This window comes from Helobdella robusta (assembly GCF_000326865.2).
Source record: "Helobdella robusta unplaced genomic scaffold HELROscaffold_2, whole genome shotgun sequence".
Taxonomy (NCBI): Eukaryota; Metazoa; Annelida; class Clitellata; order Rhynchobdellida; family Glossiphoniidae; genus Helobdella; species Helobdella robusta.
Window position 1 is genome coordinate 2294316 of NW_008704083.1, and position 61367 is coordinate 2355682.

General features: G+C 33.0%; 12 protein-coding genes across 12 annotated transcripts; 5 read left to right on the forward strand and 7 right to left on the reverse strand.

The window, feature by feature from the left end:
- Window positions 1-3780: 3780 nt before the first annotated feature.
- Window positions 3781-4674, reverse strand: HELRODRAFT_160148 (hypothetical protein; the record flags this gene model as incomplete). Its single annotated transcript, XM_009017153.1, has 3 exons — window positions 3781-3914; window positions 3994-4232; window positions 4313-4674. The coding sequence occupies 3 exons, from the start codon at window positions 4672-4674 to the stop codon at window positions 3781-3783; spliced, it is 735 nt and encodes a 244-aa protein (XP_009015401.1).
- A 6032-nt stretch (window positions 4675-10706) lies between these two features.
- On the forward strand, window positions 10707-11348 carry HELRODRAFT_64161 (hypothetical protein; the record flags this gene model as incomplete). Its single annotated transcript, XM_009017154.1, has 2 exons — window positions 10707-10930; window positions 11189-11348. Coding segments are annotated over 2 exons (384 nt in total), but the record flags the coding sequence as incomplete, so codon positions are not given.
- Window positions 11349-12421: 1073 nt separating this feature from the next.
- On the forward strand, window positions 12422-17675 carry HELRODRAFT_160150 (hypothetical protein; the record flags this gene model as incomplete). The annotated part of the gene is made up of 5 exons (XM_009017155.1): window positions 12422-12714; window positions 15873-16091; window positions 16324-16439; window positions 16556-16650; window positions 17592-17675. 5 exons carry the CDS (start codon window positions 12422-12424, stop codon window positions 17673-17675), a joined length of 807 nt encoding a protein of 268 aa, XP_009015403.1.
- A 967-nt stretch (window positions 17676-18642) lies between these two features.
- On the forward strand, window positions 18643-21030 carry HELRODRAFT_160151 (hypothetical protein; the record flags this gene model as incomplete). The annotated part of the gene is made up of 6 exons (XM_009017156.1): window positions 18643-18654; window positions 19410-19595; window positions 19666-19851; window positions 20317-20377; window positions 20648-20754; window positions 20887-21030. 6 exons carry the CDS (start codon window positions 18643-18645, stop codon window positions 21028-21030), a joined length of 696 nt encoding a protein of 231 aa, XP_009015404.1.
- A 1040-nt stretch (window positions 21031-22070) lies between these two features.
- HELRODRAFT_160152 (hypothetical protein) lies at window positions 22071-23608 on the reverse strand (the record flags this gene model as incomplete). The annotated part of the gene is made up of 3 exons (XM_009017157.1): window positions 22071-22786; window positions 22849-22986; window positions 23050-23608. 3 exons carry the CDS (start codon window positions 23606-23608, stop codon window positions 22071-22073), a joined length of 1413 nt encoding a protein of 470 aa, XP_009015405.1.
- A 3432-nt stretch (window positions 23609-27040) lies between these two features.
- HELRODRAFT_160153 (hypothetical protein) lies at window positions 27041-29709 on the forward strand (the record flags this gene model as incomplete). The annotated part of the gene is made up of 3 exons (XM_009017158.1): window positions 27041-27195; window positions 28411-28526; window positions 29675-29709. The coding sequence occupies 3 exons, from the start codon at window positions 27041-27043 to the stop codon at window positions 29707-29709; spliced, it is 306 nt and encodes a 101-aa protein (XP_009015406.1).
- An 11259-nt stretch (window positions 29710-40968) lies between these two features.
- Window positions 40969-41364, reverse strand: HELRODRAFT_152616 (hypothetical protein; the record flags this gene model as incomplete). Its single annotated transcript, XM_009017159.1, has 1 exon — window positions 40969-41364. A coding segment is annotated over one exon (396 nt), but the record flags the coding sequence as incomplete, so codon positions are not given.
- A 1480-nt stretch (window positions 41365-42844) lies between these two features.
- Window positions 42845-45943, reverse strand: HELRODRAFT_160155 (hypothetical protein; the record flags this gene model as incomplete). Its single annotated transcript, XM_009017160.1, has 4 exons — window positions 42845-42968; window positions 43404-43466; window positions 44269-44472; window positions 45696-45943. 4 exons carry the CDS (start codon window positions 45941-45943, stop codon window positions 42845-42847), a joined length of 639 nt encoding a protein of 212 aa, XP_009015408.1.
- Window positions 45944-46927: 984 nt separating this feature from the next.
- On the reverse strand, window positions 46928-47527 carry HELRODRAFT_160156 (hypothetical protein; the record flags this gene model as incomplete). The annotated part of the gene is made up of 1 exon (XM_009017161.1): window positions 46928-47527. The coding sequence occupies one exon, from the start codon at window positions 47525-47527 to the stop codon at window positions 46928-46930; it is 600 nt and encodes a 199-aa protein (XP_009015409.1).
- Window positions 47528-50459: 2932 nt separating this feature from the next.
- On the forward strand, window positions 50460-50615 carry HELRODRAFT_153781 (hypothetical protein; the record flags this gene model as incomplete). The annotated part of the gene is made up of 1 exon (XM_009017162.1): window positions 50460-50615. A coding segment is annotated over one exon (156 nt), but the record flags the coding sequence as incomplete, so codon positions are not given.
- Window positions 50616-52600: 1985 nt separating this feature from the next.
- HELRODRAFT_160158 (hypothetical protein) lies at window positions 52601-55561 on the reverse strand (the record flags this gene model as incomplete). The annotated part of the gene is made up of 3 exons (XM_009017163.1): window positions 52601-52644; window positions 54718-55064; window positions 55245-55561. The coding sequence occupies 3 exons, from the start codon at window positions 55559-55561 to the stop codon at window positions 52601-52603; spliced, it is 708 nt and encodes a 235-aa protein (XP_009015411.1).
- A 2378-nt stretch (window positions 55562-57939) lies between these two features.
- Window positions 57940-58245, reverse strand: HELRODRAFT_160159 (hypothetical protein; the record flags this gene model as incomplete). Its single annotated transcript, XM_009017164.1, has 1 exon — window positions 57940-58245. The coding sequence occupies one exon, from the start codon at window positions 58243-58245 to the stop codon at window positions 57940-57942; it is 306 nt and encodes a 101-aa protein (XP_009015412.1).
- Window positions 58246-61367: the final 3122 nt, after the last annotated feature.

The following is a 61367-nucleotide window of genomic DNA, read 5'->3' on the forward strand; positions in this document are numbered from 1 at the left end:
ATGTATTTAATAATTTTTTAAGCACACAATATCGTGTCGATTGTTGTAAAATAACAAAATATTTACTGTCAGAATATTTTTTAAATAAATTAAAACCAAGACACGGTTTTAACAACTGTTGTAAAATTGTCATTTAGTAAATATATTTTGATACAGTGTGTTAACTATAATTTTGCGATGAATAATTATATTCGATAATCTTTTAAGCATACAGTATTGTGTCGATTGATGTAAAATAACAAAAAAATTTACTGTCAGAATATTTTTTAAATAAATTAAAACCAAGACATGGTTTTAACACCTGTTGTAAAAATGTCATTAAGTAAATATATTTTGATACAGTGTGTTAACTATAATTTTGCGATGAATAATTATATTCGATAATCTTTTAAGCATACAGTATTGTGTCGATTGATGTAAAATAACAAAAAAATTTACTGTCAGAATATTTTTTAAATAAATTAAAACCAAGACACGGTTTTAACACCTGTTGTAAAAATGTCATTAAGTAAATATATTTTGATACAGTGTGTTAACTATAATTTTGCAATAAATAATTATTTTTGATAATTTTTTAAGCATACAATATTGTGTCAATTGGTGTAAAATAATAAAATATTTACTGTCAGAATATTTTTTAAATAAATTAAAACCGAGACATGGTTGTAACAACTGTTGTAAAATTGTCATTTAGTAAATATATTTTGATACAGCGTGTTAACTATAATTTTGCGATGAATAAATATATGTAATTTTTTAAGCATACAATATTGTGTCGATTGGTGTAAAATAACAAAATATTTACTGTCAGAATATTTTTTAAATGATTTAAAAACAGAATTTCTTTAACGAAATTCGTTCGTTAACATTTATTGGATCGAATAAAATCAAATTTTTTTTTTAAGTTGAAACACGTGTTTTTAAATTTGCATTTGCATCATTCATTAATGATTTCTTTAACTTCTTAAATTTCTCCATTTCAACTCAAAAGTCTTTCGGCACTCCATATTTATATGTCGTTGATCGTGAAATTTGAAAATCACTTTCATGAAACTGGTGTTACGGACGTCTTACCTACGTTTGTAACGTCAAGTTATATTGTGGTAAAATTTTAGAATAAATTTTTATTAATAAGTAAAGTACACAATTTTTAAATTTTTTTTAATTTAAACTTTTGAATTTTAAACTTTTATTATTAAAAGTAATCTAATTAAGTCCAATTAGTTTACTGTTGGTGGTTGAGACAAGAAAGAAAAATGAAAATGATTAAAAAATGAGATCCTGCTTCCTTTGTTTTTTAATAATTTATTCTATTTTTGATTTTTTGTTATGTCGGTAGAAAATTTAAAAGCAAAAATTTTGAATATAGTTGAAAATGTTGAATCCAACAAGTCATGGCTTTGTCAATTAAATGAATTAACATCTTTGCATTGTGGTATCTACAAATCAGTGGTTGGTGATCTTTGTAACACAGGCAGTTTGTTCTTCAAGGCTTGTTTACTTGGTGATGATGATTTGGTTTCTTACTTGATACCTTATGTTACAGATATCAACAGAGAAACTGATCAGGTAATTTTTAATTGGTTGTTATTTTGACAATCCTTTAGTTTAGGTGCCAAAATTTCATTATTCAAATTTGTTTGATGAATGGTTGTAGTTCTGTGTTGTACATTGTGAGAGCTGTTTTTGCATAATGGGTTTTTGACAGACTAGAATTAGAAGGACATAGTATAGATAGTGGAAACTAATTTTGTTGTTGCCCTTCTTAGATGGCCGGTGGGTGCTCCAGGCGATGCCTGAGCCAATTCGCCACCTCAACCGGGTTCTTCCACAGATCTATTGACATGAGATGAGTGTGGTTCTTCGAGCAGCTGAACAGATGGGGGACATCGTCAGGTTGTTGAAGGCAGAAAAGACAGATGTTGTGCCCGCTGTCAATTCTTGCCTTGTAGCTACCAAGAAAGATGCAATGGCCAAAGCGGAGCTGGGCTAGGGTCTGTATGATTGCCCTGGGCAAACTTTCTTCTGTTTTGTCTATTTTTGGGGTTGGAGGAGGCCATCCGTTGAGTAGCTTTGACGGTGTGATGGTAGGATGATCATCAAGATTTAACTCCTTGATGGTTCTAGTAGTGATTCTATTTAATTTGTTTGAAGTGTGTCGATATGTTGTAGTAAACTGTTTGTTGAATAAGTTTGCCATTTGCAGGTTGTTTGATGTTGACCTGTTGTTGAAAATGATGGCTTTGTTGGGATATTGAGATGGTTTGCCACTTAGAGTTTTTATGGTACTCCAAAGGCGATGGGTGTTAATATTTCTATTGAATGTACCCAGGAAATTCTTCCAGCGAGATTGTTTTAGTTTGTTGATTTTGTTTTGTATATCTGTTGATAGAATGGCAATGTCCCTTGCTGATGGGTTTGAGGATTTGAGAGCATCCCGTTGCTTCATGAGCCCCAAGATTTCACTCAGAAGACCCTAGTGATGATGTTATTCGTCTTCCTAAGGAAATGTTGTGTTTGCTTGTGGTCCATAGAATATGACGGAACAACTTCTCAGCTGCTGATGGGTCAGACGGGAAGGCTGTTTTGGAAAACACGGCTTCGGTTTCATTGGTGAAACCAATCCATTAAAGCCTTTTCAAAGTTTATTATTTTATTTATTTTGGGGTGGGGTTTTAGTTGGTGAAAATATTGTTTGCAGTGTGATGTGCATCGGGAGGTGATCTGATGAGAGTGCTGTCACTGTAGACCAATCCATTCTGATCAGGGTGTTTGATGTGACGGAGATATTTGGTGATGAAGTAGAGGTCTACGCAGGAACACATTTTTATTCCCTCATCTGCCCCTCCTGAAAATGAATTTACCTCACCCGCACCCATTCTCTCACAAGTCTTCCCTCACCCACACTCATTCCCTCACAAGTCTTCCCTCGCCCACACCCATTCTCTCACGAGTCTTCCCTCACCCGCACTCATTCCCTCACAAATCCTCATTTTCCCGCACTCATTCTCTCAATAATTATATCATTATTAACAAAGACAATAAAGTATCCATAGCCAGAGTATTATGTAGTACATTCTATGTACAATTTTTATTATAAAAACAAACAAAAATACTGGTTAATGTTAGTGTTTCAGTAAATTGTTTGTAAATTTTATACCACTCCTTGACTATTGAGATAATAAATACGTTATTCGCTGACTTTTGGAAGATATTAACTTGTTGACTGCCGATTTGTCCATATTTACCAAACTGCTAACACGAGGTTGTCGTCGAAATAAAAAAACAAAATGAAAATAGAACTCGCTGATCACGTATTTATCTGTGTAAAAAGACAGATTCTGTATTCAAGTTGCATACTTAATGTTGTGTTTTGCTGTTTTGAAGTGTTGAAACACAAACTAAATAGAAAACAATAAGCGTAATGTACGTATACTAATTTATTACGTAAAATAAATATAACGTTCTATAACCAAACGAATTGAAACGAATTGAACGAATTAAAAAGCATGTCACAGTAAAAGTCACATTGTACATTAATTATCGCCCAAAAAGAAATAGAATAAATAGTGATGTGCCCTGCACATAACACTTAATATAATTGGTCACGTGTCCTTTCGTGTTATCACAATGAATATTATTTAGCGTAATGCATATGCATCTGTGAGCTTGCTTAACTTTAAACATAGTAATAATAATCTAACTTTTTCAATTGTGGTACTGTTCAAGCTATGAAGTTTCTCATTAATTTTCAACATTTTTGGAACTTCGCTATCAAAGTCAAGTCAACTGCGGTTTTCCCTCTAAAATTTTTCCCGTCCCGCGGTACTTCCCGCACGAAAAATATCCCCCCGCGGTTTTCCCTCGCTTTTCATTCCCGCCCCGCGAGTTTCCCTCTAGCTTCTGTTCCCAACCTGCAGTTTTCCCGCGGGTATTTGCGGGAAATTTTCCATGTAGACCTCTATGATGAAGGTTGACCGGTTGTAGGCAAACGGGTTGGGGTATCCGTGTTGAGTGTGCCACATTCTGAGTTTTCGATTTCCCAGGCCAGGGCTTCTCCTCGTGAATCTTCCAGGCCTGAGTACCAGAGCGGAACATGTGCATTCATATCACCTAACACAGCCACGTTTGGTATATCTAGAAATGTTGATATTGAAGCTGCGAAACCGGAGGGAGAGACGGATTGTGGAGGGATGTAGATGTTAACGATGTTGATATCTTCCCCGTTGACCCTGATCATGATGGCTTGACTCTCTGTTGTTGTTAAATCAGGAGTAGATCTGATAGTGTAAGAAATGCCGTTGACAAAAACCCGCTTTGACATCCAGGTTGGGAGGGGAAGTTGCAACGGTTTGTTGGAGGCTGTTGGTCTTGACGCCAGCAATTGGTCCAATCGGCTCCACCGTGGGAAGGTCGTTGCTCCAGACCTTTAATTTTTTTGTGGAGGATCATGATCACACTTGAACCACTAATTGTGCAGCATATCTTGCCTGGTTCACACTTCAATATTTCAGATGGATAGGCATCGTATGCTAACTTAAGCAGTAGAGTCCCTAGCGGATAATCACAATGTGCTACACACATATGTACACTGCAGATGTCATCAGAGAGGTTTTCATTGTTACCTTTATGCTGATGATATCCAATCGTACGGATCTGGTCGGCCCGAGTCATCGTGTCGGGTGAATGATATGGTGTCCGGCGCAATAAACGCAGTGGAAAATTGGATGCTATCAAATAAGTTGAAGCTAAACGTTGACAAAACATAGTATATGTGGATGGGAACATCGCATGGTTTCAGTTTTGTAGATGAATTTAAATCTCCGGTAACTAATCTCGGAATTATACTGGATTCTGACCTATCAATGGATGGTCACGTAAATAAACTTTGTCGTCGATGTTTTTACCAGTTTCATAAAATCAGGTCAATCAGACGATATCTGACTGTTGAGTCAACAAAGGCACTTATTTGTAGTTAAATTTGCAGCAGAATTGATTACTGTAATGCAATAATGTACAGTATAAAAGTTTCCCTTCAGAATGACAGCTCCAACCAGTATCCGAGGTTACAAACAGAAACAGATTAAGATCTTCTGATAATGGAGATCTCGTGATCCCAAAGCACAAATCTTCACGCTTTGGAAAAAAAAGATTTTCTGTGTCGTCAGCTCAAATTTGGAATGCACTGCCAACAGATCTGAAATGATTCAGCGGCATGGATCGACGGATGTTTAAGAAACGTTTAAAAAAATCATCTATTCAACAATCCACAGCGATGCTAGCGCTTCTGATGTCATTCTCCCCAAAATTTTTCCATGCCATCACAAATAAAAACAACGGCCCCTAGTCCCAAGCAGGCCTTAAGTGGTCAAGGGGTGCTAAGAATCACTGGGAAGTATGCAATAGCGGAGGGATGTTGCAGAAAAATTCAGAATAGCCCCTCTATGGTACTTCGACTTGGAACGCTCAATGTTGGATCACTGACTGGCCGCAGCATGGAAATCGTAGAAATGCTTGAGCGTAGAAGGATTGACATCTGCTGCCTTCAGGAGACCCGATGGAAATCGAGCGGTGTCTGTCAAATCAACTCAGACAATGAAAAATATAAGCTATTCTTCAATGGCCAAAAGACGGCCAAAAATGGTGTTGGAATTTTTGTCAAAAAACCACTAGCCCAAGAAGTAGCCTAGAAAATCAATCAATGACTGATTTTTCTGCATACGCACCACAGACAGGCGAATCAGAAGAGATGAAAAATGACTGCTGGACTGCATTCTCTGACACCATCTCAACAATACCAAAATCTGAAACAATCCTGATTGGAGGCGATCTCAATGGCCACGTTGGAGAGGAAACAGATGGTTTTGACAACGTACATGGCGGTTTTGGCTATGGGGAACGGAATGAAGATGGCAACCGCATCCTTGAGTTTGCTGAAAGTCACGGGTTTTGTTTACTGAACATATATTTTAGAAAGAAGTTGGAACATCTCATAACATACAAAAGTAGATCATCAGCCACGCAAATTGATTTCTTCGCTGTCAAACAACAACACCGAAGGCTATTCAAAAATGTCAAAGTTATACCTGGCGAATCATGTGTCGCCCAACATAGACTCCTTGTGGCAGACCTGGTTATCGTACTGACACAACATAAGTCTAAACAAATGCCTCAGAGAATCAAAAGGTGGAAGCTGAAAAGCAATATTCATCGAGAAAAATTTCAACAGATTGTCTCCACACAGTTAGACAACCAATCGCAAGCCAGTACAGAAGTACTGGTCGCTAACAATCGAGCAAGACATGAAAGCTCTAAATTTAAATGAAATGGATAAAACTGATCGTCTAATTTGGCGCAAAAAATTGATGGCAAAGAAAACAACGTCCTAGGTCGGGGAACTGGGTCTCCAGACGCTAAACGAAGATTGATTGATATAATCTAAACCAGCACGATGCAGGATTTCGGTAGATTTGATGTGGTCCTTCAGACTAATTCATTGCATCCATTGGAGCGTTTTCATATCGGTTCGGTGAAGTTGTTGTTCCTGTTTGGTTGTCATTGGCCATGTCTCTGCACCATATAATAACACCGGACGTATCACAGATTTATAAAGTCTTGATCGTAGTGGTAGTGGGATGTCAAGTCGCATCAATATAGAGAAAAGGAGATGTCATTTATTACAGGCTGCACGTATGCGTGCTCGAACCGCAGCTTAAGCTGTTCCAGCACAATCTAGAACATCCTCTAGATATTGAAACAATGTGACTTTCTCTACTTTGCTGCTTCGAATTTGTTGTTGTGGAATAATGCAAGCAGGACAATCAAAATTGGACACTTTAAATAAAGTACCAATTATTTTTGAACAACGTTTTTGACACCGCTGGTTACGCTGCTGAAACTTGATTGAATTGTTACTTACACCAGCTTTACAAACTGAACAGGGCCATCGTTTATAGCTGTGGATTGGATGGGTTTCACTTGTGTTCATTGCTTTGGTTTTTCTGATGTTGACTTTGAATCCATGATCGGCGAGTCTGGTGTTCCAATCTTCAAACATCTGTGCTGCATTCTGTTCAGACGTGGCTGTTAAAACAATATCATCAGCATATATTAGATTCCAAATGTCACAAGTGTGTATCGGCTTTATGATTTCTTCCAAATCTGCGAATTGCATCATTTGTTGATTTCCCCGCTATGAAACCAAATTGATAATATCCGATTGTGATGCTTGACGTTAATCTTTTCTCAATGATTTTCTCGACAATTTTCAGGGAGTTTTAACAGACCTATACCCAGAAATCAGAAGTCTTTTTTGACTTCATCAAAAAAGAGCTTAACTCTAAAAGTAATCCTCGTGATCTCTGGAGATCGCTCAACAACATCCTTCAACGTGCACAGTCTCGATCGGTTCAGGATTTTGGTTGTATGGATATGGTCTCTTAGGTTAACATGCAGCATCCAACGAATCATCTTCATGTCAGTTCTGTGAAGCTGCTGTTCGAGTTTTGTTGTCATCGGCCGCGTCTCTGAATACTTATTGAAAGCCATGAACTCTCCCTGTTGAATACTTATTTTAAGAAGAGGGCAGAACATTTGATCACATATAAAAGTGGGATGTCATGCACACAAATTGACTTTGTTGCCGTCAGACAACAACTCAAACGACTATTCAGGAATACAAAAGTCATTCCAGGTGAAGCATGCATTCCTCAACATCGATTGCTGGTGGCCGATATGATCATGGAAGGATCACGCCCTGTGACTAATCGAATGCCTACTAGAATAAAGACATTGAAACTGAAGAACACCATGTTCAGGGAGAAATTCGAAGAGTTGGTATCGGCACAGCTGGATCGTCTGGAAAAGGTAGACATAACCTGGAAATTATTTCAGGACACCCTAGTGAACGCTGCAACAGTTGAATGTGGAAAATCTGGACCAAAACGCCAGTAGAACAGCGAAACTTGGTGGCTGAACGAGATGGTGCAAAATGCTATTACAGTAAGAAAGACAATGGCAGAAGACGAAGACTGATGAAGATCGAAAGACATACTGATCAAAAAACACAGAAGCGAAATGTCAGGTTGCGATAGCTCGTGCAAATATAGATAATATATATCTGTAACATTGTAAGTGGTTTTGCGTATGTCAGAGCTGCAATAATAAAGACTAATAAAAAAAAAATCAATGCAAGGTATGGCTGTCTGAAAGTAAAGGCGAACAAATTCGGTTACGATACCGAATAGCAAATCAGGCCAAAAGACTGAAAATATAGTTGGATATAGTTGGTGCCATATGCATAAAGAAAAATAAAGTCATCATAATAATCTTGCAGAAAGATTACTTTGATCAGTTATTGAATGAAACAAATCCTATTGGGATGGACTTTGATGCACTTCCGGGGGAAGGACCGATTCTTTGATTGATCGATTGGTGAAAAAACAATATCATCTGCATATATCACATTCCATATGTTATCTGAGCGTATCGGTTTGGTTATTTCTTCCATCACCGTGATGAAGAGCAGGGGGCCGAGTATTGATCCCTGATGTCCAATGTTGTCGTCATCATATACCATAATATTTTGTTATTAAAAAACATTGATACCACATCTTACCGACTTATGTAATTATCACAACATTTTAACAAATGGTAAAATTCATGTTTGCTCTAGAATATGAAATTCTTTTAAAAAAATTTGCGCAACAGAAATTAATAAAATTTGCACCATTTACACATGGATTCATTGTTAATCAACCCTGAACTTTATATAGGCCCTAGACGATTTAGTTAAACTTTTATTCACAAAAATTGTTTTTATGGTTGTTGGTGTTAAGATTAAAAAATTTTTCCAACTTAACTGAGCTTCAGATTTTATTAAAATTTTCACCAAATTTTCTTATATATATTTTTATTAAATTCTGAAAATTTCACAAGCCCTAGATTATTATTTTGCGGTTTTTTGGGTATTATTATTTAATGCCCGTGTTAGGATCCATAACTGTGAAATCCTTGGCTAACCTCATGCAACTGATACACTAGCTCACTTATTCTGAATTAAATGATATCATAATATTTATTCCAAATTTTTAAATATACCACAAAAATTATGATTTCTTTCTTTTAAACGCTTTTTTAAAGAGCCAAACAGGCTGACTGCCAGATTTTTTGAGGTAAGTTTGTAACTGTAAGGATTTGATTAGGATAAATTGGTGTCGAATGTAGCTTTCTAAAACCTTGTTTAGGGTTAAAAATTTGCAAATAAATTATGAGCAAGTATTGCAAAATGTTTAAAATTTAGAAATGAAGACAAGCTTATAGTTGTAGATATTTGATTATTATAAACATTAGAACTTTTATAACAATTTATTTTTTACTAAATATTGTTTGTATAGTTTGGAAGTTATATAAATTCCTTTAAAAGCATAATGCTTTTTTTTGCATAATTGCAAATCAAATTTTTTTCAACTGAAATTTATTATTAATTTTATAACACTTGCATTTGTTAGGGTTCAGCGTTGTACCTTTCATGCAAGCATGGGTTTGTGTCAGTTGTTGATATCCTCTTGAACAATGGTGCACGTGTGTGTAATCCATGTGAAGCATCATGGGATTTCAACTGTGAGATGGCTAGTGATGGATTTGTTTTAATATCCAATAAAGATGAAGTAGAGGCTCACGATAATTTTTATGAGAAAAAGCATTTTTTTAGACATAAATGCTGTTTTCTCTGCACATGCACTGAAGGATGGGTTGACATTTTGAAAATGCTCATAGATCAAAGAAAAGGTTAACATTAACAATTAGTATAATTCTCATACCATTAACATTATTCTCATTATTTTTCATGGTATGGTTTCTTTTCATTTAATTTGCACATTTTTTATAAGAATTTTGAAAGTTAATTTTTACAACAAAAATTTTATTTGATAATAATTTTATTAATTCTTACTGTTGCAGAAATATTTAAACAAATTGATTGCTGCAAACATGTTTTGAAAATGGCTTGCTTTGGAGGTCGTGCTTCCATATTGCATTGTTGTATTGAAATGTTTTCCCAACTTTTAACTCACAAAATCGAATTATGTGATTATTTGAAATCTGAAGAACTGATATCTGTTTGTCTGAAAAGTATTTATATTTTTTACTTTTCTTATTCTTTTTTTAATGAATTATAGAACTGTGCCTGATGAATCATCATTTAATACTTGAGTTTTTAAAGAGTTCAATTTGTTTTGATAAACTGAAGTTGTATACATTTTTTAGTAGTTTGTCAATCAGACAGATTTTTCTTGATTGTAATTAAAAATATTCCAAAAATCTTAAAACTTAGTTCTCCTTACTCTCATAAATCATTCTTTTATTTTACATACAGACAACAATGACAATTTAATTCAAATATTTATTGATTATGGATGTATTTTGACGAAGCAGTTAATAAAACTCTACCCGGAGTGCATATTATTTTATTTGACCACAAAATTTACATTTGTCAACAATCATAAGTCTAAGAATCAGCAAATAGCCAACAAATTGATTGAAAATAGAGCTGATGCCTCTGGAGACATGACTTTTTACAATTTGGTATAACGGATTTTATTTTTAATACAACGAGCAACGTATTTTAGATTTTCATAAAGTTCTCCCATTGCTGTTTTCATAAATCAGTGATAAAATAAAAAATTTTTTTAAAAATTTGTTTTCAGATTTCTATCGATTGGCAAAACTGTTCTCTGTGTGCTATTTCAAAGGAATGGTTAGTTCCTTATCAAAACCAGCTGCTCGAATTGGACTTGAGTTACAATAACTTGAACATTCTTCCAAGCAACATACCATGGCAAATGATTAACTTGAAGTCATTTGTTGTCATGCATTCGTTTCTTTATGGTTTGTCATCTCCCTCTGAAACGACTCCGATACTTTGCCAGAGGTCCTTGTTTTTATTCGTTAGATAACGCATCTGCTTGTTAATAATAATTATTCAATGATTATACCAGAATTACTTGCTTTTGAATATCTTTGCAATAGGTTTGAAATACATTTCACAACTATTGTCCTGTTTTTATTATTAACATAATAAAATGCATATTTTCTTATTGGTCAACACGAGAATAGGCTAATTTATCACTTGCATTGTATTGTGTCGTGTACTGCACATTTGTCCTAACCAATAATTAAAAAATTGCAGTTTGGAGTTTATAAATTTGAGTCACAATGAAATGATTTATTTGCCAGCTGAGTTGTTCTACTTAAGAGAACTCAAGTATTTGAACGTTTCACACAATTGTCTGCAATCTCTCTCTACCAGTAAAGGTTACATTATGTATAATGAAATCATATTTATGTAACCATATTAGTTTTTGTGTAGTTTATTTATTTAATAATGAATATTTTGCAGACATTTTTTGGGTGCAATAATTTTTATATTTATGATCTAGTATGAAAACCTTTACTCATAGCTTATATCGTTTATTTCAAATCATGCTTTCAACTTATGTTACATTATTTTATGCAAAAATGTAATGAATCTTTTCTATTAAAAATTACGTTTAAAGAGTGGGATCAATCATTGCACAAAAATTATCAGTCATTATCAATGTAATAGGTCCAGGAAAATTTTATCTAAAGACCTTTTGATAAGAGAAGACCTGGCGAAAGATGTGGAAAGTTAGTTGGACGATGCATCATAGTAATGAGGAAGTATTATAAATATTGGTGAGACAAGGTCGGTCCTGGTGTGAAAATAGGAACCAGAGAGAAGATAAGAATAGGTCATATAATTCGTGACAAAAACATAATTGAAAGGAAAACCAAATAGAAGAAACCAAAGGGCAAAAGAAAATGTTTCTTCGTGGATGGTCTCGAAGACAATAGGTGATATCAATTCTTGAAGCGGAAAGAAAAAAACTGAGTTGAATAGAAATATTGGGTACCAGAAAGGTGAAGACCACAAACCTGCCTATAGGCAGATCAATAAAGTTTAAAGAAGAAGGCCAGTTTCCTTGAACTTATTTCTTTAAAATCATTAAGGAAAGACAATAATAAATTGGAATTATAATTATTTAATTTTTCACAAGTTTATAACAATTTTTATGATTTGAGCACCTGATTGCCTGACTAATCTATTTTGGTGTTTGTTTATATAACTTTCATTATACCGTTTAAGCTTTATTTTATTTATTTATTAATAAGATTTATAATGTTTTGGACGGACCTGTTTTTTTTTATTTATGTTTTTGTTTTATTTTCCTGTTTTATTTGTTTTATAGTCCTAGTTATGACATTAAACTGACCCTCACTGCCTTGTGAGTGATGTTGGATCATCAAAGGCCAGGCCCACCGCTTATAGCTGTTGTTGCGTAAGGAAGGGCGTCCTGCGTAAAAATTAGCCAATAAAATATTTATGATGACAAAAGTAACAATGGCCCTCAGTATTCGGCAGAAGAGGGTGCGAAGTATCCCCGGAGACCTAGTCCATGGGGTTGCGGTGCAAGGCCCTGTGGATGGTCTAGCTACTGGCACCCCACTCTATAGTGTGGCGGTGCAAGGCGCTATGGATGGAAGGATTACTTGTAGACCAAGGGATTGGAGGTTTGGTACCTGGAATGTAGGCACGTTGACAGGAAGAAGTTTGGAAAAGGTGGAGGAGTTGCAGAGGAGAATGGTTGACGTGGCTGCATTACAGGAGATCAGATGGAAGGGAGAAGGTACAAGGTTTGTGGGGGCTAAAGGTGGAAGGTATAAGTTGTGATGGAAGGGGGATGATGGTAAGAGAAGAGTTGGTGGAGAAGGTTTTGGAAGTGAGGCGGAAAAGCAATGGTGTAATTGTGGTGGTGATGGTGTTTGGAAAGGTAATAGTGAGGGTAATATCAGGATATGCTCCGTAACAAATTAGGAAGAGGAGAAGGATAGGTTTTATGATGATGTTTCTGACGAGATTGGGCAAGCGGGGTTGGATGAATTTGTGGTGTTGTTGGGTGATTTGAATGGCCATGTGGGAGGTCGTCCAAAAAAGTCCTGAACGCAGACCATACAGGAGGACTTGAAAGCACTTGGTCTCAAGGAGACAGACGCAGTAGATAGTTCGGCTTGGAGACAGAAGCTGATGAATGGAATAAAAAAGTCCGACCCATAACGGATGGAAATTATAAACGAGGATTAATTGATTGATTGATTGAATTGATTGTTTGTTTATTTATTTATAATAATTTAAAATTTTTTGCTTCCTATGTTATCTGTATTTTCCGATTTAAACAAAATATTAAGTATGTAATATAAATTATTAAAGATGTATGGAGTTGTCCCAAGATAGAAAGCTTATTAATGAGCTCAAATGATTTGAGTGAGATTCCGGCACAACTTCAGCAATGTACATTTCTAACAAAGTTATGTCTTAATGACAACAACATTTTACAGTTTACTCTTTCTTGGAACTGTCCTCTGGTTGGTTCGATTTATTACAAAAACTTCATTATATGCATGCGTATTCTTTTAAACTGAACTATTCACAAAGTATTCCTTGCATTTTAAATTTTATAAAATGTGTCAGCTACACCTTTGAAAGATTCAATGAACACTGATTTAATCAATATATATTTAACGATAAATAAATAGCCGAAAACTAAATTTTCTGATAATTTTTATGAAAATTGATGCATTTGATTATTATTATTGAGTATTATTGATATTATTGAGTATTATCATGCCATTAGATAATGCCAAGTTTTCGCGTGTTCAAAAATTTATTATATAAATATCTTTCCTAATTTTGTGGTTATTTCTTGCGCAAAATTTAATTTTTTTTTATTTCTTTGAAACATAAAACGTTGAAAAGGTGTTAATTTTAAATGCCACCTAGAAAACGTAGCCCGCTGGATGCTTAGCACTCCACTTTTGTTATTTCTTTGAATGTGGTTCTGTCTGAATTAGACTCATTCTGAAATGAATGCTCAATGCTTTAGCTGATTTAAAAAAAAGTTTGATTTAAAATTAAAATTTTTTTGAATCACTGTCAGTATTTGTAATGTTGCTAGAAATTGTCATTAGTTTATATATCAAGTGTGTTGCAAAGAGCATGTTTAAAAAAATTTATATAATTTATTGTTTTTTGACGTGGTGATTAATTTTTAAGATACAATTTTTACAACGGTGCTAAGAGAGACTGCCATAGTACAAATTTTTCAGAATTTTAGCAAAAATTATTTTGGTTGCATCAACTTTTGAAAAATCTTTTCTACAATACAGAATGTTGTGACAAAGTTATACGCTTTTAAGTTCAGTCCTTATTTTTGTTACTCTTTTTTTATTTTCAAGAACTTTTTCATCTTGATTTGAATTTTCATCACAATATATGGCATAACTACCCCTGCTTTAAATTTTAAATTAAACTTTAAATTAGAAATATTTGGATCTTTCCAAAAACAAGTTGATGGATGTGAATTTAGGATCTCAAAACAGATGGAATAAAACTTTAACAGAATTTAATGTTTCTAACAATCTTCTCGACCATATACATTTTTCTATTTGCTCAATGGGTTAGTTTGTATCTATTTTGGTATTTGTTTACTTGTTATTTCTGTTGAATTAATTTACATAGTTTAATTTCTTATTTAATCCTAATCATCAAATTAAATTATTTGGTTTCTTTTGTCATACAAGCTATGAAGCTTCAGGCTTTTTCCAAATAAAATTTGTTTTACTTTTATATGTTTTCAATACTTTTTACGATTTTTACTTTTAAAATATTTGTTGAATTGTTTGATATAATTGGAGTGCTCGCAATTGATGAGCATTACAATTGTATTAAAATAAACTTTACAGAGGTATTGGAGATATTGAATATGTCGCACAACCACATAATTGCTTTGCCTCCTCATAATGAATGGTCAACAGGTTCATTGAAAGTTTTGAATTTATCGTGCAACAAATTAGGAATTGACCCAGCATCAGTGTATGCATTTTTTATGTTTTGTTTGGTTTCAATTTTTTAAGGGTTAGATAGACCAACTTGCTATTCGTTAAACAAAATGATTAAATTTTTTTCATATTTCATCATTATTTTACCTTTGTCTTTTTATGCAACATAAAATTGAATAATGGTTCTGTACAAATGAAATGGTGTTGGTAAATTGGTTCCATGTCAGCGTAAATTGGATTTAAGTGTCCCGTTAAAACTTTGTTGCTTGAAATTTGAAAAAAAATTTTGGGTAAAAAATGGGAAGATGGTCTTTTTTTTTCTCGTGCCTTATCCTTTCAGGACATTTTCGACCGTCGACCTACACAAATCCTATCTTTTACACTTTGTAGTAGTTGAAATGTGGAGATATTCAACAAGTGACACAAGGACTTCAATGTAATTCGTTGTCGACCGCGGTCTCTTCTTCCCGCAATTTTTCCAAATTGTTAGAGTTTCCATTCCTTCCTTTCGCATGATGTGACCGAAAAACTTTAACTACCCCGTCGAATTATTGAATACCGTCGGGAAGATGGTAAAATTTATAAACTCAAATAAAATTGTGAGATTATGGAAAAAATAGATTAATTCTGCTGTTTTGTCTGCGCAATGAAGAAGTATTGAAAGCTGAGAAGTTGAAAACTGAATTAAAATCCAATAATAAAAGTTTATTAAGGTGATCTGCTTTCCGAGTTGGATATATTTATTTATTTATGGCGTAGTTTAAAACTTTGGATGAAACATAAAAATTATTTGTTTAGCTAGTTATAAAAAAATTAGAAAAGTTTGAAATGAGCCGGTCTAAAAAGGCGGAAAATTAAATAATGAAATACATATTGTTATAAGCAACATGTTCAATATAATCTTGATTGCTATCAATTATTTGTATTGAACAGCTATTGACTTGTAACTATTTTAGGCCACTGTCTGCCAACCAGAAAGAACTGTTGATGAAGCTGAATCATAGTTCCTCAAATCACTTTTTCAGCTCCGACAACAGTTATAAAAATTTATACCTGCAACTACCATTGTTGTTTGCTGATTGTTTACAGGAGTTGGATCTTAGTGGTAATGCATTGTCATGTGTTCCTGAAGCTCTCTCGACAATGAAAGAACTGAAGAGGATTGATCTGTCCAAGTTAGTTGCAACTTTGTCATCGTGCTGGAGTTTTATCATCTTTTATCCATTTTAATTTTTTCATCATTATTGTTTTATTAATTATAATTATGTCATCGCAGTAATTCTCCTAGTCCTTTCTATTGGGTTTCTCTCATTTATATAATTTTATGCAAAATAATATTTAACCTTTTACTAAAATAGTTTATGTTTTAATCAAATAATTTATTAAAGTAAATCACTACAAACATAGCAATCCAGCATTGAAGGATCTTCCTGAAGGTCTCTGTGATCTCTTCAACTTGGAAATGTTGTTGTTAGAAGGCATTGAGTTTAGTGATGTCAAACTGACTGAAATGGCAAAAAATGGTATCAAACAAAATTCGTTAATCACTTTATTATTTTTCAACATAATTTACTTGAAATTTATAAACATTTTTTTATATACATTTGTGTATTTGATCTAAATTTTTTTTAAATATTAGGATTTTCAACAAAAATGGTTCAAGCTTATTTAAGAAAACGGAACAAAGTTTGTGTGCAGTACCACAGATTACAGGTAGCGATCCTCGGAAAGAAGGTAAATATATGTGGCTATTGTTTCACCAGTCTGTATTATATTTAATATGCTGATCATAGTTGAAAACTGTTTTTTCACATGAGCTGTTCAATTTTTATTTTATTTGTTGCTCACGTTAGGTTGACATGTAGCATTAATTTTATTAGTTGTTTCAAAAAGTTTTCTTTTTTTTATCTGTTTTATGTTTTGTTCTTGTAAAATGCATGAAATATTAGTTTTGACTTGTCTTTGCTATAAATATAGAAAACTATTAAATAAGTCACCATTTTAATATCGATGTTAGGCTACCAATGCATAATTACCAAAGCAATGTTTACGTTTATCAACTAACAAAGGCTAAACAACGCAGTCGAAAGTCACGCTAATATTCAAAAAGGCTGACAATGATAAAATGTGAGCGTTCACAGATGCAAACAATTAAGGCATCGATCAAGGCAGTTTCCGTAGAATAATTTTGTTTATAAACCATGCTGGTGCACTATTATTAAATTAAACTTTTATGTGACTTGACAGTTGCTTAGAAACAACACGTTAATCATCTTAGATAAAACCAAAAGATTAGAAATAGTTCGACAATTAGTTGTCGTTAGATGTCAAGTGTATTACCGTCCCTATGCGTTTGACCATCAACAACTTTACTTACATAAAAGTCATTAATATGATTTACATGAAATGCTGGTCACCCATGATCAAAATTTGGTGCTGCTTTGAAAAAACATTCGATTTGAGTTATCTGAGTTATTCAAATTCTCCTCTGAACCTCTTACCGCGAGGCCTCTGTGTACGCGGAGCATCGATGCTGAGAAATGATGAGGAAATACACAACGAAAGCGCAATATCATCATTTGAATGATGCCATGTTTCCATCAATACTCCAGTCTGCAATCAATAGTTGTCGCCGCGATTTCTACACTCTTACCCACAACTGACCTAACATTCAGAAGGCCCACCCTAAGGCCAACCAAATTACCAAAACCTATAACGTTCTGCAGATACCTAGGTTGTCAGATGGAATTTCTAAATAAACAACTGACGCACGATGTTTTCTGGAATTAACCTCCAGCAATACTTTGGCAGAATATTTTATGACCATTTGATACTTTGTTTTTAGTGTCGACGAATTGAAGGCGGGGTGATACCCGTGGTACAATTATTGAATAAAATTAGACTAACAATTTTAAGTAATAAAAGATTTATACTGTGCGAAAAACACCTTTAGATAATGAAAGATTTATACAGTGTGAAAGAGGAATAATAATTGATAACATGGTTTGTCTAGTTAAAAAATTGGAATATATATATATATATATATATATATATATATATATATATATATATATATATATATATATATTGGATTAAGACTGTCAGAAAATTATTTTCAAGTTTCTTTAGTTCAAAACCAAAATTTTTGTTTGTTTTATGCATGATAAAACAGAAAAGCTTTTTTCGGTATTCCTATACCATCTTCGGTGTTCAAATTGATATGTTGTGGTTGTGCCCCTGATGATCAAATATTTTTAAATTATAGTTAAGAAGAAATTTGGTATGTTTAATTCATATTTAATTAAATCGTCTGAATATTGCAAAAGATCAACTCGGCACACTCCATTATACAATTGTATTGTCCCTCGTACTGTTTTATTTTCATCTTCAGTTTTTGTTTTTGGTTTAAAACTGTGGTCAAAATTACCGTATTTAATTTTACAAGTGTCTAACTATGGGCTATTTAAAAAATCGATTTTTGACTTAATTAAGAACAACAGCTTTCTGCTTTGTTATGTCACTACGTATTCTCTCGATAAACTGCCAGAGGTTGGGATGATGACAGTTGAATAGAGACTGCAGACTGTAACGCCATCCTTCACATATATTATTTGTTTGAGCTATTCCGTCTTGCCTCGCTGCGTATTTATTCCAAGTAGGTATCGGAAAAAGGGCTGGTCCATAATTTTCGGCTCTGCCTCTGATTCGTTGACCTCGATTGTACGAATGTCGAAAAACGTAAGCAATTTATCTAAATGTTCGCTTCGGCCGAGATATCGAATGCTTCTCCAACATCCTCTTCTGGTACAAAAGCTAACGCTGATAAGGAACGAATATAAATTCTGATATCGTCGTCGTTTTCATAAACTGATTTCATTCCAAGTTCGTTAACTTTTTTTAAAACGTTCTGGCACAAATGAAAGTAATAGCCAGTAACGGTAGCATTTAGATATGTAACTCTAAATGCATTCATCGCCGCTCGCTCGAAATCAACTAATATCATCATCATTGTTAGCGGTGAAATTTTAACGTGAGACGGACTGACGTGGGACGAAATGACGTTGGATGAATTGACGTGGGACTAATTGACACGGGACGAACTGACGTGGGACGAATTGACATGTAACAAAAAATTGACAGTATTTTTGACTAAATAAAGAACGAACTTTTGGTAGAGAACAGAATAAGATTTAAAACGGCGCTTACGGCGAGAAAATGTTGAAAAAGTTGATAAATTTAGTTTCTGATGTCCCCAATTTGTGTTTCATCCGTCCAAGACATCTCATTTTTGGACTAAAATATTTTCAAATTTTTCAGATAAGATTTATGGCTAACAACCAGTTGTTTTAAAAGTTATCACATTTACAACAACTATTTAAAATATCGGTTTTTCAACCAGACAAAGCACAATTAGCTCATCAGATTACTTATTAGAGGTGTTCTACGTTACATTACAATAATTAATATATTATTCATTTTTTAAAACCTTTTAGTTACATGGCAAAACAGCTCTGTGCAGGTCGTTGGAACAAATTTCAACAACGCCTGCAGCAACAACCTCATCACCAACACTCTCTCAAATTTATGAAGAAGAAACGGATGAAAACAGATCATTTTTGCATTTCCGAGAAATTAATTTTGGACCTTCCAAAAATTTCATCTACAATGTTTTAAGCAAGGTCTGTTTTAATTTGAACGACAGAATTGACGATGAAGATTGTTGAAATTTGATTTTACATGCTTTTTTAGTCATCAGTACCTCAAAAACTGGATTTTCATCTCTCTATTCAATTATTGGATGTACCCTACCACAATTCCAACCACTTCAATTTGGCTCCGTTCTTCACTCCTTCTTGTCTTTTCATCGTGGTTTTTGATTTGAGATTGTACAGAGATTCTCACAGTTTGCTGAGAACGTGGTTGTCAATTGTACAGGTATATATTATTTGCTTGCATACTTCTGTCTATTTGTTATAATTAGGCATGCTAACAAGTCGCTAACACTTAATAATGGATACGTTTTTAACAGTTCTATTACGTATATAAATTATAATGACAAATGTTGTAACCTGCACGATCTAAATTCAATCATCCAACCACCAATTCTCCCATCCACAACTCGTGGTGTGCAAATTTGCAATCGCGGGCTACAAAGATATCTGATTCTAACAAATAATTAGTAATGAAAACAGAATTATAAAATCAAGATTAATTGAAATTAATTGTATAGCTCAATTTGATTATTATATAAATTGTAAGTTGACTATAATAATTATGTTAAATTTCTTAATCTTTATAGATAATTGTAACAGGTAAAAAAGATGAAAAATTTTAATATTGAAAATTGTTTTTGATAAAATTTTCATGACATTTTACAAATTTTGCGAATAAACTTTAAAGGACTACAACATGAAAGGTCACGTAATTCTAGTTGGAACATTCCTGGATTGTTTGACTGAAGGTTTGTCTTATTCCATTTATTATAAACGCTATTTTATCAATTATTGTCCAAGTGAAATTTAAGCTGAATGTCTTAAATTTTTAAACTGCTCAAAATCATTTTTTTACTTTTTAAAATTTTTTGTGTGTTATTTTGGACGAATTATGAAATATCACTAAAAGAACTAAGATTGTAGTGGAAACTGGCATTTAATTAGTCCGGCATTAAAAAGCTATTGTTACGAACCAATGAATTCACTTTTAAACGATTACAATTTTATACTAATGTCAGCAATCAACATTAATGTCAAAAAATTGAACTATTTTAACAAAGAAGAAAAAAAACCCAAATATATCTCGCATTGTGCAGCTGCAAATTATTTCTCATCTACGTCTAAGGTCTATCTTTTTTATTCATCTGTTGACGAAAATAACGAAACCTTTCTGATGGAATTGTTTTGTGAATTTAATGAAACATCAGTGTTTATACAAACAAAAAAATTTAAAATACTCATTACTGATATACATTAGGGTGGTTACAACGCTATATGTAAAAAAAAAAATTTTGAAATCTTATTGGGGGAACCCCCTAAATTGTGCCACTTGACTAAAAATGACATTTGTAAAGTTTTAGCTCAATTGGATAATGCTAACCCGTGCCTCATCGAAGTTTAAATTTCGAAAAATTGGAAAATTTAGAAAAAAAACGTAGTTTTTTGTTTGTAAAATAAAAACGGTTCACTCTAGAAACATGATTTAAATTTTATTTTGTTCATTGATTTGTTTTCTTCAAATGTTACTATGATCACTATTTAGCTACAAATTATAGTTTCTGACATTTGCAATGTTGCAGATACACATTGAAAAAACGTTGAATTTCACTATAACACAAAAACACACAAAAACTTAATTTGTTTATGAAGAAATGTTTTTAAAATAACACCGTTGTATCTAAATCATTATTATTAACAAATAAACTTATTTTTTAATCATATTATATTGTTTAAAGTTGTAATACATCAAACAAATTCCTACTTTAACTCATTGTTTGTTCAAAAGGTAGAGGCTCGGATAAGGAGGCTTTTGAGCAACCAGGAAATTTTGTCCGACATTCAGCAATTACCTGCAAAAGATATTGTTTTTGTTCTTCATCTTTTGTAATACATGAGTTGTAATCTGTTATTAATTTAACACCCCTCTCTGCTGTATCAATTGTAACTTTTAACCCGTCCACAATCTTTTTACTCTTCAAATATTTTTCGTTATTACTCCATAATTCTGGATTGGTATGCAAAAATTGATCATTAATATTAAATCTTTTTAAAAAATTGATTGATTGTGATGAAATAAAATGGTCAACATTTTTGTCTAATATCTCTGATACTTCATTTAATTTTATTAGTGGTTTCATATCACAGTAGTCATCAAGTTCTTCATCCTCATTTGCTTGAGATATTAATTTTGTTGCCATTCTCTTTTTTACACAATTACTTAATGAATCATCGAATAATGAAAAAACAGCCTGCTCTGGACTGAGGTACCATAAGTGGTTGATAAATTTTGAAACTGATTTATCTGAGATTGACTTTATTGTAATTTACCAAAGATTTTAACAATTGTAAATCTTGGTTTGGAGCAAGTGCAGGTTTCGGGGCATCCAACCACACTTTCACATAAATATTTATAATAAATAGACAAATATCATGGAATCCTTGCTATTCAAAATTTGTCAGTTGAAACTGTTCTCTAAATAGGTATATTTTCAATGAATATATCGCCTTCGCCATCCACCTTGCGTGATGAAAAGCACCAGGAGCCGCAAACACGATGTTTTCTGACGGAAAGCGTTCTAAAAATATAAGACAAAGACTAATCAATTCTTTGTAATCGCTCCTTGAATGATGAACTGTTAATTGTTTTAGAAGATAACTTGAAAGTTGATCCGGATTAATCAATTTGCTGGCTTCACTTTTATCTTTAACTCCTGATTTAAATTTTTTTTTATCAATGCTGTTCCATTCAGTTTTAAATTTTTTGAAAATATCCGATTGAGGGCCTGTAGTCTTTCCCAATGCAGCATCAAAACCTGATCTCAACACTACCTCCAAAATGTGGTGGCGACATGAAAGATACAATAATTTTTTCTCCATCAATTGCTCTAATAAAACGCAAGCGCCTTTAATGCGGCCAGTATTCACGGCAGTTGTGTCAAAGGACATTGCTTGAATCTTGTCTAGTGCACCCCACTTTCCAAGTTCTGAATAAACAGATTTTGCAATCGTACTGCCAGCACCATTTTCTAATAGGGGAACTCCAATTAACTGTTCTTCTTCTCCACAGCTAATTAAGACTGCAACTCTTTCAACATTTTCTTTATTTAACATATCTGGAAGTAATTTCCCACCCCAATGTACAACTGCTCCTTCTAATTCTGAATTTGTAAATCTTTGTTGAATGAGTTTTGCTCTTTATTTTCTAAAGTGTATTTTTTACCTCTAGTGTATTTTTTCATCTTTTTTTCAGGCCCATAATTTAGTGTCACCATATCTACCTTCTCTGTGCGTTGATCATTATCTTCAATTTCATCTTCATCTGACGTGCTGCTGCCTAACGATTTAAGCTCTTCTAATTCTAAAATATAAAACACATCATTATAATTAAACAAGAATAACAATCTACTTTAAATTAACTCACCTGAACTTGTCCTAAATTTTGTTAACCTCGCCATTTCCGAAGCATTTCTTTTTTGACAACGCTCTTCAGCTTTTACACACTGTAAATCAACTCCTCCCATGACACCTGGGCGCCCCTTTTCTCTCTGCTTAAGCAAAAACAATTTGTCTTCCTCTGTTGCAGTCTGGAGTGCATCTTGATGAGCTATGTCAAATAGGTCATCAAGTATGGCCTTAAAAAGTTTTTCTTTCTCTGTCTGAGCTGGTCCAGTTCTGTTAGAATTTTTTTGTAGTTTTCTCCATTCTTCATGAAGTTTTTCTAGCTTAGCAACAGAGTCTTTCAAATGTTTTGTTTGTATCCTTGCTTTCTCCCAGAAAATAAAAACTTTTTTTATCGTTAACCTAGCCGCACCTTTTATATTCAGCTTTACTTCACGGATGTTATAAAACAAACTACGTAACACTTGACGATTTGATGGTAATTTGCCACCAGTAATTTGGTGGGTCACAAAACCAATTAAATAAATTTTATCCTTTTGTCTTGAACTTCTCGTAGCAGATGTAGATAAAAAGGAAGCCATCACAACTGAGAATACCAAAACAATAAACGTGGTGATTAAACTATTTAATATCGTGTGTTTTAAAAACCGGAAAAACAAAGAATATAAACCAAAGATGAAAAAACGTGGATAAACCAAAAGATCTTAATATTAATACATAAAAACAACATATTGCATCCGGGTTAGTAATAGTAAATAAGTTATTGTGTGTTTTTGTGTTATGGAGAATTTCAACGTTTTTTCAATGTGTATCTGTAGCAATGCAAATATGTCAGAAACTATAACTTGTAGCTAAATAGTGATTATTATAACATTTGAAGAAAACAAATCAATGAACAAAATAAAATTTAAATCATGTTTCTAGAATGAACCGTTTTTATTTTACAAACAAAAAACTGCGTTTTTTTTTCAAAATTTTCCAATTTTTCAAAATTTCTACCTCGATGAGGCACGGGTTAGCATTATCCAATTGAGCTAAAACTTTACAAATGTCATTTTTTAGTCAAGTGGCACAATTTAGGGGGTTCCCCCAATAAGATTTCAAAAAAAAATTTCTTGTGACCACCCTAATGTGCACGCGCAATGGGACAACTAAATATTTGGGATCAGACAACGATTAGTCGTTTGATATTAAGAAGGATACAACTGTAAATAATTATGCTGATATTTCATCTTTTATCCAAGTTAATTAAACTGTTATTAATGCAACATTCATTTCCAAGGCGGTACGAAGTACAACGGGCCCTCTTGTTAAAAATACAAATAGTTTTGAGAAATTAAAATTTGCACATATTAAAAATAATAAACTGCAACTTTGAAATACTAATAAAAGTTGGGCTTTTTGACCCTAGAATAAAAGTTGGACTTTTTGACCCTAGAACCCTGAAGTTACTTTATATAAATTTATAAAACTGATAAATTGAAATCATAATCATACGCTTTTTTTCTTTTTTAGGAAGAGAATATTTACAGAAAATCAGGCAGCACTTATTGAAGTCCTTCTTCTTTAAATCCATGTACCCATTTGTTGAAGATGTAATATTTGTGTCAAATATTAACAACAAGGAGGGCATTCTTCACCTTAGGAATGCTATTGTTCAATATTACAAGAAAGAAAATCAACTTTCAAACACTTTAACTCGTAGCATGAAACATAAAAATTATAATTCTTTGATACCAAGGGATTATATAGAATGTATAAAGTTATTAGTCACTGAAAGAGAAAGAAGGCTAAAGGAAGGTGTTTGTCCGATACTGAATGAAGTAAAAGGCCTTGTACAATTTTCTGACAAAAAATTATTTTTAACAAAGGAAGACATGCAACTTGGTTAGCAGTTATGTTGTGATAATTGTAGATATTTGTTATGACTACTTCATCTTATACTTATTACTATTTGATATTTTCACTTGTACAAACCCACAAATATAAACTTGTATGATGTATACACATGGTTTCAAATTAAATGCAAGGATCAGTTTTTTGTTTGTTGAAGTTTGACATTTTGTGAAAAGAATTATTTAAAATTGTTAGAGTTGTATAACAATCCAAGTTTCGTGAGAATATTATTTAAATGTTTTAGATAGACAATTTAGGTAAAATAATTTTTTTAAATTAGTGGAAAACTCGGAAAATTTAGGAGCACAAGGATGTTTAGCAAGATGTGTTTGTTGGTTTAATGCTTGGCCAAAATTCAACTCTAATGTTGTGCGGTTGGAAAAACACGGTTACGCACAAATAATAATAATTAGAATAATAGTAATAATGATACTATATAATTACCCAAGATCAAGCGTTAAAAACAAGAAAATTTAAAAACGGTTTCTAAAAATGCCTGATGCTTCATGGTTTTATTACAATAAATTCTACAATCAATCAATCAATCAATCAATCAATCAATGATTCTTCTTTGTCCATCCATTGAGAGACCGTCGAGGCGGATGATGTACATCTAAGCATGCTTTTTACTTTTATTTTTTCCTTTTTTTTTTCCAAAAAACTTTTTTATCTTTGGCCAGTTTTATTGAATTCAGAATACCAACACCAGTCCATTCACTAATGTCATCCATCCATTTCTTTGCAGGTCTACCAATTTTTTTCTTCCAATCTCTTTTCCTCATTAGTGCCATCTTAATCAATCCGTCTTCTCTCATTCTACAAATGTGTCCAAAAAATCCCAATTTCCTTTCTCTGACTTTGTCATTTACATTTTTTTGTCTTCCAAGTTGATTTCTGATGGTTTCATTCTTTACTTTCTGCCTCCAACTGATTCCCAACAAATTTCGGTAACATTTCATCTCAAATGTTTCCAATCTGTCTTTGTCTCTTTTCTTTATTGTCCATGTCTCACATGTATAGAGCAAGCTCGGAAAAACACAAGATTCTATCATTCTCAACTTTGTTTTTATAGATATATTTCCACTTTTCCATATTTCTTTCAATGATGCGAACATTCCATGGGCTATTGCTATCCTTCTGTCAATTTTTTGGTGCAGTTGTCACAGGTTATAAGATTGCCAAAATACACAAACCGGTCTATTTGTTCTAGTTTTTCTGATTCTATCTGAAATTCCGCATTGTTTCTGCCTTTTCCGTAATCATCACCATCTTCTTTGTTGATATGCAACCCGTGATCTTTTCCACCAACATATGTTAGTTCAATTAGTTTCTGTAGACCTTCTCTAGAAGGTCTATATCGTCTGCAACCCTGAGATCTTTGACAGTTCTCCTTCCTATGTCAATTCCACCCAATTCCGAATTTTCCATTTTTTCTAGCAATGCTATGAATAGTATTGGTGATATTGGATCGCCCTGTCTGCTTTCAATGTCTGTCTTTATCCAATCTCCAAGTTCTGTACCTATTATTACCGACATTTTTGATTCTTCATAAAGTCCTTTCAGTACTTTGACCAGCTTTTCTGATGTCCCCATACTTTCTCATGTGTCCCACAAGCATGTATAAGTTCTACATGACGAGGTAATATCAGTGTGTATATTAATTTTAATTTTACATCAAAGTAAATTGACCACAAAATTGTAAATACTTAAAAAGTTAATATAAAAACCAGTTGACGATATTCGAATGTATTAATTATTGTAGAGCAGTTGATGTATAACAAGTCAGCAGCTTCAATTATCTTGAAAGTCTGATTACCTCAGGTTGTAAATGTGATGTGGATATCAAACGAAGGATAACTATGACGAAAGATGCTTATTCTAAAATGAAAAACATTCTCACCAACAGTAAAATCAAAGTATACACAAAATTAAAACTGTTAGGGTGTCACATTTTTTTTGTGCTAACTTAGGTTTTGAGCCCTGGACAATTTCTAACAAAACAGAAAAAAGATTAATGCTGCTTTTTGAGAAAAATTATGAAAATTTCATACTTCGAACGAGGATGCGCTAAAACACTCCGGTTAAAAAAAAGAGGAAATTACTACAGATAATCCGAAATGGAAAAAATGGAAAATTTAACAACTACTGGAAAGATTGCAGGAAAAAGAGATCGCGGTCAACAACGAATCACATTCGTAAAGTCCTTGTGTCACTTGTTGAATATCACAGCATTTCTACTACTACAAAGTGTTAAAAATCGGGTTTTGTGGAGGTCGGTGGTCGCCAAGGTCCTGAAAGGATAAGGCACGAGAAGAAGTTGATGTAGTCGATAAATGAATGTGAGTTCAGATTTATGTATTTTTGACGTTTACATTGTTTGCATGAAAGTGTAGGTTGGTTTCATAACATGTCGTCAGTTCAAGCACCTCTATTTTGCAACCGCGTAGAATAACATTGCCGAGAATTACGTGTTAAATAACTGCAGATAGGCAGCAGTTAGTTGGAGCTTTTGACTTTAACTCTTTTATGATCAATGTCCGCACTATTGTGTCTGTTTATCTTGTCAGAGCTTATGTTGAACCACAGTTTGACGCGTCATGTTTATTTGTTTGACGAACGCTGCAAAGGGGACGTATGGGAGTTGTAGTTTTACCCTATTTGAACAATTTTAAACGAGATATATTGTCCGACTATTCGACTTGGTGAAATTTGAAGTGGTTTCGCGTCATTGATTTCTTTATTGATGTGTTTTAAATTTCCTCAAATTTTCCGTATTGTTTTTCTGCGGTTTTTTAGTGACACAATGTTGATGTGTTTTAAATTTCCTCAAATTTTCAGTATTGTTTTTCTGCGGTTTTTTAGTGACACAATGTTGATGTGTTTTAAATTTCCTCAAATTTTCAGTATTGTTTTTCTGCGGTTTTTTAGTGACACAATGTTGTTACCGCCAAGCTTTATTTGTAACAAAAGTACCTGCGGTTACTCAGCCACTGCTTGGCATATCAAGCCATTCTCCGACTTTACCTATAATCAGGTTATCCAAGTTGGACGATATCCATGTTGTTGACAAATTTTAGTTGTAGAATTCAAACTGTATGTGTGTAGGAATGAAATATCACATTATTTGATGTTTTTGTTGCAGCTTAATGTGTTTGATCAATTTTAAAACGATTTCCATTTTGGCTCCCGTATTTCATTAGCGGGTTGAAACATAAGTTGAAGAGTATTGGCGAACACAGGTCACCCTGGAGTACACCTTTGTCGACCGAAAGTGTTAACGTTAGTTTGTATTGGATAACCTGAATAGATTGTGCATCATCTAAAAAGCTGATATAGAAAATACACCTGCCAAGGAAACAAGGTTGTAGAGGATTCAATGGAATAATGACTGCTTTTAAATTAGCAATCAAGCAACTAGGTTTATATCTAAATTCAAACAAAGCTAAATAAATGAAACTAGTTGGGCAACACAAAAACAACAAAACAGTGTACTCAAAACAGTTACCAAGATGTACAAAAAATACAAATTTGACAATAAAAAGGATATTAAAAGTAAAATGATTATAGAAAAACTTCAGCTTTATAAGCAAAAACCACTTCATGGTCAGTTATGAACGATGTTGATAATGAACAACTCTCTCGATTGGCCCAGGACCTCAGATTTGAAAGGTGGAACAGAAAGTTTGCTAATAGCCGCTCAGGACCAAGCTTTAAATACAAGGTTTCGCCAAAAAAATATTTCAAAACATCAAGTAGATAGCAAATGTCGATTGGGTCACCTATGTGAAGAGCATTATCATCATATTTATCGTTTTAGTATATTGGTTGGAAAATGAATATTTAAATCGCTACAACGGGTAGCGAGCTATATACACTGGAAATTGTTGAAGCACCACAATTTAGAGGTATCTGATAAATAGTACGAGCATCAGTCAAAATCAGTAATCAAACAATATAACACCATTGTTATGTGGGATATCCCATTAAATACTGATTGAATCATTAATGTTAATAGACCAGATATTGTCCACTACGATAAAAACAAGAAACAAACAATATCTATTAATTGATATTTTGATACCATCTGATCATAATGTAGCAATAAAAGAGGCAGAAAAAATAGGAAACTATAAAGATCTGGAAGAGATCAGATAAAGATCAGAATGTGGAAATGCAAAACCTCAGTAATACCGGTATCGAGGGGTTACTAATCGCTACGTTGAACCTCTAGCCATAATTCCTGCTGACATCAGCTTCCACGTACTTCATAAACAGCTATTTTAACAACTCACTTATTGACAGAAAGTTTCTAGATACCAAATAGAATACTTTTAGTAATCCGTATGTTTCTAAAAAAAATTAGCACCAGTCAAGCTAAGGCTCTAGTAAATTAATGAGAGAATAGTAGGCTATTCTATGACTTGTTTGTAGATTATGGTGCATAAGGTTCAGAAAATCTTCACCTTGGGTTGGAATATGGAAATGTATTTTCCAACAATCAAAGCTAAAACATTTTTAAAAAATCCACAAATTGTTCAAGTTAAAATTTGTTCAAATTGGTGACACACCTTTGAAGTAAATACAAGAGGTATATTATTTTTAATTTTATATTAACAATATTTTTTTTTAAATTAATTTTTTAATTGATGTTAACTTTGCATTGAAAAAAAACATTTATTGACACCATCGGATGGAAAAAGTACGTTTTTTATTTTTTAATTAAAGTAAATGGAAACAACTTCTTTTGGTAGAGACAATTTCTAGTATACTACATCTGGACACATAATGGACATTTTCATATTGTTCTGAGACTACCCATCCACTCATGTAGTATACTACATCTGGACACATAATAGACATTTTCATATTGTTCTGAGACTACCCATCCACTTATGTATTATCAATCACGGTATTGGTGCTAGCAGAAAATGCTATAATTAAAAATAAATAAATAATATTAATAAAACGTAAAATAAATGAAGTAGGGTGTAGGTGATGTAGTAATGAAAGTGTACATCATCCAGTGAATGTGTACATTGAGAAATATGATCAGCATAAACTGACTTTAAATCGTACTTCGTTCGCAATGGAATGCATTAGATGACTATATGACAATAGTTTAAACTTTTATCAAATTAATTTTAACAAATAAAATTAATCAGTAAAAATTTAGATTTGAGCCTCGTCGAAACATGCATTTTTTGTAATGGCGGAGCAGGTTGTCGATCGAACGAATGCAGCCAATGCTATGGCGTTGTCATACAGATAACGTTATATCGAATCATTACAAACGCGAATATGGTTTTGTTCAAATCAATCAAACTTCGTTTAGCGTCCAGAGACCCAGTTCCCCGAGGTAGGACGTTGTTTTCTTTGCCGCCATTTTTTGCGCCAAATTAGACGATCAGTTGTATCCATTTCATTTAAATTTAGAGCTTTCATGTCTTGCTCGATTGTTTGCGACCAGGACTTTTTTGGACGGCCTTTGGGACGTGTGCCAGGTACTTCAACATCTTCAAGAGAAAATATGGCGCTGTTTTCACTTCGTTTGACATGACCAAACCACCGCATACGGTGTTGCTGATATTCGTCTTTTATATCATCTAAACCAGCACGACGCAGAATTTCGGTAGATTTGATATGGTCCTTCAGACTAATTCGTTGCATCCATCGGAGCATTTTCATATCGGTTCGTTGAAGTTGTTGTTCAAGTTTGGTTGTCATTGGCCATGTTTCTGCACCATATAACAACACCGGACGTATCACAGTGGTAGTGAGATGTCACGCCACAACAATAAAGAGGCAAGGAGATGCCATTTATTTCAGGCTGCACGTATGCGTGCTCGAACGGCAGCTTCAGCTGTTCTGGTACAATCCAGAACATCCCCTAGATATTGAAACTATGTGACTTCTCTATTTTAATGGCTTTAAAAACAGTGTTATTTCGAATTTGTTGTTGTGGATTGATGCAAGCAGGACAAACAAAATTGGACACTTTAAATAAAGTACCAATTATTTTTGAACAACATTTGTGACACCACTGGTTACACTGCTGACACTTGATTGAATTGTTACCTACACCAGCTTTTACAAACTGAACATGGCCATCGTCCAGTAGCTGTGGATTGGATGGGTTCACCAGTGTTCATTTCTTTGGTTTTGCTGATGTTGACTTTGAACCCATGATCGGCGAGTCTGGTGTTCCAATCTTCAAACATCTGTGCTGCATTCTGCTCAGACGTGGCTGTTAAAACGATATCATCAGCATATATTAGATTCCAAATGTCACCAGTGCGTATCGGCTTAGTGGGTGGAGCGTCAAAGTTAACATTGATGGGATTTATTTAGTTTAACAGACGGTTGAAGTATTTTCTCCACTGTAACTTGATCCCATCTTGTTCAAGAACCATCTCATTTTTGTTGTTTTTCATACATGAGGCACCAACAAAGCAAAACCTTGCGATTGGTGATCTAACTGTGTGGCGACAATCTGTTGAAATTTTTCTCGGTGAATATTGCTTTTCAGCTTCCACGTTTTGATTCTCTGAGGCATTTGTTTAGACTTATGTTGTAACAGTTCGACAACCAACCAGGTCTGCCACAACGAGTCTATGTTTGGCGACACATGATTTCGACATTTTTGAATAGCCTTCGGTGTTGTTGCTTGACAGCGAAAATATCAATTTGCTGATGGTCCACTTTTGTATTTTATGAGATTATCTAACCTTTTTCTAAAATATGTGTTCAGTAAACAAAACCCGTGACTTTCAGCAAACTGATGGAAGCGGTTGCCATCCTCATTCCGTTCTCCATAGCCATGTACGTTGTCAAAATCATTTGTTTTTTTATCCAACGTGGCCATTGAGATCGCCTCCAATCGGGATTGTTTCAGATTTTGGTATTGTTGAGATGGTGTCAGAGAATGCAGTCCAGAAGTCATTTTTCATCTCTTCTGATTCGCCTGTCTGTGATGCGCATGCAGAAAAAAAGTCATTGTTTGCTTTTTTGTGATGCGTATGCAGAAAAATTAGTCATTGTTTGCTTTTTTAGGCGAAATTGATCCACATGAGACGTGAGTTAATCCTTCTTAATGAAGATAAGAAAAAAAATGGCGGCTCGTTCTTACGTTGTTAATAAACTTTTGTATTTTCTTATAAATAATTCAAATATGTTAGAAAATGATTGTTTTTTAAACAATACTGCTAATTTTTACAATAACGACGATATAGTATTTGCTTTAAAACAACTGAAAAATGATTTGGACAATTTAAAATGTGAAAAATATTAAAAGTTAGTCTCGCGGGGTAATCTGAAAAAAGAAAAATTTCTGGAAATAATTTCAATTTTGAAGTTTTTGAATGCAAACTACATGCTTGAAAAATGTCCTATTTTTTTTAGTATGAATATGGCAAAAATTCCTAAATTAGACAACATTTTGAAAACAAATTTTGAAAAAATTAGAAAAGATATTATCGACGTGTTAAATAAACAACAAATGCAAATAATAGAATCGTTGCAGCCATTGTTGTCACAACGTGAAGAAAATTTTGCGGCAAAAAATAAAGTAAATACCAAAGCGCCGAACAATATCAACAATGAAAATGTAACTCAAAAAGCGAAATCCCATAACGTCAATGACGTTAATGAATTAATCAATTAATGAATTTTCAGTTGTAAAAACTGAAAATTGGGCTGATGATCTCGATACCCCAACCGATAAAAGTATGCAACCATTTACTTTAGCGGAAAAACGTAAACGACTAAATAAGTTTCCAGGAATATTATATGAAACTCAAAATTCCGATAGTGTTCAACCCCTAAAATACTCAGAAGTTGCCAAAAAAACAAAATCAAAAATAATTGGAAATAAAGTAAATAATGAATGCAAATTAAAAGCAGAGAAAATATTGTTAAAAAAAGTTTTTTCATGATGAGTAATGTTAAGAAATGCCATCGAAACGATGTAGCTGAATATTTAACAAAAAATGGAATTAGAGTGATATCTTGTTTTCCAATTTTTAACAAAACAGAAGTTGAAAACAAAGGCAAAGAAAATAAAATTGATGAATCATCAACAATGTTCAGAGTTTGTGTCGAAAAATCTGATTTTGTCAAAATGAAAGATACGGACGTAATACCACAACATATAATCGTCCGTGAATGGCAATTCAACCCAAAAATCAGTGAAAAAGTTGTTTCTAACTACGATGTCTGATTCAATTTTGTCAATGAACGTTAATCCAAGTAAGCATTGCAAAATTTGTACTAATGATGAAAACTCTCAGCAAAATATTGCCAACATATGTAAGATTTATGATGTAAATGATTTTAACTCTGAAATGAAAATAATTAAAAACCAATTTAATCAAAATTTATTCAATATTCTACATATAAACGTAAGAAGTTTGTTGAACAAATCTGATGACATTTATGATTTCTTGCGAGAATTGAATTTTGAGATTGATGTTCTCGCAATTTCTGAAAGTTGGCTCAATGACAGCAACGAAAATTTGATTAACATTAACGAATATGTCTTTAAAGGTAAGCACCGAAGAATAAAACACGGTGGAGGAGTCGGCCTTTACATAAAAAACAATTTAGATTACAAAATCCGAGACGACATAACAAGTATAAAAAATGAATTCGAATTTCTCGTTCTAGAAATAATAAACAGACCTATCACAAAAAATGTTTTAATCATTGTGACATACCGACCACCAACTTATGATGTCAATTCGTTCATCGAATGTTTAGATGATATTTTGCTGGTTGCAAATCATGAAAACAAATTAATAATAGTTGCAGGTGATTTCAACATTGACCTGTCAGAAAGTAACAACAAAAACAATAAGTTCAATTTTTTGCAACTTATGAACAGTTACAGTTTACAACAAACAATAACAATTCCGACAAGAGTAGAATGTAATCGACAATCTATTATTGACAACATATTCACAAAAATTCCTGAAAACATCTTGGTTTCCGGCGTTATTTCTCACTGTCTTTCCGACCACCAGCCAGTTTTTTCATCAATCAATCTTTCAAAAAAAATGTTTATGTTTCCTGAAAAAAGAAATGCTCCATCAGTAAAATTTTCTTATTCAACAAACAGAATCAACAATCTAAATCAACGTCTCAGTCAGGTGAACTGGCAAGTCGTATATGAGAGCGCAAATATTGAAGAGGCATTCCAAACTTTTATAACTATTTTCCAGGAATGTTTTCGTGAATGCTGTCAAGTTACCAATCGAAATACTATCATAAAAACAATAAAAAACAAACCTTGGGTCTCTTCTGAGTTAAAAAATCTCATCACAAAAATAAATAAAAGTTACAAAAAGTTTCTTTTGATTCCTAATAAAAATAATTTAAATAAATTCAAAAGCCTTAAAATAACTTGTAATAAACTAAATAAATCTTTAAAAAAAATTATTATCATCATCTTTTTGAAAAATATAGAGCAAAAAAACGTGGACTGCTCTGAACGAGTTAAAAAACAGAAAAGACGTAAAACCCGATAGTATACAAAAATTAACAAATGAAGAAAATGAAATACCTGACCCAGCAAATGCTTTAAATAACTATTTTGTTGAATTAGCACCGAATTTACTGAAGCTCATTCCACGGAATTATCACTGGAAGAATTACTTCAAGACATTTGTTTCCAACTCGTTTTTTTGTAGATACGCAACGGCTGATGAGATCATTGCAACAACAAAATCTTTGAAACAAAAAACATCAAGTGGCTACGATGACATACCAACAAAAATTGTCGTCTCTACGATTCATTCTACTGTGTTTGTTCTAGAATATTTGTTAAATCTATCTTTTAAAAAGGGCAAATTTCCAAGCTGTCTCAAAATCGCCAAGGTAATTCCTATTGAAAAAATTAAAGGAAAAACAGATTTATCAAATTTTCGCCCTATATCACTCTTGCCAGCATTTTCAAAAATACTTGAAAAACTAATGCACCGACGAATGACTAGTTTTTTGCAAAAAAATAATATTTTGTCAAATTCCCAATTTGGTTTCAGAGAGAAATTTTCTACAGAATTAGCAATCGTAGAACTAGTTCGCAAGATTGGCATCAATACTGAATGTAAAAGATTTGTCATTGGAACGTGCTTAGATCTGTCGAAAGCATTTGATTGCATCAACCACGACATCATGCTCAACAAGTTGGAAAAGTACGGTTTTAGAAATACATCACTGCATTGGTTTCGTAGCTACTTAACAGAAAGAAAACAATTTTATGTGAACGATGAAATTTCCGGTCTGCTCGGAAACAACAACGGTGTGCCTCAAGGAAGCATCCTAGGTCCTTTGTTATTTATATTGTACATAAACGATCTTCCAGCTGCATTAGCGTTTTTTGACTACGTAATTTATGCTGATGACACGAATGTTTTTAGCAGCGGCAGATCAATGAAAGAACTTACTGAGGAAACAAACAGAGAGTTAAAAAACATAATCTCTTGGTTCGAATCCAATAAACTTTCAATTAACAGTTCAAAAAGCCAAATGATGGTTTTTGGACCCGTACAATATCTAAATTACAAGGAGCCGTATAAAATCATCCTAGGTAACCACACAATTGTTGAAACAAAATGTTTAAAACTTCTAGGCATGCTGCTCGATCAGAACCTCTCCTTCAAACATCACATAAAACAAGTATCATCCAGACTTTCAAAGTCAATAGGAATGATAAACAGAGTAAAATCATTTTTGCCAAAAAACTGTTTGAATCTTCTGTATCTGTGCATTCCGTTAATAAACTACTGCAACATTGTATGGGCTTCATCGTACCACACATCAACCTTACCAATAGAAATATTAATCAAAAGAGCAGTTAGATTGATAACGAGATCCAAACGATTTGAACACAGTCAACCATTGTTCAACAGCACGCGAAACTTGAATTTCTCGAAACTCAGCATTTACTTTCTGATGATTTTGTTTATAAACAGTTAACCAATCGATTACCTGATTTATTTAACAGTTATTTCAGGATGAAACAACAATGTCGGTAACAAAATAATCTTGTCTCTAACAAATCGAAAACGGATATTTTGTTCTCTCACGTGTATTGCAAGGGACCGAGAATCTGGAACGAAATTTTAAACAGTGGATTTAATTTTGAATTTATTTCGTTAAACAATTTTAAAAAAAAGTTAAAAGAATATTTACTTAAGTTTAAAACATAAATTTTTTGTTTTTGAAATTACGTTTAAATTCTGTTGAAAACTTATAACATTTTAAAAATTATGTCAAGGTGGTCACACTCGATGAGTTTCTGAAAAGAACTCTACTGTGGTCATCCTGTCTTCTTCTTATTGATATAAAGGGGAGAGAATTTTTTCTCTTTTTTTAGATTAATTTTGAGAAGCAAATAAAAATTCGTTTCGTTTCGTTTTAATATCCAGTACTTCTTGGGCTAGCGGTTCTTTGACAAAAATTACAACACCATTTTTGGCCGTCTTTTGACTATTCGGTTTTGTTCAAATGCTGACGAGATAAATTGTTAATAACCACAATAAAGACATAGTGATGGCCCCGCAAGCCATGTTTTAAAGGGATATAAGGCTGTGATTGAAAAAGGTGCAGTCAGGTTTCTGATGATGCTTTGGTAAGTGTGCTAAAAAATAATGCGCAAGATGTGTGGACGAGCACTTTTTTAAATTTAAAAGTAGTGAATATTTAGTTAATTTTCATCAACGGGATAATGAATAGTTTCAATGCCAACTCTGCTGTTGAGAACGATGATGTATGAAAAGAAATATATGAATTTAAGTAACTTAGTGCTATTTTAAGCTATTGAAACTTGTAAGTTGCATCTTTCAATGAACTTTTTAATTTTTTGAGTTTATTTTTTTCAGCTTTAACTTTCCTGGTTGAGTCAGGCTACTTGTTAAATTTTTCTAAGGACTATGGTCACTTGAGTGATTGGTATTTCATTGACCTGCAATGGCTTAGCAAATCACTTTTTACTTGTTTGTTTTTGCAAGTTAGTTTTGAAAAGTCATTTTTCGTACAAATTTGAGTTGATTTTGTTGATTTTATTAAGAACATTCAACTTAAATACTAATGTTTTTGTTAACTTTATTAATTTTATAAGGACCATAAAAATTGTCATCGAGTTTGTTAACTAACATATAATAATAATTTTTATTTAAGTCTACAATTTTAATTTGAGAATTAGAAATATTTATTTGATGCACTTGTCTAGTCAATATTTGTTAATTGTTTTAAATATGAATTAAAAGTAATAATATTGAAATAAATTCAGCCGATTTTAAAAGAAAATGAAGAAACTGTTACTGGAATATATCATAAAAATGAACTGAGGCAAATGTTCAATTTGGATTGCATTTTTAGAAAACACCACATTCAATTCTTGCATGATTTGCAACTGCTTTTGGCTTTTGGTGTTATTTATAAGCTATATAAAGATTAGTAAGTATTTGGAAATTTGTTGAGGTTTTACAACATCTATATAGTTTTAAATTATGGTGATATTTTTTGAACTGATTAATTGATATCTGTTGCTAGTTTATTGGTTTCTTTTTACTTTTCAAAAATTCAAAAATGTGATATAATTAATCAGCTAAAATTATTTAGAATTAACAAAGCAAAATGTTTAAAATTATCGTGGTTGAATTTTCTAACTGATTTCATGCTAATTTTTCAACCTATTATGCCAGCAATACAAATTGCTGTATATTTTTTTTTATAAAATCAATTGTGATTTATAAGGTATTTATATATATATATATATATATATATATATATATATATATATATATATATATATACCTTATATATATATATATATATTGTAGTTAAAGCTTTCTCGTAATGTTCTTTCAATATTCTCATGATACTAGATACAAGATGAACGAGTTAAACGTTTGACAACATATTTCTACTGATATTAAGATAGTTTTCAACATTTTTAATGAATATTGAAACGAATAATTGTTAATGTTACTTTAAAAGTTATTTGGTGTCAAAATGCATTCCCATTGAACGACCTTTCGCGAGTGAATACGAATCTCTACCTTCCAGTACTAATATATTCACGAGAATTTACAAGATGATTTTCGTGCCACAAACTATGATAAAAAATCTGTTGGTGCAGTTATTGAGTTGGAAGTTAGCTTATGAAAATGAACATGTGAATTGTTTAATCAGGAACACTTTGCAATCTTCACAAATGTTCGTTAGTTTTCGACACTTAAATGATAAATTGTATTGATGCTTTGTTTTCCATAAAAATTAATATTACGTTTTTTTATTAATTTTTATATTTAGAACCTGCTGTCTTTTAATTAATATTTGAATTGTATTTGTTTTTAGATTTTATTTTTTCGAATGTTTTACTCTTTAACACTAGAACAGCAGACCGTAAATGCGTCTTCAATTAATTTTCCCGTGTACCCGTTTGTTATTTAACGTTTGATATTTTATGACTTTTACTATATTTTAACAATATGTTAAAATTAATTTCAAATACAGCATAGTTTTAGCTAAACAAAGATTGATTGATTGATAATTAATAAAATTCAAGAATTTATTTCCACAATCTTCTGTAAAAATTTAAAACACTGCCAAAGGTTATCTTCTAGCCCCAGATTTACAAATCATTTGCCTAGCTATAGATTTCATTATATCTACTCCAACTTAGTTATAATTGTATTACAATTTACTTTCGGGCATTCTTTTATTTCCCTCAATCGATGACATGAGAACAACATTTTTTTAGATTGAAATTTAACTAAATAAATTCTATCAGATTTTTTCATTTGACAACGTAATATTTTTTCTAAAACCGATTCTTTTTTAGCCAACAACATTTTATCAGATCCAATGATGTAGAAAAAATCTATTGTTATATTATTGCTTTTATTGAAGTATGAGTCATCACAACATGTGTTTCTAATGAACCAATGTGTTTTACATCTGTACCCAAATACGGTTTTATTTTTAAACAATGTTTTGTTTTATAGCCACCTAAAAAATGAAATGTTATTCCAAACTCATCTGACTTATTAGGCATTTATTGAGTTTTTGGACATTTGGTTTGAGAAGGAAACAACAGATCATCAACTGTCAATGAGTAATTTAATATGAATGCCTTCTGAATGTTTTTATTGAGCCAAAGAATCCAACTGAACATAATGAATTTATTTATCATGGGCAGTTATCTACTTTCTTTTAGATTTTTTATCAAACTTTATGAATCTTTTGATTTTTTTTTCAAATCTTGTCTTTTCATTGCAGAATTAAAAACTTGACGAACATAATTCTTAGACCAATCAAAAAACACTGAATTGATCATAATCAATTAAGTAAATTTACTTAAATTAATTATCAAATTAATGTAGGTGGATTGATCAATAAAGAAAAGCATAAATAACAAAAACATATGCAAACTTTGACCCATTTGGCTGTTATAGATATAAATTTTTGGCAGTTCTAGTGTTAAAAAAGTATTATATATTGATCTGTTCTCATTGTTAATGATAATTTCTCATCCTGTATTAAGAAAGAGGGCTTGAAGGATGATAAAAAGTTTTCCATTGCATAGCTTGGTCTTGAATTGTCGAGAGGGAATGAAGCTGTAAATTTAGTTAGGAATGAGAAAAACAAAATTTTTCAAGCAATGGAAGAAAGATTTAAAAGGATTAAATGTATTTGCGAATGTACGTGCGTCTAAATAGGTGAAGTAATTGAGACGATGAAGTAGATAAGAAAGATGAATTCGAAATAAGCTGTGAATAAAGAACGAAAAGGTTGCTAGTTAGTCAGGAGTTGGATTAAGATGCTTATGTAGTTGAATAAGATACAGCAAAGTTGGCAGACTAGTTTAATAAAATGATCTAGGAAAGAAAAATAACGAAAAATTCTGAGAACTTACCTGTATTTAATAAAGGAATGACTTTTACACCACCAAACAAAGAAGTCGGAGTTTTGAATGCTAAAATTTGTAACGACAACATTGGTCTGAAAGATTTAATGGAAAAATATGATTTAGGAAACAGAAATAAATAAGGAGAAAGATGACTTAAATATGCCAAAAATCAAAAAATGTATGCAACGAACTCCCAAAACAACAACAAATTGATATGGAAATTACTAGAAGGGAAACGATGAACATGATAAGTTTGGTGTTAATACAAGTGAATAAATGGATAAAAATTTTTACACAATACAGAGCTTTTTATAGGATCTGATCATCCTCTTGCGTCAGGCCATATATTGATACAGATAAAAATAAACCAAAATTGAATGAAAGATATTGACAGTGACAAAAAACACTGACATGATGAAGTAAAAATTGATAAAGAAATTAAATTAGGAATAAATTGAAACTCACAGCCAGCTGTGTCGTGCGAAATTATATTATAGTATTATGAATCGTGACTAACTTTATAAACATAGAAGAGAGAATAATTTGAATGTCAACAACAGAAATTGACGAAAATGGAATGAAATACAAAAAGTTGGGTCGCAAAATTAAAAAGAATGTAAGAGCAGATAAGAAACGGTAGAAAATAATGAATGCAAAATGTTTACGCACTGATTGGACAAATTGAAACATAGGAAAATAGAGGCTAGATGATAGCTTATTTGAGTTTTTAGCGAAAAAAATTATCGCAAAAATGAAATGCTTGAAGCTTTGATAAATTGAAAAATTGTTGACGAAGAAGAAATTGGAACAACCATGAAGAAGAAATAATCAATCTTCGTTTTGCGTCCAGAGACCCGGTTTTCCGAGGGTAGGAAGTTGTTTTCTTTGCCATCAACTTTTTGCGCCAAATTAATTAGACTTTTGTATGTTATGAGATGATAAACAAAACCCGTGACTTTCAGCAAACTCAAGGATGCGGTTGCCATCTTCATTTCGTTTTCCATAGCCAAAACCGCCATGCTCGGTAAAGAAAAACCCGTGACTTTCACAAAACTCAAGGATGCGGTTGCCATCTCCATTCCGTTCTCCATAGCCAAAACCGCCATGCACGTTATCAAAACCATCTTTTTTCTCTCCAACGTGGCCATTGAGATCGCCTCCAATCAGGATTGTTTCAGATTTTGGTATTGTTGAGATAGTGTCAGAGAATGCAGTCCAGAAGTCATTTTTCATCTCTTCTGATTCGCCTGTCTGTGGTGCGTATGCAGAAAAAATAATCATTGTTTGCTTTTCTATGCGAAGCTTGATCCACATGAGACGTGAATTAATCCTTTTAATATCTAGTACTTCTTGGACTAGTGGTTCTCTGACAAAAATTCCAACACCATTTTTGGCCGACTTTTGACCATTCCAGAATAGTTTATATTTTTCTTTGTCTGAGTTGACATGACAAACACCATTCGATTTCCAACAGGTTTTCTGAAGGCAGCAGATGTCAATTCTACGCTCGAGCATTTCTGCGATTTCCATGCTGCGGCCAGTCAGTGATCCAACATTGTGCGTTCCAAGTTTAAGTACCATAAAGGAGCCATTCTAAATTTTTCTGCAACATCCCTCCGCTATTGCATACTTCCCAGGGATTCTTGGCACCCCTTGACCACTTAAGGCCTGCTTGGGACTAGGGGCCGTTGTTTTTATTTGTGATGGCATAAGAGTAATTTGGGGAAAATTTTTACATCCGGACACCCATCCTGACGACAACCACCAGTTATAAACGGTGGGCCTAGCCTTTCGCTCAAAAGCACGCAAGGCAGCGTGGATGCAGTTTTATGTCATACCCAGGACCAGAAGAAGAAATAAAAATTAACAATAAAAAAGAAGAAATAAAATGAACATTAAAAAATGAAAATCAACAAAAGTACAGAAAAAGATAGAACTCCAATTGTTTTTTATAAAATCAAAGAGACCATTTGTTTTTAAAGAAATTTTGGAAAACGGTAAATGGCCGGAGGGATAGTGCCAGTTAATCATGGTAATATTACCAAGTGAAAGTGACTGATTAAGGTGCCAGACACTGCCGCTCGTGAAATATCATAAAAATAAGTATTTTTATAGGCTGCATAAAGCTCTTGTGCAAGAATTTTTTTTATAAAACATTGTTATACCCGCTGAAATAATCAAAATGCTATTTTGCAAATTTCGCTATATAATAAAATTTTCAGTGTTTCGATTACTGTTTAAACGTTTAAACAGGTCTGTGTTTGAAGAGTTAAGCTATTCTTTTAGAAATCAGTGAACCTAAAATAGATTGAATAATTTGACGATCGAGCAAGTTACATGATATAATAAATGAACCCGCAAACGTTTTTGTCAAATTTTCGATCTGTTGATTGATAGCAATATTTAAAACCAATCTTTTTTTATCTTTTGAAAATATAGATTTTGTTTGATAATTAGATAACAATTAGATATCAACTTAGATAACAAATTTGTTAAAATTTTCATCGCTGATAAATTTTTTTGAATCGATAAGAAAAATTGATGACGTCCTGTATTGGGAAAACGGAATATTATTGAAAACAAGCTCATCATGTTGTCTTTCAATTGAACGACTTGTCATTCCACATGCGGAGTCAATTTCGATATCAGATGACAAAGATGATGGTGAGCAAGATGACATTTTAAATGAAGCTCTTGTCGTTAGAGCGTATCATTTGAAGGATGCGAAAAAACTAGTGAGTAATGATAATGGTAGTGTCGAAAATGATGATGAAGATGTGAATAAGAAGCATGTTGTAGACGATACAAATATGGTGCATACTCTTCACATTTTATTTGCACTTGCTATCGACTTCATAAATGATCTTATTGAACAAAACTACGCAGGTATATTTGAACATTTTTTTGAGTTGTTAAAATAATATTTATTTTTTATCAACTTAATCAATATTGGCTAAAACTGCTTTTTTATTACTTTGGGAAATGAAATGACAGATGGATCATTTTTGTTTCAATATTTGATAATATTGGTCTTGTTGATGTTGACAAATGGGTTATGCTCAAACAACTTGAGTGCCAAACCAATATTTGACACATTGGCCGCTGGCAGCTGATATCTAAAATCAATGTCGACCCTATTTGTATCGATAATAATCACATTGATAATAATAAGTCATCATTGATACTAATCTATATTAAACGGTTTATCAAAGAATGCTCTTGTCAACTTTTCTTTCTACAAAATGTAAAAAATCACTAGATTTGTCAACGCCTTCAGGTTCTCATACGTTCGCTTGTCTTTTCTATGATTGACTATTGCTAGTTGCTACAGTCTTTTTTTGGTCTATCTAAAAAACCTCTTAAACAACGTCAGTTTATTCAGAGCCGTGCCGCAAAGTTAATTTCTAGTGGACTGAGGTTCGACCATGCCACACACATTCTAAAAACTCTACATTGGCTTACGGTGAAAAATCTCTATCGTGATGCGTAAATATCATGGCACCAGCAAACGTTATAAAAAGGTCTGTGATTCATAATCCACAATTACAGGCTGTGTTCTCAGCACAGACCACTTCTTTTTCTTTCTCTCGCTAAATTGATTTTTCGTACCCGCAACTTTGCAAATGTTTGACCTGCCGTATGGAACAATTTGTCATCTAATTTCCGTGCATGTAGGGATCTGAAAATTTTTTTGTTAATATTATTATAAGAAGAAAGGCTTGGGCAAAGCCCATTGCCCAAAACTGAAATAACATAATAAAAATAAATCAGAACGAATTCCAATAAAAATTAAAGAGTCATTGTTTAAGACAATTATCAATGTTTGAAAAAAATGCAAATTCCGAAATTTGATTATTACAGGTATGTACATTTGCAAATAATTTATAATAAACATCAGGCACAAGACAAACTAAAATTAAAATATTGAATATTTTGCGTCACCATAAAATAAGTTTAGTTATTTTTAAAAATAGCCAATGATGGAGCATTAAAAATATTAGCAATGCATTCCATGGGCTAATAACTCGATTCGAGAAAAAATATTTCCTGCAATCTTTTCTGGCCAGTCGAGTACACAATCTGAGCTGATGACCCCTGGTGTTGACATCAGCCCTACCGCAAAACTGAGGGCGAATCGCAGGGTCCAACATGCCGTGAAGCATTCTATATACCAGGATTAAATCTCCTCTGATTCTGCGGTACTTAAGGGAAGGGAGGTTAAATTTCACCAACCTCAAACTGTATTCCAGATTTTTACAGGACTTTGGAATTTTGGTAGCTCTTCTCTGAATTTTTTCCAATTCATTTATTCCTTTTCTACATGGACACCAAACTTGAACAGCAAATTCCAGTCGTTAGCGAACCAACGACTTGTAGACACAGATGAAAGCTTCGTCAGACAGGCAACTAAAATTTCTTGATAGTATTCCTAACATGGAGTTAGATTTTTTTATTTTACTCAAAACATGCTCTTTAATTTGGAGGCGATCATCCATTACCACATCCAGGTCAGATACACTCTTCACCCTTGGCAAGGCCTGAACTACATCATCTGAATCAGTGATAAAATATTCCCTTGAGAAACATCTGCCTATTGTCAACAAACTGCATTTACTGACGTTAGCCTTCAAACTCCATCTGTGGAACCACATCATTACATTATCCAAACAACCTTGCAACACCGCCTCATCCTGTGGAACAGATATTGAACCAAATATCTTTGCATCATCTGCATATAAAAAGATATTGTTGTTGTTCATTGAGTGAATCTCGTTGATGTAAATCACAAATAAAAGTGGACTGAGTACTCCTTTGGGGAACACCACTAGCAACAGGTTTAGCACTTGAAAGTTGGTCATTTACTCTAACACGAAACGTTCTTTCCCTAAGATAGCTTTCTATCCATTTTATTATCTTTTTCTGAACTTTATATTTTTTTAATTTGGACAACAGCCTACAATAAGAAATTGTATCAAAAGCTTTCTCCGAATCTGTATAAACAATATCTGTACTCATACCTGCTTCCAATGACGCCGTTACCTCATCAACGAATTTCAAAAGCTGTAATGTGATTGAACGAGGTTTGTTAACAATAGGCAGCAGTCCCCCTGACCCATGTTGTCTGTCTGTGAATAGATGGTTGCTTAAAAAATAATTTTTAATATGATCAACTATAATTGATTCCATTATTTTGCACCATATTGACGTTAGTGCAATTGGTCTGTAATTGGTTGCCAAATTTTTATTACCTTTTTTATGGAATGGTACCACCAGAGCTGTCTTCCAATCACCTGGAATATCACCCGTATTTAATGACCAATTAAACAGCTGAACAAGTAACTTGGATAACATATCTCTTGATTCAAACAAAATCCTAGGATGAACCCCGTCAGAACCTGGTGACTTGTTTCGATTTATTTTTTTAAGTTTATCATTTACCATCATCTCATTAATATTCAATTCCTGCATACCACCTTCAGGAAGCAAAGGGCCATTAAAAGTTCCATCATCTGTAAATGTAATCTGCTAAAATTTCAGCTCTTTCTTTGTCATCCGAAACCAGCATGCCATCATGCAGCAAAGAACAAATCCCATCCTTGATAATCGTAACATTTCTCACTTGTTTCCAAAACAATTTGGGGTTTGATTTGAAACCCTTTGCAATTTCGTTCAAGCGTTGTTTATGTAAATTTTTTGTTATCTTTCTTATCCTGTCTCTTAACGACCTGAACAAATTCCAACAATTGCTGCCATATCTGTAAATTTTTTTCCATAAGACATGTTTCAGCTTTATTAATAAACGTAGTTCCGGAGTCATTTTAAACGTACGCTTTTTACAGATTTTTCTTAATGGGACGTACTTTGCAGTTAAACCAAGAATTAAATTCCTAAACGAGGTCCAGAGCGCTTCAACCGACGATCCAGGATGCAAATCAAGTAATGCGGGCTGAGCATTATTAAAGTCGACATTTAAATTAGAATAATCTCCACTGTCGTAACAGAATTTTTTAATATCCGAATGTTTTACCGCATGGAAGCCACATACCTCAATAGAAAGAACCCGCTCCCACTGGTGCCAAACAGGATATGTTTTTAATGATATCCACATCAGTGATTACCAAGTCCAAAATGTAGGGATGCTATGTACCACGAGCTCTGGTGGGTTGATCAATATGCTGTTTCAAAAAATTACCATTGATGAAATTTAAAAACATATTATCTATTCCTGCAGGTGGGCCTGTTGAACCCTGAAAACCCCAATTGATATCCGGTAAATTAAAATCACCAAGTATAAGATGAAAACCAGGCAACTTTAAAAATTCATCAAGCAGCTGTAATAATAAAATATTATAATATTACACTATTACACTAAAATAATATAATATTACACTATCATATTGTCAGAGCTTCCAGGACTACGATACAGAGACAGAACATTTAATTTTATTAGTTTCGAAGACAGCTGAACACAGATATATTCGTGAAATGATGATGATAAAATTAATTCAGTGATGGGAAGATCATTACAGAAATAAACCAGCAAACCACGACTATCCTTGACAGCAAAACCTTTTGAAATTATCTGGTATCCATTTAATTGAAACTCAGATAGACTTGGTGGGATTTTGTAATATTTAGGATTAACTTCATTTAAAAAAATTAACTTGGGAACACTTCTGCAAGAATCTAATAAAAACTTTAATTCCACAAATTTGTTTGTCAAAGTATCCACATTTGCATACAAAATCATAAAATCATTGATTACTGTTGATTACTTGACTTGTTCCTAACTGAAAATTTTTCTTTCTATGAGCCACAGCATAAAAATCACCTGGATGACCCTTTATAGAAAAAAAAAACAAATTTGTTCATGTCTTCTGTTGAAGATATACTATTCTTTTTTTCAGATATTAATTTCTTGCATTCTTCTCTATCCTTTCTAATCAGGTCATGGGAAATTATAACTTTTTTGAAAGATGTATTATCTTTTAACTTGAAGCAACTTTCCAATATTTGGTTCTTAATAGAATAGCCGCTCAACTTAATTAAGAGTGGCCTGGGTCTTTGGTTTTCTCCAGTTAATTTACCCAATCTAAATCAGTCTGATATCTTTGCTAATATCAGTTCCAGGTAGCAAAGCCTTAAAAAGGCCAGACATTATCTCCTTATCTTTTGCTTTCGAGAAATGACTGTTTTCCACAAGATTGAAGACAATGATGTTATTTTTTCTTGCATTCTTTTCATTAAAAATGTTAATTTTTGAATCAGTAGAAGCAACTGAACTGGCAACTGACTTAATGTCATTTGCCATTAAATCAACTTTTTTTGCAAAAAGATCACACCATTTTTTAACATGCTCCACCTCAGCAAATTCACTTGAAGAAGATTGTTTAATAGTTTCAACCTCATTACTCAAACGTTTTAAGTCCTCAAGCTGAACATTTATCTGGGCTTCTTTCATCTGAATCTCCTCCATCATGTCCCTCAACACATTCAGCTTGCTATTAACCTCAGCAAATTCATCCCGAAATTTTTGAGAATCTTTCATACTATCGCCAAGGTTGACGAAAAAGGAACTATTTTCTGTGTGACATTTTTCACAGAGTTTTAACCCAAAATCCTCTGACTCTGAAGCTCTATCTGCCACCTGCCAGAGTCTAATGGCTAATCCTTTAGGGTTAGGGTTAGCCATTCTCTATCTTCCGTTGGCCAAACACAACAAAACTTGAAAATTATTAATTAAATAAATCTTTTTACACTGTTAATAATTTTAAATTTAAATTATTTTGACTCAAAATTAATAAATTTACCAAAAAAGTTAATCTTTTAAAGAACACGTTCCGAACGTAAGTTAAGTCACCAACACATCTCAATAGTTATGCTCAGTGACCGTTGATAAAAGAGTGCTTTTGAGTTATTTAGATTATAATAAAAGTAATAATAATAATGATGATGATAATAATAATAATACAGCAAGACATAACATAAGAATATGAGTGTAGTTTGTAGCAAAATGTTTTAAAATTAATGCTCGAAAAATCATGACAAAAGAAAAGATTGATTTTTTTAATTTTAAAACTTTGTTGATAGGTCATTATTTCTGCACCAGAAGAAATTGTCAAGATGGCTATTTTGTGGTAGTGTTATCCCAACCACTCGAAGTTGTAAAAAGTTTAGTTGCTTTGATGTTGATGTTGTTGTTGCCCCTTCACGACCACCTATCCATTGGACAGGCGAAGCCTGAGCCAATCAGCAACCGCAGTTGGGTTTTGCCACAGGTCTATTGTCTTGAGATTCGTAGGATTGGCAGGACAGGAGATGAGATGAGCCACGTCGTCTGCGTGCGTGTGACAGTGAGGACACATATTACCTGTACCGCCATCGATAATTTCCCTGAAACTGCCTAGGATGATACTGTGGCCAGATCGGAGTTGGGCCAGAGTTCTTCTTATTGCCCGAGGTAGAGATTTCTTTGAGCTGTCTATTTGTGGTTGTGGAGGGGACCATCCGTTAAGCAGGATCGGCGCGTGGTACGCCTCCGCAGCGGCCTTAGCAGCCATGCCATGTAAATACCGAATAGCCATATTGATACTTGTACTATCCGAATTAGTGTATAAGATGGATCTGACTGTGGCTCCCCATTTTGACATCAGAGTGTTTTTCATCAAGGGGGAAGTTCGGCTGACAACAATCTATGGTATAGATGTTGAGGGTCGAAACATTTTGTGATGAATTGTTTTGACAGTAGATCTGTATGCTGTTTTATCGACAGCAACTGGCACTCGGACAGTAGATGCTTCTCGGATGCGATTTTGTGACAGCCAGTGACTATTCTCAGTGCAGCATTGCTTTGATGTGTTCTTGTTTGGTAAGATAAACACAAAAGAATTAGTTTGAAACACTTTCTGGAAAAAAAACTTTTCAATTGGTATTTATCGGGATAGACTTTGCTACTTGTTGCAAAATTTACTTAAAATTCATAGAGGTAGTTTTCTGATTTGCCGCCAAACATTATAGTTGTTGAGTGACCAGTTTTATTTCCTTTTCTAAATTTATTTATTTAAAATATGTTCCAGATTTTGTTGCTATCATTTATGTATTTTTTAAAGGGTGTAATGTAATAATGTTTTTTAAATTATATATTTAAATTGAATAAAATAAATAATTGAGAGGTGTGATGGTTCATTGATAAGTGCGCCAGGTCTCTTCTCGCATTAATCTGCGTTGGGTGCAAAACGATATCGGCCCTTTGTAATTCACGCATCTGCCTATTTTATGTCTTCAAGAACCGCTGAGATTGAGATCGACGATGTTAATTCAAACAATAGTTGTCAGTTTTTTCTTTCAGTTTTTTCATTAATTAAATAATTAATTATAAAATTAAAGTAATTAATTAATTATTGTGAAGTTATATAATTAGTAGTTAATTAATTATTAATAATTAACTATCTTCTGATTTATTATGTAAAATCATTTGATAAATTGAAAATTGCATACAGTTTTCACAAATGCTATGTATTATACGTACTGACAGAACTGCTGGATAAGGATTGCTACATGGATATTATCATACCCTGTCCGCATTGTTTGTCGTTACAAAACAACTGCTTGTCATCAAGTTTCTCATCTGAAAGTTGTTTCTTTAAAATTTTTGATTGCATCAAAATCATTCTATGCTCAAATTCACTCGAAGACCTGTTTGTGCCTTGTGTTAATAACCCACATTTGGAGATCAGTTTGATAATATTGGTACCAGATTTGTTGTTGTTGGATCTTCCCAGCAAATTTCATCTAAACCACGAGGAGCTGCCTGCATTCAGTAGTGAAAACATTCTGGGAAGAGGTGGAGAAGGTATTGTTTACAAAGGCGAGTGTCAAGGGCAACCTGTGGCTATCAAAAGAAGTGAAATAATCAACAGATGGAAAAACTACGTTTCAAACAAAATCGGGTCATTGGCATCTGATGTTTGGGTTGTTACTGAGAAAATAAGAAAATGCAGTACCAAATTAAAGAGAAGTTTTTCGTTCACCAATTACGATAAATGTTTTATTTATGCAAATAATGATAATGACTATGAAATGCGGCATTTTGACGGCAAATTTAGTAAAAAAATTGTCCAAGATTGTCAACTATACGATTGCACAAATAAGTCAGTTACCACTCAGCAAAATTTTCAAACTTCAAATACTAGAACAAAAGATTCTGGAAATTTAAATTTGAGAGGCAACATCTTATCATCATTTAAACTTTTGAGCGGAAAAAGTAAGAGACAGGCAACTATATGGCACAGGGACAATGGAGTTGAAGTTGGTGAAAAGAAGTTACAGAAGGACGATTTTTTTGATGAATATCTCAATCAAATACTTGTTGGTCACTTTAACAACTAATTTTTTAACATTTTATGTTTATTTTATGGGAATATTTCAATGCTTGGTATTAACTATTTGTAACGTTTTGTAAAATAAAAAGTAAATTTGTATTATATTATATTTGTGGTTTTTTTTAAATTAGTTCCACAAAAAAAAGTTTTAATTGAAAAGTTGTTTTTGATGCATATTTTTTGTGGCAATTAATTGCATTGAATTTTTTTGTAATTAAAGTGTTAAATTAAATAATTATTTAGGCTCTGAATGCTTACATGAGTTATCGACAGGAGACGATGACTCTGGCACGCCTGAGACACCCATGTCTGATATCTCTTATTGGTGCTTATGTACTTTCTCTATCTTACGTGATGGAATTATCTCCCCTAGGATCGTTAAGATCTGTTATTGATGAAAAGTGGAATGAAATTAGGTTTACTGTTAAATACAAAATGCTTACTGAGGTTTGTAGTTTAATTTTACTAGAAAAATTAAATAAAATTTGTAAGAACAAAATTAATAAATCAAAACTACTAGATTGTGTTGGCCTTGAAGTATTTACACGAACAAAATCTTGTCTATAAGGACATGAAACCCGAAAACTTACTTGTTTTCTCTTTAACTAAAGACGATGCTGTTTGCCTAAAGTTGTCTGATTATGGACTAACAAGAAGGTTGTGAACAAAATTTTTTACTTTTAACATCTGTGAGTAATTCAATCAACTGGTTTAGTTTTATTTTTGTCTAAAGATTTATAGTGCATCAAATGCTCTTTCATTTAGGTATAAGATTATTTACTTATAAAAAATTATTTATTTATATGAGGACAATGTGACATTGATAAGGAGATCGAGATTGCGGTGGTATGGACATGTGTTAAGAAGGGATGAAAGGGTCGGGATTAGGCGAGCGTTGGAGTTCGAGATTGAAGGAGTGATAGGAAGCGGTTGTCCGCGATTTGGATGGAGAGAGCAGGTGGAGAAGGACGGAGTGAAAGCTGGGTTGCGTGATACTGAGGCGAGTGACAGATGTGGACGGCGTCGAGGGGTATTTCGGTTTCATCATAGGTAGCCAAACGGCAACCCCCGATCTCGGCGAAAATATCGTCTAAACGTGTGTTGTTGTTGTTTGTTGTATAAGATTATTTACTTGAAGGGTTATAAATATCAAGGTATAAGAACTTTCTTTTTGCAAACGTTGAAGATACCAATTTTTTGATGACACTAATGAAAATTTTCAAAACGTTTTTCTTTAATATCTTAATGGACTGTCGAGCCCAACAATGTTAATCTTTTTTTGTCGATCATGTCACGAGTCACTTCACTCCACTTTGCATTGTCATCATTTCATTTATTGGCAAGTCTTCTAACTTTACTTTTCCGAAATCTTTTTGTCGTTAGTGCAGTTTTATTCAAACGTTTTTCCGACAATTTACTGTGTCTTAATGTTTTCAATTTAACTTTCTAGTTCTTAACAATTTTTTGTAGCATTTCATTGCATATGCTTCTAATTTGTTTTTGCTCTTTCTCGTTATCCTTAGGCTTTGTATGCATACATAGGCACAAAGGTTTTTATTACGTATTTTTAAATTTACAATCATTTTTAAAACTTTTTTCTCATGCCTTTTTTCTGCCATTTCATTCTGAGCGGTTATTGATACTAGCTAAAAGTCTGCCCAAGTACGCAGACTGGTCAACTCGTTCAAGATCTTTATCATTTTGTTTGAAGTCCTTCGTTTTGTTTTTTCTGATATGTCAATTTTGTTTTTTTTGCTGATGCGGAACCAGCATCATTCACTATCTCAATTAGCACTGAACACTAGCAAATCAAGATCAGATCAAGTTTTTCTAAAATAGTAAAAATGTTGAGATATGATTATTCATTTTATTTGGTTTCGTTACAATTATATTTAAAATGTGTATAATTCATGGTTTCTGGTTTTTGAAGTAATTTTTTGTAACTTAACAATGTTCAATTTATTTTTTTTTTCAAATGTTCAAATGTTCAAATCCATAATGATTTAAAATTTTTTTTTGAAAAATTGTTATATTTATTAAATTGACAAAAACTGAACTCTAGATTATTTCCCGGTGGATTGAGGGGAATTGAAGGTACTTGTGGGTATCAAGCCCCAGAGATCTGGCTTAGGAAACCTTATAACGAAAAAGTTGGATTTAATCATTTGATAGTTATTATTCTAAAACCATTTATAATGATTCTTAAGACATTAATTGATGAATTTTATCATTTATCATGATTTTAAGGCATTAATTGATGAATTTTACTAGGATATTATATATAACTGGTGTTTAAATTAATAATTTAATTCTTTATCGATAGTATTTTATGTTTTTTCTATTACTCGGAGATGTCGCTTGTTTATTTCTGTATCTTTTTTTATTTAGTACGATTGCGTCTGGTCTAATGACAATATTATGTAATTTACTGTTAATCAATTGATACATACGTGATGATTATTTGGTTAATTTTATTATTTCTTTTTGCTTATGTCAAGTTTTGTTTACATTTTTGAGTTTTATAAATTTTTGTTTGGCAGGGGCTCTGCCCGAGCTGATTTGTATAATAATAATAATGCCAACTTTTTTATTTCTTCAAAAGCCAATATATAAATAAAAATTACAATTAACTATAAAATGATCAATTATTATAATAGTTAAAAGATTAAATAATGGATAATTTAACATCAATGCTCGTCATTATGAATGTGTACAAATAATATAAAAACTAGAGTCAAGCTTTATTTCTGTCACAATATATTGCGTAAGTAGATGCTATCGCAGAATTGATTAAGCTAGATCTAAAATCGTCACGCCAGTTTATTTTAGTTTGAGATAAATTGAAAGAATTATAAAGTTATTGCGAAATTTCAAAAGAGTTGATTAAAATATTGCAATTGTTAAAATCATTCGATAGGTTATTTTTGAAGTTGTTCTTGTACTTATCCACTAGGTAGTTTCTTGATTTGGTGTAATTGGTTTTATGACAGACTGTTAATTCCAGTATTTCAATCGTTTTTTTGTACAAGATTGCTATGTCTGGTCTGAGCGAGGTAAACAGTTGCGACACAGGGCGGATCGATTCTTTTTCGATATCCGCAAAAATGATTGCTCCAGGCTCGATAATAATAACAATAATAATAATAATGAGAACATCTTTTTATTTTCATTTTAAAACATACATTGTAATTATGAAGTTAAATTAATAAAACTTATAATGTTAATTATATAGATAATCTACAATGCCCGCCATACATTTTAAATGGGCACAAAGAGAAATAGAATCAGCATTAACAACAACAACACACGTTTAGACAACATTGACTGCCTATGATGAAACGGAAATACCCCTCGACGCCATTCACATCTGTCACTCGCCTCAGTATCACGCAACCCCGTTTTCACTCTGTCTTACTCCACCTGCTCTAACCCTAACCTGCTCTCTCCATCTAAATCGCGGACGACCCTTTCCTATCACTCCTTCAACCTCGCCTAATCCCGACCCTTTCATCCCTTCTTAACACATGTCCATACCACCGCAATCTCGATCTCCTTATCTCCATATGAATAAATAATTTTATATAAGTAAATAATCTTATACCTAAATGAAAAAGCATTTGACAAAAATCTTTAGACAAAAATAAAACCAAACCAGTAGATTGAATTACTCACAGATGTTAAAAGTTTAAAAAGATAAAAAAATTTTGAATTACAAATTTTAAATTAGGGTGTGAAGAAGGGACATGATGTGGAAAGCGGAGTCTGAGTATAGGAAGGCTAAGAATTTAAAAAAAGATTGAATTACTCACAGATGTTAAAAGATGTTAAAAAAATAAAAAATTTTGTTCACAACCTTCTTGTTAGTCCATAATCAGACTTTAGGCATACAGCATCATCTTCACTCTGTCCATCTCCACCTGCTCTCTCCATCCCAATCGCGGACAACCCCGCGAACTATGCCCAACTTGCCAGATCCATCCCAAACATATCCATTCCATATAACATCTTTCCTATCCCTCATTGACTGCTTTGCTACTTTAAACATTTTCCTCGAACTCACATCAAATTCCATTTCCCTCATTAACCTATCTGATGCTTTCGTCATTGCAGTTGCCACTGCCCGTTTTGCAACCTTCTTAGCCTTCCTATACTCAGACTCCGCTTTTCCCGTCATGTCCCTTCTTCACACCCTAAACCTCCCCTTCTTGACCTCCAAAACTTTTCTTATATCTTCATCCCACCACCACGTCTCACCATGCCTACACTTTCCTTTCGTCCATCCACATACTTTGTCTGCCGTAGCAAACACACAGTCCCTATATCTCTCCCAAACATATCCATCCTTACCACTCTCCCAACTTTCAGCCACCTTCACTTCAAATGCCTTCCTCACCTTTGCATCCTGTAACTTCCATGTTTTTCTCTTTGCCACACTTATCCATTTTTTGCCTCCCCATTTCTTTTGATACATCCATCACAACCATACCATGCTGCAACATACCAGGTATCGCCTTCACATTCCTTACATACTTTTTATGCTTCGCCCTTACCAATATATAATCTATCATTGACCTATTTTCTCCTGACCTATACGTAATTAATCGTGCTGGTTCCCTTGTAAACCAGGTATTCCCCATCACCATGCTATGTGCATCCGCCAACTCCAACACTCTACACCCTTTCTCATTACGTATACCATATCCCCATCCCCGATGTACACCTTCATATCCGTCTGCATCCGCCTTCACATGACCATTTAAATCACCCAACAACACCACAAACTCATCCAACCCCGCTTGCCCAATCTCGTCAGAGACATCATCATAAAATCTATCCTTCTCTTCCTTCCTAATTTGTTGCGGAGCATATCCTGATATTACCCTCACTATTACTTTTCCAAACACCATCATCACCACAATTACACCATTGCTTTTCCGCCTCACTTTTAACACCTTCTCCACCAACTCTTCTCTTACCATCACAATAACTCCTCCCGTACCATCATCCCCCTTCCATCACAACTTATACCTTCCACCTTTAGCCCCCATAAACCTTGTACCTTCTCCCTTCCATCTGATCTCCTGTAATGCAGCCACGTCAACCATTCTCCTCTGTAATTCCTCCACCTTTTCCAAACTTCTTCCTGTCAACGTGCCTACATTCCAGGTACCAAACCTCCAACCCCTTGGTCTACAAGTAATCCTTCCATTCATAGTGCCTTGCACCGCCAGACTATAGAGTGGGGTGCCAGTAGCCAGACCATCCACAGGGCCTTGCACCGCAACTCCATGGACTGGGTCTTCGGTGATTCTTCGCACCCTCTTCTGCCGGATACTGAGGGCCATTGTTACTTTTGTCATCTTTTGTCATCATAAATATTTTATTGGCTAATTTTTACGCAGGACGCCCTTCCTTACGCAACCACAGTTATAAGCGGTGGTCCTAGCCTTTGATGATCCAACATCACTGACAAGGCAGTGAGTGTCAGTTTAATGTCATAACCAGGACATAGAATCAGCATTAAATTATGTTCAAATCGTGTTCCTATCACAGTAAATTGCGGAATTAATTAAACTTCTATGAAAAAGGTCAGACCAAATAAAGTTAATTAATGATAGTTTAAAATATGTAAAAAACCTAGCGGGAAAATTTCAATATTTTTCAAATAGTTTTTCAATTCGTCTATCAAATTGTTATTTAGATTTTGAAAGTATTTTGATGTTTAATATTCTTTAGATTTAGAAAAGTTAGATTCATGGCAAACTGTTAATTCCAGTATTTCAATAGTATCACCTCGTCGAATGGCAATATCTGGACGAAGTGATTTGAATAGAGATGATACAGGAAGGTATTTGCTGCAGTTGGAATCTGCGTAGTTCAATACATCCGCACCAGCAAATGATTGAATTTTTCCTAAAATTATCGATAGTATATTGTTGTGACGTGTTGTATATCTTTTCAGGGACGAAATCGAACTGCAGTTTGACAACACATGCTTGTTAGTTTGACGAGCCTGACATAGTGGACACAGAGCATTTGGCATCTTGCCCCAGCGATAGAGGTTGGCGTTTGTTGGAAGTTGTTAAATGAGAGCCTTCCTGACAAATTTGAATAAAACCTATGGTAGACTTATTGTGAACTTCGACCATTGACTCATGTGGATTTCTGGAATATGATCTTTAATCGCTTTAACTAACATACCATGACATTGAAGTGATGATAGATGAACATAGTCGGACTTTTGTTGACCCGCCAATAGTGCTTTGAGTGTTGGTTTTATTTCAGCTGATTCAGGAAGGATGTTGTCTATTTTGATGTAACTATTGAAAGATTCTTTATGTAGACACCTATTATCTTCATTGGCATGCGTTTTGAGGTAACTTCGAAGTTTGACTCTTAACGCTTCTGCGTAACTCTTCAATGACCTGATATTCAATCCTCCTCATTTAAAAAGGAGTGACAGATACTCCGACACGCAGCTGCTAATTGGCAGGGCCAACCAGTTTCTAACCAATTCAGCAATCAATGGATCCAGATTGTTGCTTATCCAAGTCAACGGAATGTCATAAATGCGAAGTTCGAATGCCAACTGGGATGGGATGTATTGCCTTAATATTTGCAAATTCCCTTTATAACCGACAACATGAGTTTATCGATAAGCAACTTTTTTTGCCCTTGAGTCGCGTCCTTCAAAGTTGTGAATTTTTCCCAGGTATTCGAAACGACCATTAAGTTCAACGTCAGGTATTGCTTTATCATTGATGGCCAACCTTGGGAGAAACTGTTTGTATATGTATATGCCATTTCTCTTTCTCATGCCAAAGGCGCGGCATGAGGGTTGACAAATGCCGGTTGTTGGCAATGATGGCCGTGTCGTCGGCAAACTGAAGCCAAGCTCTGGTTTTTAGATTGGTTGTGGGTCCCCATATATATCCACACTGTTGAAATTCTTTTTTTTCAATTAGTTTCATCAACGGATTGAAACACAGATTAAACAGCAGAGGGGGAACGGGATCCCCTTGCAGGACCCCACGTTTAACCGGAATGGGAGAAGTTAAGCTTTCGCAACCAGAGACAGAGATTAAATAATCGGCATAAATATAATTAATTAAATTTTTAATTTGAAGAGGAATGTGATGATAATCTAGCGTTGAAGAAATGAGATTATGGCTGACTTCTCCAAATGCGTTACGAAGATCCAAGATCGTGACGATGATGGTACGTTGGTGTCTCATAGCATCTGTGTTGCAAGGTATTTTCGGCGTTGAGAGTTTTGGGATCCAGTTTGGCAGCTGTTGCTTGTTGTTGTGAGTGTCGCTTTGGATGGAGTGAAAGTAGTTTTTGCAGATGGCGACGTTGTATGATAGGGTCAAACTTGTAGTTGAATTAAAAACTTTGCAAAACCACCAAAATCGACGTTTGAGTTAGCTTTTTGTGTTGTGTCGTTTAGTTGAGTCGGAAGATTTTGATGACGATAACTTCGATCTCATCGTTTTGCTAACCGACTTTATTTGGTTGTCGAAATGATGGTTATATCGGCCCAAAAATTTAAGTTGTTTTAATTCTTTTTTTCAACAGCTTTATTGACTTTTTGTACATCCGTCCGGTTTAATTTTATTGTTGATGGTACGAAGTTGGAGGCAAAGTAGTTGTTGATCATGGTTTGGAATCCGATTGTAGATTCATTCAAATTGGTGAGATTTGGTAGCGTTGATTGATGAAGTTAAAAATACGCGTTGGCCTCAAGCCATTGAGCAGGGTTTCGTGGAAGTCTGATTCCAAGGAGAGGCATTTCAGTGTTTTCAACATTTTGTAGTGTCTGGTGGCTTGATGTCGTAGGTTGTTGTTGAACATCCGACGATGGCGAAGGTGATGGCGACTTCGGGGTTGATGTTACGACGGCGTTTTCCTCATCGTTAGTTAATTGAAGTTGTTTATGTGTTTTGCACGAACGTTGGTGCATTTTTAATCCCTTGCGACTTTTGCAGAACCTTCCGCAGCAACATTGAATTAAATTGTTATTGTCCATATTGACAGAATAATTATTGGCAGTATTTGAGTTGAAAATGTTGGCAGAAATATCCACATTTGAGTTTGCAGGCGTGTGTACAGTGCTAACGTTAAAATTAGCTGTATTTTTCGTGCGACGCCAGGAGTGTCTGCCAACATTAATAGACGATTTATTGCAATATTCGCATTTAGTAGCTCTAATTTTAGAAATTATGTTTAAAATTAATATAAAATGTAATAAAATGGGATTTTCATAAAAACAGCCATATTTCCTGCAATTTTACAAACAATAAGAACCTAATTTAAAACTGTTTAAAGACATTAAAATCGAAATTATGTATAAAAACAGTGAGCTGAAACATTTCTGCCAACTCTCGTGCCAACATACATAATAATAATAATTATAATAATAATAATCCGACGGACTCCTGGTAGATACCAGCAAAAGTAACTGAGGAAAATAACAACAACAATAATAATAATAATAATGATAATAATAATAATGATTGCTTAATAAAATACTTTAGTTTAACCTTCTAACAACCTAATCAAATGTAATAAAATAAAATGAATAGAAGTTTAATAATCATATTTTTTTCGCATATTTACTCGTTATTATTGTTATATAAATTATTCCTTATAATTGCTGTTGTTGAAAAAATTGTAGGTAGACATATTTGGATTCGCCATGGTAGCGTACGAGTTGATGGAAGGAGACAGGTCATTTTTCACAAATGCATCTGTCATCATCAACAAACTTATACTGCAAGGGAAAAGACCCAAAGTAATTATTATTGCAAAATTTGCAAAGTTGCTGCTATATAAATGTTAATGATTGTCTTATTGGCAAAATAACAAGAATCAACAGAAGGATATTTACAAAAACGCAAAAAAAGCAAGGATTTATCGAGCTTTTTACATGACCTCATTTGTTTTCAAGAATGACTATGAAAAGAAATTTCGTTAATTTATGACAGAAAATTTTGACAGAATAATAAAGCATAATGTTTTTGGTATGCCTATGCGATGCGTGGCAGACCGGGGACAATGCTTGATTTAGTAAAACAAACATGATGACATTTTGGACGATGTATAAACAAACGTACAACTGCTTGCAGGTTGTCAGAATCGGATATAAATTTTTCCGACTCTGATAAAAAAAATCCGACTGCGAGTTTCGACCCCAAGAAAAGATTTTCAACTTTTGCTTCATAGTTTTAATTAAATAAAAAATATTTAAAAGACTTATTTAAAAAATTATGTTATTGTCCTTCTCTGTAAAATTACTTTATATTTATGTTTTTGAAACATACTAAAGGATATTAGGTGATTTTATTAAAATTATTAGCATTTGTTTTAGTATTAAAGATGATTGCATATCGCAACATTTAAAAAAAATGACCTTTAACAAAATATTTTTAGACTAAAAAAATAAAGAAATTAGCAAAAATTCTTAACACATTTCGGAGTGGGATGAAAAGTATCCGACTCCCCAAATATATATATATATATATATATATATATATATATATAAATATATATATATATATATATATATATATAATATAATAATAATATTCAAGACTTTTCTCTTAAGTTAAATAATAATATTCTTTGAAAATGTAGCACAATTAAATTTTTAAGTAATCTGTCATGGTCGTTACATAATTTGGAAATTAGAAAAAAAATTCAGTTTTTTATGTATTTTAAATAAATTAAAACATAAATTTAATTTCGTTAGCAAAATTAATCTATACTATAGTTTTATTTTTCCTCATCTAATTTATTGTAATATAATCTGGGGAAATGGTCCTGAAACAAGTCGAGCTTTAGCTCTTATTTGTTTGTCAAAAACGCTTTATTAGGATTATATTTAATTTAAAACAAACCGATCATATCAAAGAACTTCTTGCTAAGACTAAAATTCTATCAATTTATCAAATAAATTTCTATTTCCAAACATTATTTACTTTTAAATTCTTAAGAAATCTTTTACCTCCATATTATTCAGAATTCTTTCATTATTCAAATCCATATAAATCAATTATTACAAGGCAAAATGATACTTTCTATATAAAAACATCTAGATAAATTTGGGCAACAATTGTATATCTCATACAGCCCCTAAATTATGGAACAGTGTGATTCCCTTCAACATTAAAAACATCGATAATCTGGCATCATTTTAAAAAGAATCTCAAAATTTTTGCTTGTATTAATAAACCTCCATGAATCCTTGTGCTAACGGACTATCCTAACGGGCATTTTTCGTTACTCTGATTATTTACGTTTTGTATGCATATTCTTCATCAATTTGCCATCTACGTTAATATCTTAGAAAAATCTTTGTAATTGTACAATTGCTGGTAAATTGTGAGAGAAAATGTTTTTGTATACTTCTGCAAAAGTTTGATCATAGTTGTTTTCTCATTGAATCATTGTAGAACATTTTTAGTTAATAAACTATTACGAGTTTTTTCTGTTTATTTTGTATCTTTGAAGAAAATAAACAATAAACAATATATATGTATGTATGTTTATATAAAATTGCTTTCGAATAACCTGATTTATTAATCTAAAATAGAAAATCCAAATGAGTGAATAAAGAACATAAATAAAATCAATCGAAACAATATGAACTATTACAGAAATTATAAATGAATAACCAACCTAAAATAGAAAAATTAATATCCAGGATCGTTTACAAAGCCAACAATAATAAAATAGAACCACGTGCAATAATAAAATATAACCACGTGCTATTTGCATTTATATATAAGATGACAGCTTCCACGTTTTGATTCTTTGAGGCATTTATATATAAATTATATAAATATATATAAAACATTATTCTAAGTTATTATAGTAGACGACAATTTATAAAAAAAAATATATATACATAACGTAAAAGTCAGAGTAATGAAAAATACACACGATCATACGTACACACTTACTTATTTAACCATATATATATGTAAATTATATTTCATATAATTATCTATGTATTTCTATTCTGTGCTTGTAAATTAGGTTACATCTTTGAAGAAAATAAACAATAAACAATATATATGTATGTATGTTTATATAAAATTGCTTTCGAATAACCTGATTTATTAATCTAAAATAGAAAATCCAAATGAG